Source organism: Diaphorina citri, unplaced genomic scaffold (genome assembly GCF_000475195.1).
Source record: "Diaphorina citri unplaced genomic scaffold, Diaci psyllid genome assembly version 1.1 scaffold42, whole genome shotgun sequence".
NCBI classification, from domain to species: Eukaryota; Metazoa; Arthropoda; class Insecta; order Hemiptera; family Psyllidae; genus Diaphorina; species Diaphorina citri.
In genome coordinates, this window is record NW_007377479.1 from 396,471 (window position 1) to 463,192 (window position 66,722).

General features: G+C 38.9%; 6 protein-coding genes across 7 annotated transcripts in view; 3 read left to right on the plus strand and 3 right to left on the minus strand.

The window, feature by feature from the left end:
• LOC103514049 (zinc finger protein basonuclin-2-like) overlaps nucleotides 1-12,926 on the plus strand; it is a 21,562-nt gene extending 8,636 nt beyond the window's left edge. Inside the window, exon 4 of the mRNA XM_026826896.1 lies at nucleotides 12,567-12,926. Within this exon, the coding sequence (XP_026682697.1) occupies nucleotides 12,567-12,926 (360 nt within the window). The remainder of the gene's footprint in view (nucleotides 1-12,566) is intronic.
• Nucleotides 12,927-18,952: 6,026 nt separating this feature from the next.
• Nucleotides 18,953-21,911, minus strand: LOC113469371. Its single transcript, XM_026827014.1, has 4 exons — nucleotides 21,791-21,911; nucleotides 20,999-21,183; nucleotides 20,031-20,135; nucleotides 18,953-19,148 (listed from the first exon to the last, which is right to left on the minus strand). The coding sequence occupies exons 2-4, from the start codon at nucleotides 21,157-21,159 to the stop codon at nucleotides 19,037-19,039; spliced, it is 378 nt and encodes a 125-aa protein (XP_026682815.1). The 5' UTR covers nucleotides 21,160-21,183; nucleotides 21,791-21,911; the 3' UTR covers nucleotides 18,953-19,036.
• Nucleotides 21,912-24,431: 2,520 nt separating this feature from the next.
• Nucleotides 24,432-29,541, plus strand: LOC103513844 (SWI/SNF-related matrix-associated actin-dependent regulator of chromatin subfamily B member 1-A-like). Of its 2 annotated transcripts, XM_017446163.2 has the most exons (9): nucleotides 24,432-24,534; nucleotides 24,729-24,823; nucleotides 25,322-25,427; nucleotides 26,319-26,448; nucleotides 26,648-26,782; nucleotides 27,142-27,269; nucleotides 27,656-27,810; nucleotides 28,111-28,313; nucleotides 29,229-29,541. In XM_017446163.2, the coding sequence occupies exons 2-9, from the start codon at nucleotides 24,743-24,745 to the stop codon at nucleotides 29,446-29,448; spliced, it is 1,158 nt and encodes a 385-aa protein (XP_017301652.1). In that variant the 5' UTR covers nucleotides 24,432-24,534; nucleotides 24,729-24,742; the 3' UTR covers nucleotides 29,449-29,541. The 2 variants fall into 2 exon arrangements, with proteins under 2 accessions (XP_017301652.1, XP_026682797.1); XM_026826996.1 differs by lacking the exons at nucleotides 24,432-24,534; nucleotides 29,229-29,541 and adding an exon at nucleotides 28,579-28,706 and having other exon boundaries at nucleotides 24,608-24,823; nucleotides 28,111-28,345.
• Nucleotides 29,542-29,642: 101 nt separating this feature from the next.
• LOC103514058 lies at nucleotides 29,643-30,342 on the minus strand. The gene is made up of 2 exons (XM_008478927.2): nucleotides 30,209-30,342; nucleotides 29,643-29,885 (listed from the first exon to the last, which is right to left on the minus strand). The coding sequence occupies exons 1-2, from the start codon at nucleotides 30,272-30,274 to the stop codon at nucleotides 29,643-29,645; spliced, it is 309 nt and encodes a 102-aa protein (XP_008477149.1). The 5' UTR covers nucleotides 30,275-30,342.
• Nucleotides 30,343-30,409: 67 nt separating this feature from the next.
• On the plus strand, nucleotides 30,410-39,461 carry LOC103513867 (SWI/SNF-related matrix-associated actin-dependent regulator of chromatin subfamily B member 1-A-like). Its single transcript, XM_026827002.1, has 6 exons — nucleotides 30,410-30,537; nucleotides 35,671-35,798; nucleotides 36,369-36,523; nucleotides 37,249-37,451; nucleotides 37,961-38,092; nucleotides 39,213-39,461. The coding sequence occupies exons 2-6, from the start codon at nucleotides 35,747-35,749 to the stop codon at nucleotides 39,250-39,252; spliced, it is 582 nt and encodes a 193-aa protein (XP_026682803.1). The 5' UTR covers nucleotides 30,410-30,537; nucleotides 35,671-35,746; the 3' UTR covers nucleotides 39,253-39,461.
• An 842-nt stretch (nucleotides 39,462-40,303) lies between these two features.
• On the minus strand, nucleotides 40,304-44,707 carry LOC103514068. The gene is made up of 5 exons (XM_026826906.1): nucleotides 44,504-44,707; nucleotides 41,686-41,812; nucleotides 41,492-41,496; nucleotides 41,264-41,380; nucleotides 40,304-40,944 (listed from the first exon to the last, which is right to left on the minus strand). The coding sequence occupies exons 1-5, from the start codon at nucleotides 44,555-44,557 to the stop codon at nucleotides 40,624-40,626; spliced, it is 624 nt and encodes a 207-aa protein (XP_026682707.1). The 5' UTR covers nucleotides 44,558-44,707; the 3' UTR covers nucleotides 40,304-40,623.
• Nucleotides 44,708-66,722: the final 22,015 nt, after the last annotated feature.

Sequence of the window (66,722 nt, forward strand, 5' to 3'; positions counted from 1 at the left end):
AAAGTGAGAAACCTCCCATTAAAACCTTGAAAAAAAAAAAAAAAAAAAAAAAAAACAGTAGGTACCTAGGTATCTACCTAACAACGAAGATTCCCATCAAATCAAGGAAAATCAGGCAGTCGAACCCACGACCTTTGAGCTGCGGGGCCAAGAGTCACCCTATTTTAACCACGACGACTGCAATTGCCAAGTTTCACGGCCATGTTAGAGCAGCGGTTCCCAACTTTTTCGCCCGCGTACCCCTTGGGTACCCGGATTCAATCTCACTTACCCCCGCCACCATCATAATGAGTACCGGTTACACATACCTAGGTTGATGTGTACCATTACTCCTGAGTTCTAAACACACTCAGTACCTTTTGAAAAAAGTTCAGTATGTAGGTAATGTAGGTATCTCTTGAGGTCAAAATTCAGTACTTTTTTGGACTTTACGCTATTACACAATCTTTTTTCGCGTACCCCCGGAGGGTCTCTCGCGTACCACTAGGGGTACGCGTACTCCCGGTGGGTCTCTCGCGTACCCCCGTTTGAAAATTGCTGTGTTAGAGCAAGGATGAAGCTGAGGTTTTACGACTTGTCATTATGTACTTATGTGTTACCAGAGATCAGCGTTTGGTTTTTTTACGAGAGCGATAATAGACGATTCTTGTTATAGTTTAAACCACCAGATTAACATGCGGCTACACTCCGGAGCAGACAAAATGGACCTTCCTAGGTACCTTTTTTTGTAAGAGGTTTTATAGAGGGAACTGTAACTGCTGAGGTCTTATCGTCCCGAATACGTAGGGAAAGGAAAGACAGGATAGGAGAAAGATAGCCTTTCCCAGAACGGACCTAATCTGTTTAGGATAAAATCCGCCCCGGGAATCGAACCAGCAGCTCAGCGTTTACAAGGCAGACGCGCTACCAACCAAGCTAACTCTAGGTTGGGTTCAGCAAAACAGTCACTTTTTTTTGTAAGAGGTTTTATAGAGGGAACTGTAACTGCTGAGGTCTTATCGTCCCGAAAGCGAAGGGAAAGGAAAGACAGGATAGGAGAAAGATAGCCTTTCCCAGAACGGACCTAATCTGTTTAGGATAAAATCCGCCCCGGGCGGGAATCGAACCAGCAGCTCAGCGTTTACAAGGCAGACGCGCTACCAACCAAGCTAACTCTAGGTTGGGTTCAGCAAAACAGTCACTGTAGACCTCATTCAAACAGTCCACAAAGAAGGCCAATTACACCCAAAAATTATCAGCAGATTACTGGTGCTTTTTTAAAACTTCCTGTGGACATATGAGCTTTATCGTTTTAGGATATGTACCATCTACTTTTGTCTCTATGAAAGTTAGAGGTGCTCACATTTCTGGCAAAATGGTGGACCGATTTCACTGACCACAAGTGTAGCAGAGGAATACCTCACATATGTAATCTGAGGCACATATTTTTCGTGTTTACCTCTCAACATTTATACATTTTCATATACAACAAATATACTTATACATAAATGGCTTAACCCTTAAATGGCGAAGTCTGGTAAATCAGACAATTTAAATAGAAAGTAAAAAGGTTTGATAGAGGGAATTGTTATTACGGAGGTCTTATATATCGGCTTATGGTCCCCAAATCGAAGAGAGAGACGAGGGCAGGGTGGGAGAAATCTAGCCGTTCCAAAGACGAACCCTCTGGATAAAGTTCGTCCAGGGCAGATAAGGCTCTGTTCACTCCAGGGTGTGGGAATCGAATCCGCGACCTAGCGCTAACAAGGCAGACACGCTACCTTCCAAGCTAACTAGGCTGGACCAAAATAACTTTAGCTGGTGTCTGACAGACCCAATATCATGTCATCATCAATGACAGACTAAATGTAAAGCTGTGTCCACACATAGTCGACTGGCCGTCAATCGATGTGAACTGAACCGTCCACACCGCCTCGACAACATAGATTCACCTCGTCGATCGACGGCGTCAACTATGTGTGGACACAGCCATCTCACTAGTGGAAGGTTAACACATAAGAACATGAATACCTAAGTACATAGATTAGCAAGCTATGTGGGATACATTATGGTTCTAGTTTAAATGGCTCACCAATCTCACCATACAAGACTAGTTTGGATAGGGAATTGTAATTATGGAGGTCTTATCGTCTTATAGTCCCCAAATCGAAGACCTAGCGAAGAGAGAACGAGGGCAGGGTGGGAGAAATCTAGCCGTTCCAAAGACGAACCCTCTGGATAAAGTTCGTCCGAGGCAGATAAGGCTCTGTTCACTCCAGGGTGGGAATCGAATCCGCGACCTAGCGCTAACAAGGCAGACGCGCCACCTTCCAAGCTAACTAGACTGGACCAAAATAACTTTAGCTGGTGTCTGACAGACCCAATATCATGTCATCATCAATGACAGACTAAGTGTAAAGCTGTGTCCACACATAGTCGACTGGCCGTCGATCGATGTTAACTGAACCGTCCACACTGCCTCGACAACATAGATTCACCTCGTCGATCGACGGTGTCAACTATGTGTGAACACAGCCATCTCAGTAATGGAAGGTTAACACATAAGAACTTGAATACGTAAGTACATAGATTAGCAAGCTATGTGGGATACATTATGGTTCTAGTTTAAATGGCTCACCAATCTCACCATACAAGACTAGTTTGGAATAAATGGCTTAACCCTTAAATGGCGAAGTCTGGTAAATCAGACAATTTAAATAGAAAGTAAAAAGGTTTGATAAAGGACCTCATTTGGTTAAAAGTTCGCCCTGGGCGGGAATCGAGCCCGCGGTCTATAGCACTTACAAAGCAGTCACTCTACCTTCCAAACTAACTAAGCTGGCAATGGTTAAGTTTGGTCGGTAGTGCGCCTGCTTTGAAAGTATTAGGTCGCCACGCCGGCTGCTTAGCGCTTACAACGCAGACGCTCTGCCCTCCAAAAGCTTTAACTAATAGCGTATTTTCCTTTCATAATGTTAATGCACATTAGCTTAATTCGAATTTTTCTTTCTCAAATGTTAATGTACATTAACTTCCCCTCCTCACCTTTCACGAATTTTGTAATGTAGCTTTTTCTTGGATTACGATCCGCCATCTTGTTTTACATTAGGAACATAGGAAGTTTTGGCGGTAAAATTTAAAATTTCCTCAGCTGATTTTTTTTAATCATCAATTTTTACCTCCACTACCAAACTTCTTCCATTTTATTATCCCCACCCCTGGAAAATCCTAATGTCAATGCGCATTAACATTACGAAAGGAAAATGGGCTTTATAACAACGTATAGTGACTAGACTGACAGTCCCAGAACTGCTTTGGTCCACTCTGTCGTTTGCCCACTGGCGAGTTTGTTTGGAGTCTAAACTCTCTAATCAATGGCGGACGTGAACTCACTATCCGGTTACGTCTAATAACTCTAAGGTCATTGGTACATAATTGATTAAGATTTAAAAAAAAAACACAGAATCACGCGATGTGTAACCAAAACAACCAAATAAATATTCCTGGTGTACCTGTGTGATGCTGTGTTAAACTCCGAACATAGTAATCAGTCCTAGAGACGAGTGTCCATACAGAGTGTATAACAACTGTAAAGAGGAGAAACTGTGGGTTAAACAGAGTTGAAATAATTAAAGAGTGTACCTAACAAGAAGAAATTGGTTCAAACAGACTTTTTTTAAGAGGTTTGACAGAGGGAACTGTAACTGCTAGGGTCTTATCGTCCCGAAATCGAAGAGAGAAGGAAGCCAGGATAGGAGGAAAGCCAGCCGTTCCGAGAATGAAGATTATCCCATCAGGATAAAATCCGCCCCGGGCGGGAATCGAACCCGCCAAACAGACTTTAAAATAATTGAAATCATCATAATCAAAACAGTCTCATCATCAGGATAAAATCCGCCCCGGGCGGGAATCGAACCCGCCAAACAGACTTTAAAATAATTGAAATCATCATAATCAAAACAGTCTCAAAATGATTTTGGGTAGAAATTTTGGTCCGATCCAATGCTGGAGAGCCCGGAAAAGGCCTTTCGCTTTCCTTATCCTAATATAATAAGGAAAGTGATGTACCTACCTACCTATTTGGTCAAAATTTTCGATGGTCAGTTTTTAGTGCCAGAACACATTGAGGTCCCTAGAGCCTAAATTCAAAGTTTTAGCAATTGCTCCATATATTTGTCTGCCTGTAAACAAAATGTATCTCGAGAACGGTAAGAGCTTGAAATTTGGTATGTAGGTACTCCACTGTGTACTATGAGGTTTAGGTGTAGGGACAAACAGCCAATGGGTTGAGCTTATACGAATCTAGGAAATTATTTGGTTTGTTCCCTAATATTTGCTTCTTGAAACAGGGGATTTCTCTACCGATCCCTTTCTCTACACACAACCTCCTAATCTCCGAACTTAATTATCATATTAATACACGTAAGGGGTACCTCAACTTGGTCGAATGCACTCTTAAAGTCTGTAAACCCGTCTACATTTCTACAATGACTCGAAAAATGCCCTAATAATAGTTTTAAGGTACTCCACAAAATGTGACAAGAACGCAACACGAATTTGGTTAAGGTCGGTGCAACGGTTGGCGGCATCTCGGCCACTTTTTGGCGGATTTCGCAATCCGCCGTGTAAGGAAAGTCGTGTGCCTAATAGTTTTAATAAAATGCTTCTTGAGGTCCTCGACTAATTGTCTTCAAACGGAGGATCCTCCCAGGTCTATTAGAGCTATTCTGAGGTGTACTATGAGGTTTAGGTGTAGGGACAAACAGCCAAACAGGATGGGTTGAGCTTATACGAATCTAGGAAATTATTTGGTTTGTTCCCTAATATTTGCTTCTTGAAACAGGGGATTTCTCTACCGATCCCTTTCTCTACACACAACCTCCTAATCTCCGAACTTAATTATCATATTAATACACGTAAGGGGTACCTCAACTTGGTCGAATGCACTCTTAAAGTCTGTAAACCCGTCTACATTTCTACAATGACTCGAAAAATGCCCTAATAATAGTTTTAATAAAATGCTTCTTGAGGTCCTCGACTAATTGTCTTCAAACGGAGGATCCTCCCAGGTCTATTAGAGCTATTCTGAGGTTAAACCCGAAATTATAGTCCCCTAAAAACTGTAGCAGTCTGCCCGATTCTGTGCTGGCCCTGTTCAGTCATCCAGGGTCCAAAATTTGGGAGTACCCATTACTATTTGTCCCAAAAAATAGTTTTAATAAAATGCTTCTTGAGGTCCTCGACTAATTGTCTTCAAACGGAGGATCCTCCTAGGTCTATTAGAGCTATTCTGAGGTTAAACCCGAAATTATAGTCCCCTAAAAACTGTAGCAGTCTGCCCGATTCTGTGCTGGCCCTGTTCAGTCATCCAGGGTCCAAAATTTGGGAGTACCCATTACTATTTGTCCCAAAAGGTTTTTCTCGTCTCAAAAAGGGTCTCAACATGAGGAAGAAAAACAAACAAATAAAGATTCTATCTTTTTTCTGTCTTCTCTTAGACAAATTGGAAGTCTTGTGCCACGAAAATTCCATTCCATTGAACTCCTTGCAATACGTATGAATATTTGATGTGTGAATTTGACGTCTCCACCATTTGGTAAGGTTTTTCCCGTCTCAAAAAGGGTCTCAATATGAGGAAGAAAAACAATCAAATAAAGATTCTATCTTTTTTCTGTCTTCTCCTAGACGACCTAGATAAATTGGAAGTCTTGTGCCACGAAAATTCCATTCCATTGAACTCCTTGCAATAGGTACGTATGAATATTTGATGTGTGAATTTGACGTCTCCACCATTTGGTATGTGAAAAATAGTGGAGATGTCAAAGTCACTGATTGCAAATCATTTGGTATGTGAAAAATAGTGGAGATGTCAAAGTCACTGATTGCAAACATTGTAAGGATGCAAAGATCTTTAAATATTAAAGAGCTCACCTCAACGCTCTTCTTAGTTCGAAAGAGGAAGACAGAAAACTATTATTTCATTAGGTACCTAATAGGTAGTCTAATCTGTCTAATAGGCCATAGTAATAGAGATAGTTACGGGTACCTAGGTAAGCTAGAGATATTTTTCGGTAGAAAACCCGGGTGTCCTGAGCCCTATAATTGACCAAACGGAGTCAAATTTCCTCAGATTTTTTGGTCAAGCCAGATCTTAAATCAGATAAAATTTTATAGATGCAAAGAATATCTTTAAATATTAAAGAGCTCACCTCAACGTTCTTCTTAGTTCGAAAGAGGAAGACAGAAAACTAACTATTATTTAATTACCTAAGAGGTAGTCTAATCTGTCTAATAGGCCATAGTAATAGAGATAGTTACGAGTACATAGGTAAGCTAGAGATATTTTTCGGTAGAAAACCCGTGTGTCCTGAGCCCTATAATTGACCAAACGGAGTCAAATTTCCCCAGATTTTTTGGTCAAGCCAGATCTTAAATCAGATAAAATTTTATCTAATGGGTAATTTACTACCTAGGTATACATAATTATAATCAACATAATTATGTTAGCTATAGATATTGAATTATAATTATAAAAATTATAATAATAAAAAAAAAATAAATTAACTAAAAATTCCCTCAGAAAGAAGAAAAAAATTCATGAAATCTTTCATTTTGAAAGCGGATTTTCCCCCCGTAGAACCCCACTCGGGGGAAGGAGGGCAAACTGGGTCCCCCCACATTTAGGGGGACGTGGGGCGCAGAGGGGTGTCGAGAGATGCGCATTACTTTGTCACAAGCGGCCCCACTTTGGCGTCTTTCTGCACAGGTCTCTCCAGCATTCTGTCATTGATTACTTTTCTTCTGGTGCTCTCGGGCGCGGAGAGAGGAGAGAGTTTCTCTTCCCTTTTCTCTCTCCTTCGTTTTTTACTTTCTATTACCATACTTACTTACTTTTCGTGTCCTCTTCTTTCTCATCAAATCTTTCTTCCCCATCAGATGATTGAGACGTAGATTGCCGTACCATTCGGCTGAATTTTTCGATGGTTTTGGTGCCAAAACACGTTTTATAAGGTCCGTAGAGTTTAAATCCAAAGTTTCCAGTCATGGGTCCGTATGTGATGTCTGTCTGTAAACAAAATAATTCGAGAACGGTAAGAGCAGAAACTTGTACGGCACCAAAACACGTTTTAAGGTCCGTAGAGCTTAAATCCAAAGTTTCCAGTCATGGGTCCGTATGTGATGTCTGTCTGTAAACAAAATAATTCGAGAACGGTAAGAGCAGAAACTTGTAATTTGGTATGTAGTCTTGAAAAATGACAAGGATGCAACAAATTGCAACATGAAACTTTTGGTTATAAGATTGGTAGAGCGATTGACAGCAACTTGACCGCTCTTTGGCAGCTTCGGCTTTCAGCTGTACTGACTAAACGGTCAGAGATATCGAAGAAGTTACGGGGACCTTCCAAAACCATATTTAAAAACTCCAAATAAGCATAATCCAATAGGATAAGGAAAGTCGTGTGATGCTCACACCTTTGACCGCTTTTTGGCATCAGCTTCGGCTTTCAGCTGTACTGACTAGACGGTCAGAGATATCGAAAAAGTTACGGGGACCTTCCAAAACCATATTTAAAAACTCCAAATAAGCATAATCCAATAGGATAAGGAAAGTCGTGTGATGCTCACACCAGATTTTTCTTTTTCTCTTCCCTATGCCTCTTCCTCTTCTCTTTTCTCTCCTCGGTGTCTCTTTCCTGCCTTTTTTTCTGGAACTTTTTCAGTATCTTTTCTCCCCCGCAGATCCCCTTTTTTTCTCTTTTCCTCGGAGACGTGAGGAATTGAGGGGAAAAATGTGTTTTTCCCAGCACTTTCTATTTGAAGCATGTGCGAGCAGTCGCAACTTTTGCTGCTCTTTTTTTTCCTAGAGATTTTTTGACCCATCTTCCAATGTTTCTGTAGGAATATCTACAGCTTGTATATCCCTAAGTATGTCTTGGAATTTTAAATTGAGATTACTTCATAGTCTTCATACCTACCTTCTTATTATGTTGCTAGCGCGGCTTTCCAAACCGGAAAAGTAAAAAAAAAAAAAAAATCGTCTTAGAATCTTAGATATTTAGCTGGGTCCCATACAATATAGTTTTTCTATCTATTACTTAGTTTATTTATCATTTCTTTTACAAGCAGACATTTTTGGGTATATTAACTTGGCCTTGTTTTCACATTTTTTGTGGTTTTGCGGGGAAGTTCTTCTTACTTTTACCGGCGAAACTGAACGGGGCCAAGCAACTAGAGGAACGCTGTGTCATTTTCAAGTTTTCTTCAGTCTCCTTTGCTCTTCTAGGCTCAAATCAATTTTGTTTGAAGCTTTGCTGGCCAAAATATATGAAAATAAGTCTTTTTACTGGCGAAACTGAACTGGGCCAAGCAACTAGAGGAACGCTGTGTTATTTTCAAGTTTTCTTCAGTCTCCTTTGCTCTTCTAGGCTCAAATCAATTTTGTTTGAAGCTTTGCTGGCCAAAATATATGAAAATAATGTGTTTTAATGCTAAGGTTGGGAGAAATGAGCATCAGAAGAGGGAAAATCCTCTCCGTTTCCGAAAGGAAGATACAACTTGCATACCACACGAGCTTTTTGTAGACACCAAGAAAAGGAATATTTTCAAAGCATTCATTGAAAGCAGTCAGAGTAAAGAAATGGAACTGACCCAAATTGTATGCACCCGAATGTACATGGTTGAAAATTGCTCAAGGATCACACTGGGACAGGTGTTTTGAGCCTATTAGGGCTCATCAGCTAGCCGCAAAATGTAGTTCTGTTTAAATGTATTCTATCAGAATACTTTGTGTCAACAGAATACAGACCAGAAGAAGGTGATGTAGGTACGTACGTTCCGTTGCGTTGTTGGGAATGTATTTTATTATACTTACATAATAATTATGTACGCATACTTTCTAATTTACGCGTATTTACGTAACGCAAAATGTGTATTGTTCCAAATCATCCAAATGTAAATGTAATTTCTGCGCTATGTTGGGAATGTAAAAGTCCCAGAACTTTTTTTGAGGGGTTTGCTGAAGGGAGCTGTAACAACATATTCCCGAAATCATAGAAAGGAGGCAAACATGATAGGATAACGTCAGCCGTTTCAAGACTTTCAAGAAAGGACCTCATTTGGTTAAAAGTTCGCCCTGGGCGGGAATCGAGCCCGCGGTCTATCGCACTTACAAAGCAGTCACTCTACCTTCCAAGCTAACTATTAAGCTGGCAATGGTTAAGTTTGGTCGGTAATGCGCCTGCTTTGAAAGTGTTAGGTCGCCGCGCCGGCTGCCTAGCGCTTACAACGCAAACGCTCTAGGCTCCAAAAGCTTTAACTAATAGGGCATTTTCCTTTCATAATGTTAATGCACATTAGCTTAATTCGAATTTTTCTTTCTCAAATGTTAATGTACATTAACTTCTCCTCCTCACCTTTCACGAATTTTGTAATGTAGCTTTTTCTTGGATTACGATCCGCCATCTTGTTTTACATTAGGAACATAGGAAGTTTATACCCCCGCCACCATCATAATGTGAGTACCGGTTACACATACCTAGGTTGATGTGTACCATTACTCCTGAGTTCTAAACACACTCAGTACCTTTTGAAAAAAGTTCAGTATGTAGGTAATGTAGGTATCTCTTGAGGTCAAAATTCAGTACTTTTTTGGACTTTACGCTATTACACAATCTTTTTTCGCGTACCCCCGGAGGGTCTCTCGCGTACCACTAGGGGTACGCGTACTCCCGGTGGGTCTCTCGCGTACCCCCGTTTGAAAATTGCTGTGTTAGAGCTAGGATGAAGCTGAGGTTTTACGACTTGTCATTATGTACTTATGTGTTACCAGAGATCAGGGTTTGGTTTTTTTACGAGAGCGATAATAGACGATTCTTGTTATAGTTTAAACCACCAGATTAACATGCGGCTACACTCCGGAGCAGACGATGATTGAGACGTAGATTGCCGTACCATTCGGCTGAATTTTTCGATGGTTAGCTTTTGGTACCAAAACACGGTTCAAGGTCCGTAGAGCTTAAATCCAAAGTTTCCAGTCATGGGTCCGTATATGTGATGTCTGTCTGTAAACAAAATAATTCGAGAACGGTAAGAGCAGAAACTTGTAATTTGGTATGTAGTCTTGAAAAATGACAAGGATGCAACAAATTGCAAAATGAAACTTTTGGTTATAAGATTGGTAGAGCGATTGACAGCAACTTGACCGCTTTTTGGCAGCTTCGGCTTTCAGCTGTACCTGACTAGACGGTCAGAGATATTGAAAAAGTTATGGGGACCTTCCAAAACCATATTTAAAAACTCCAAATAAGCATAATCCAATAGGATAAGGAAAGTCATGTGATGCTCACACCAGATTTTTCTTTTTCTCTTCCCTATGCCTCTTCCTCTTCTCTTTTCTCTCCTCGGTGTCTCTTTCCTGCCTTTTTTTCTGGAACTTTTTCAGCATCTTTTCCCCCCCGCAGATCCCTTTTTTTCTCTTTTCCTCGGAGAAGTGAGGAGGTGAGGGGAGAAATGTGTTTTTCCCAGCTCTTTCTATTTGAAGCATGTGCGAGCAGTCGCAACTTTTGCTGCTCTTTTTTTTTCCTAGAGATTTTTTGACCCATCTTCCAATGTTTCTGTAGGAATATCTATAGCTTTTATAAGTAAGTCTTGGAATTTTAAAATGAGATTACTTCATAGTCTTCATGCATTCATAGTCTTCATACCTACCTTCTTATTATGTTGCTAGCGCGGCTTTCTAAACCGGAAAAGTAAAAAAATCGTCTTAGAATCTTAGATATTTAGCTGGGTAGTTTTTCTCATACAATATAGTAAAATGGTCAGAGAATGGTTAGTTTAGTGAGAATGGTTTATGAATGGTTTATATTAAAATAAACCATTCTCATTATTATTATTATTATTTATCATTTCTTTTACAAGCCGACATTTTTGGGTATTAACTTGACCTTGTTTTCACATTTTTGTGGTTTTGCGGGGAATTTCTTCTTATTTTGGTTTGTATAAGTATGAGGTTGAATAATATTTTCTCAGTTCATTGACAAAATTCCGGGTAAAAAAAAAAAAAAAAAAAAAAAAAAAAAGTGGTATAAAGAAATTGGGCATTTATATTAAACTGAGAGGACCTCTCTGTGGCTTGGATAGGCATGGATGTAAAAGAATGTGTTTAAAATTAATGGGGAACTGGCGCATCTAACGTGCTATATGGCCGCTGTCTAATGCTCTCTGCGGCTTGGATAGGCATGGATGTAAAAGAATGTGTTTAAAATTAATGGGGAACTGGCGCATCTAACGTGCTATATGGCCGCTGTCTAATGACCTCTTCATTTTGTCGACAGTTTTGGACGACGAACAGTTTGCGATTCAACTAAGGCAACCCGAAAAGTACGACCACAATTTCGAGTTCTACAAATACATCTCGTAAAAATAATATAAAAATTTCGTCACCCAATCTCTCAACTCACACTCTGTATTGCGACACAACAGGGCGGTGACAACTCTCATTTGTCCGTAACTCCGGTGACATCCCAGCGCCAGGTAGCTTAACCTCGTTGTCACGCGCAAGTGTCTCCACGCTGTGATCCTATTGGTCCCCTGTTTGTGTCACTCTGTCCCCCTCCCCTCACTCTGTCCCCCCCTACTTTATACTCTGTCCCCCCCTACTTTATCAGAAGTGTCTCTTGTCGCGCGTAATCCTTCGTCCTTATTAGAATGGGGGACCTCCCATTTCCTGTGACGCTGTATGTTCTGTGTCTCTGTGCTGTTCATGGGAATGTATTTTACTGTACGCATTCAGCGAGGCCGGTAACAGGTTAACCATTTTTGGAATTGTGAGAAAGTTTGGGGGCAGCGGAGGGCCATATCCAGGATCTTGTCGAGGGGGAGGGAGTCCGAGAGTACAAACAGTGATGAACTGGGGTGGATGCTAAAATTTTTGGAGTTTGGCCTACAGTAAAGGAGAAAAATGAATCTCGAGGTATCAGCTAGACTTGAGAGATGAAAATTTTCAGCCGTACCTGTCAGGTCTACCTGATAGTGCTTGTGCTCATCAGGTGTCAGGTATACGGTATACCTGATCAGGTGTACCTGTCAGATCTACCTATCTGTTAATGAATGGCTGGCCTTGGGCCTGATACCTGATGAGCACACACACTATCAGGTAGACCTGACACCTGATAGTGAGTGGCTGGACTACTCATTTCTTCCCCGGTTTCCACAGGGCAAGACCAAGTTAGGCCGGTAACAGGTTAACCATTTTTGGAATTGTGAGAAAGTTTGGGGGCAGGGGAGGGCCATATCCAGGATCTTGTCGAGGGGGAGGAAGTCCGAGAGTACAAACAGTGATGAACGGGGGTGGATGCTAAAATTTTTGGAGTTTGGCCTACAGTAAACCAGTAAAGGAGAAAAATGAATCTCGAGGTATCAGCTAGACCTGAGAGATGAAACTTTTCAGCCGTACCTGTCAGGTCTACCTATCTGGTAATGAATGGCTGGCCTTGGGCCTGATACCTGATGAGCACACACACTATCAGGTAGACCTGACAGCTGATAGTGAGTGGCTGGACTACTCATTTCTTCCCCGGTTTCCACAGGGCAAGACCAAGTTCTTCAAGCGGCTCAGGTTCATTAACCCGAACAAAAAAGTCGACATCAACTACTACCGCGCCATCTTCACACGCCTCCACAAAGAATTCCTGTCCCCGCACCGGATATTCCAATACGACGAGACGCCCCACGAAGTATTCCCGGTCTCGTCCACCACGATGCTGTACGGGATTCTTTCCGGGAGAAGTGTACGACCAGCGCGCATTCATAACCCGCGAATTGCCCTTGTTGCGCCCCCACAGTACTTTACCGACAAGATCTTTATGCAGCCCCACTTGCAGGAGGACCCCACGACACCGACCAAGAAAACGACCAAGTTCCCGCCGACGGAAAATGACTATGCTTAGCACCGGGGCCAATGAGGATAATTGAAGGCAATCAATCAATCAAAGTACAGTAGAACCTCGATTATTTCAACTAATTGGGACCAGGGGTAGTTGAAATGATCACTCTCTATAATCTTTTCCTCTGATTCTAATAGAATAGGATATCCTTTGAAAGATGAAAAAAAAAAAAACATGGATTTAGGAGTTAAAATAATAGAGTGTTGAAATTATGGAAGTTGAAATAATCGAGGTTCTACCGTACCGGCATTTTTGATAAAAGGCTATACTGCATTTGCCAGCCTAGTTAGCTTCGTGCAAGCGCTAGGCCGTGGGTCCGATTCCCACCCGGGGCGGATTTTATCTTGAACGGATATTTGTTCTCGGAACGGCTGATTCCTATCCTGACTTCCTTCTCTCTTCGATTTCGGGACGACAGGTGATCGCCATCAAAACCGATTCTTTCTACATGTGGGTTTGTGGATTTTATTGGTACGGCAAAAATTTTATTCTTTGATAAAAGGCTATACTGCATTTGCCAGCCTAGTTAGCTTCGTGCAAGCGCTAGGCCGTGGGTCCGATTCCCACCCGGGGCGGATTTTATCTTGAACGGATATTTGTTCTCGGAACGGCTGATTCCTATCCTGACTTCCTTCTCTCTTCGATTTCGGGACGACAGGTGATCGCCATCAAAACCGATTCTTTCTACATGTGGGTTTGTGGATTTTATTGGTACGGCAAAAATTTTATTCTTGAAAATTGTAAATAAAACTCTCTTCCTTTCCCTTTCTTTAGGAGTCTATTATTACCTTGCTTATGATTTCACTCAGGCATTTGCAGCTCATAAACCACGAAAGTGTTCGGGGGGCACCCCAGCAATATCGGTAATTTATTTTATGCATAGAAAAGATGCCCCTTGCTTGGAGCATCCGAGTCTCTGGGGTATTCCCCCATATTTCAAAGGTTTCTCTAAAAGGGGTGGGGAGTTTCAAATAAGTAGTTTATATGCAGTGCGATATTACTTTCCTATATCTACTTATATGCACATATTTTAAGGACGTCAGATGGTGGGATGGGACTTTATGAAGGGGTTTCAGAAGGGTATAAACTGGAGATAAATGGGCAGTTTGTTTGGGGGTCATTCGTAGATTCGTACAAGCTTAATCTTTTGGGGCTGGTTGCCCCTACACCTAAGCCCCAGAGTCGGGGTCACACTTTGCACCAGATTTTCAACTTGTAAAATAAAATTGGTTAGGAAAATTTTGAGGTTCTTTTTTTTACCGAGGAGTTACTCTCATCGCTCTCTCTCTCTCTCTCTCTCTCTTTCTCTCTCTCATAAAATAGGTAAATATGTAAATGATACAGTACCTACCTATTGGTATTGGGTAAAAAAAAAAGAAAAAAAAAATCAGGTGAAAAATACAAACAAACGAACATCAGCAGAAACACACAATCATTCCCATTTTGTAGATTTCGAAATTCTTTTACACAGAATCACGCGATGTGTAACCAAAACAACCAAATAAATATTCCTGGTGTACCTGTGTGATGCTGTGTTAAACTCCGAACATAGTAATCAGTCCTAGAGACGAGTGTCCATACAGAGTGTATAACAACTGTAAAGAGGAGAAACTGTGAGTTAAACAGAGTTGAAATAATATTAAAGAGTGTACCTACCTACCTAACAAGAAGAAATTGGTTCAAACAGACTTTTTTTAAAGAGGTTTGACAGAGGGAACTGTAACTGCTAGGGTCTTATCGTCCCGAGGAAGCTATAAAAATGAAATTCTTTGGCACATGTTTGAGCTTGATCCGACCACCAGGACCAGAGTTGTAGCCCATTTAGACTGCGGGGGTAAAGGGACTTTTCAGTCTCATCCTAGCAGTATAAATGAGGTAGGTATATTCTATTCTATTCAAAATTTAACTCACATGTTTGAGCTTGATCCTACCACCAGGACCGGAGTTGTAGCCTATTTAGACTGCGGGGGTAAAGGGACTTTTCAGTCTCATCCTAGCAGTATAAATGAGGTAGGTATATTCTATTCTATTCAAAATTTAACATTTCCATGCTCGAGGGGGAGTACCAAAAATGAAAAATTTATTTTGATCTGTGATGAAATTCGGTGCCACTAATGATTAATTTTGAAATTCAGACCAAAAAATTAAATTTAGATTTTAAATCCTGATGACCTCTGGGGGGGGGGGGGGGTTTTTATCCCAAATTTCCTTTTTTTGTTCCGGGCCTTGGCAGGGGGGTGGGAGGGGGGAAGGATTTTATTCCTAAATTTCATTTTTGGTTCAGGACTTTGGAAGGGAGTCGCGGGAGGGAAAGGGGTGTGGGAAAACTCCTTAGAGAGGGAAAAACCCTGAAAGAAGAAGGGTGGCGATTCCCTATCTTCAATTAAGGCTACGCCACTACATTAAACCCTACCCTGTCCCTAAAATACCCACCTGGGTGGGTGGGTAGGTAGAATGGCGGGTAGGTGGATGGGTGGGTGGGTAGGTAGAATGGTGGGTAGATATATGGGTAGGTAAATATCTATGTGTATTTATGGTTCATGGGGAGATTATTCCCTTCCTTTCAGGTTTGGAGTTTCGTACTGTATTTGCCCTCCCTTCACCAATTGTTTAATTCACACAGGAATGCTGTTCACCATAGGTCTGTAGGTAGATGGATGTAGGTAATAGGTATGTATGTAGGTGTAGATAGTATTAACAATAAAATCGCTACTCCATATACACAATCTACAGGATGAGACCGATTTCAAGATTTCAAGACCGATTCCAAATTTTCTGAGTCAGCACCAAAGTAAACTAACAACAAGCTGGTGGGTCCGTCCCTCTGGGAATTTTTTAGCCCGTAGTTTACTCGATCGTGGTTAAAGAAAATCAGAACCTATGTACCTACCTATTTTGTTTAATATTCAGTTTCAAACATAGGTCCTCCTTACCTATTTAGGTTGTTAGGTAATTATAGGTAGGTAGATGTACTTACGAAAACTTTGAGATCGCGTCGGAACTTGACGCATTCCGTAATTTCGCTTACGAAACAAACGAGACACAAAACTGACACGAAAATCTTTTGCATGATTTCTCTTGGACTTTTGAATGGTTCTGAAATAGAAATAAAAGAAAAAAGAAAGGAAAAACAGGAATCTAATATATAAAATGAATATTTGTTTGTGTGTGTGTGTTTGTTGGAACTTTATGCCCGGCCAAACCGCTCATCCGATTGCTATGAAACTTTGTCAACTTATTGCTTGCACTCCCGTGAAGGTTATAGGCTATAAAATGAACCAACAGTAATACCTACTACCTAGTATTTTTATTTAGGTATAGGTAGAGGTACTGTATTTAACACGCTGTATAATATTGTTCTAATACACATTATAGATTTTTTTCTTATACCCAAGTGTTTGAAGTTTGACTGTTTGAATTAGTTGTCCATAGTTTCCATGTTTCCTCTTGTTCAGAATAATAATCTACATACATAAATCTCATCTATAATAGCTCGGTTCTGGGTTTGGCCTTCTTGGTCTGTGTTGTTCTTGGGATGATGCGCCATGTAACTTTTGTATTTATAGGTACCAACTTAGGCAGGTAGGTCCCATAGTTATTTCAATTTTGAATTTTATTTCATCTTAAATTTACTGATGGTTTCTGGCGGGAATTGATGGACACAGGACAGAAATTTCAAAACATGTCTGAATAAACAATAAGAGCCTCTCTCCCTTTACTTTGTGTGTGTGTTTTTTTAAGAGGTTTGATAGTGGTAACCTGTAACTCCCAAGGTCTTATCGTCCCGAAAGCGAAGAGAGAAGGAAGACAGGATAGGAGAGCTTTCTCCTATCCTGCCGTTCCGAAAACGAACCTTATTTTTGGAATCAAAATTTGAAAAACTGGAAAAGGGAAAAGTAAAAGTCCTTTTGGCCTGGAAATTCTAGAAAAAAATCGGCATTTTCCCTATCTTTTTGTCAGATTTTGAGCTAAATTCGACTCTTGGATAACAGGAAGAATCTAGATACGTCAATATGTCCGTGAGAACTTACGGAGACAAACCCATCAGCTTTCAAATTGAAGAGAATGGGGACTTCTACTGCATTGGATCAGAGGTAAGGATACCCAGTTGCCTTCTAGAAAAGTACCTACCTAGAATTCTAGATAATATAAATATGTAGGTACCCGCCCAAGTACCCACAATTGTCGGTATCTACCTAGATATAGGTAAATTAAGTTGGTATTTACGAATCTACTAGATGCAAATGTGTCTCTACTGTATTTGCCCTCCCTTCACCAATTGTTTAATTCACACAGGAATGCTGTTCACCATAGGTAGGTAGATGGATGTACATACAGGTAGGTAGATAGATGTAGGTAACAGGTATGTATGTAGGTGTAGATAGTATTAACAATAAAATCGCTACTCCATATATATACACAATCTACACCTACAGGATGATCTACCGATTCCAAATTTTCAGAGTCAGCACCAAAGTAAACTAACAACAAGCTGGTGGGTCCGTCCCTATGGGAATTTTTTAGCCCGTAGTTTACTCGATCGTGGTTAAAGAAAATCAGAACCTATGTACCTACCTATTTTGTTTAATATTCAGTTTATTATTACTCGCACTGCGTGCTCGAGGGTCCTGCAGAAACACGTTCAGGGGTCCAAAAATTACAATATTTTCGATCATTGACCTTCCTTCAATCAATTGAACGAGAGCCCCCCCCCACGGGGGGGACTCGCACTGCGTGCTCGAGGGTCCTGCAGGAACACGTTCAGGGGTCCAAAAATTACAATATTTTCGATCATTGACCTTCCTTCAATCAATTGAACGAGAGCCCCCCCCCACGGGGGGGGGCATATACGCCACTGCAACCCTGTACCTATACATCCGCCAATACATAGAATGATATCTCTACCCACCAACCTCTATCACATCACTAAAAATTATTCTGAGCTTTTGAGAAATTCAAGGCATGAGATTTGCAGAGTTTGTGAAAACTCACAAAGCCTCACTAACTCAGGGTTTGCGAGTTTTCACAATAAAATACATAACATCCAGGAGACTACAACACATGAGAATAGAATATGTATACCTACTTTGTATACCTTGGTCTTGTCGGAATTTGGGATGTTGGGATCATGAAATTCGTTCACAAAAACTGTAGACCAGGGCCGTATTCAGGGCTGGCCTGGGAGAATTTTGCTATTTTTTTTATGAAAAAATTCCAAGAATTAAAGAGTTAGTCTCTCATGTAAAGGCAGATGTTTTCATACATGGGTTTCTGTGGGTGAACACTATGGAATATGCTTTGGCAGTCAGGGTGTTGAAGTTGAAAATTCATATCTCCTGGGTGGAATAAAAACAAGTACGACAGTAATATATGGCTTTAGTTGTTTCCAGTTTGACCCCGTGAACAAGAAGGTCTCAAAAAAAGTGCCCATCGGGGCTGCCACACATTTAAAAATATTCGGCCACAGACTCCAGCGAGGTTATCAAGTGAAGTATTGAAAGAGAAAATATGGCTTTAGTTGTTTCCAGTTTGACCCCGTGAACAAGAAGGTCTCAAAAAGTGCCCATCGGGGCTGCCACACATTTAAAAATATTCGGCCACAGACTCCAGCGAGGTTATCAAGTGAAGTATTGAAAGAGAACAGTGCCCATCGGGGCTGCCACACATTTAAAAATATTCGGCCACAGACTCCAGCGAGGTTATCAAGTGAAGTATTGAAAGAGAACAGGCAGGAGTGTTATTTTCACATGTTTCAAGATCTGTTTTATTCGGATCTGGCCTGAAACAGACAAAAAAATTCAAGTTAGAAAAATAATGTCCAGGGCCAAAGGTAGCTCGAAAAGAGTTCGCAATTCTCCGGACTTTAGATTTCGGCCCAAGTAGTTTATGAAAAAATTCCAAGAATTAAAGAGTCAGTCTCTCATGTAAAGGGAGATGTCTGTGGGTGAACACTATGGAATATGCTTTGGCAGTCAGGGTGTTGAAGTTGAAAATTCATATCTCCTGGGTGGAATAAAAACAAGTACGACAGTAAAATATGGCTTTAGTTGTTTCCAGTTTGACCCCGTGAACAAGAAGGTCTCAAAAAAGTGCCCATCGGGGCTGCCACACATTTAAAAATATTCGGCCACAGACTCCAGCGAGGTTATCAAGTGAAGTATTGAAAGAGAACAGGCAGGAGTGTTATTTTCACATGTTTCAAGATCTGTTTTATTCGGATCTGGCCTGAAACAGACAAAAAAATTCAAGTTAGAAAAATAATGTCCAGGGCCAAAGGTAGCTCGAAAAGAGTTCGCAATTCTCCGGACTTTAGATTTCGGCCCAAGTAGTTAGAAGATCTTCTAAGTAAATCGCTCAAACTTTGCACAGACATTTGAAAAATTATTTAGATCAAAAGTGCTCGGGGTTGGGTTTCCAGAAATGTATGGTTAGGCCGTTATTCAGGGTCAAAGATCCGCGTTTTGGACCTAAACAATGGAAAAGCTCAAAAGAAATGAGCGGTTCTCGGGACTTTACCTTTCACCTCAGATCGTTCAAACTTTCCAGAGAGATATGTCCCTGGGGCCGGTTCCCAAAAATTGTAGAAAAGACAGCTGTGTTTCAAATATTTACGCAAGTACTTAGAAGATCTTCTAAGTAAATCGCTCAAACTTTGCACAGACATTTGAAAAATTATTTAGATCAAAATGACTCGGGGGTGGGTTTCCAGAAATGTATGGTTAGGCCGTTATTCAGAGTCAAAGATCCGCGTTTTGGACCTAAACAATGGAAAAGCTCAAAAGAAATGAGCGGTTCTCGGGACTTTACCTTTCACTTCAGATCGTTCAAACTTTCCAGAGAGATATGTCCCTGGGGCCGGTTCCCAAAAATTGTAGAAAAGACAGCTGTGTTTCGAATATTTACTCTAATTCTATCAGACAGATATAATAGGGACACTCACCCAAATATGTCCCGGTAAAGATGGGTAATGATATCCTGAGGAATTCCGAGTAATTGGGCTTCACATCGGGCTCTCTCAATGCAGGATGTCCCGTTGAAACCGTGCCTGATAAATATTGGAAAATATTTACTCTAATTCTATCAGACAGATATAATAGGGACACTCACCCAAATATGTCCCGGTAAAGATGGGTAATGACATCCTGAGGAATTCCGAGTAATTGGGCTTCACATCGGGCTCTCTCAATGCAGGATGTCCCGTTGAAACCGTGCCTGATAAATATTGGATAAAGAAATAAATATTATTATCTCACTACAAAAGGTCCCCTGCGGGCTCCCCAAAAGGTCCAATCAGGCCACTAATGTATTCGACCAAATTTTCGATATTAATTTTTTGTGTTAAAACACGTTTCGAGGTCCCTAGAACCTATAAATCCAAAGTTTGAGCCATTGAAATTTGGTATGAAACTCTCAAATGTGACGAGGATGGAACACGAAACATTTGGTTAAGATCGGTGCAACGGTTGGCAGTATTTTGACCACTTATTGGCGATTTTCGGTCCAATACCCTAGAACCTATAAATCCAAAGTTTGAGCCATTGAAATTTGGTATGAAACTCTCAAATGTGACAAGGATGGAACACGAAACATTTGGTTAAGATCGGTGCAACGGTTGGCAGTATTTTGACCACTTATTGGCGATTTTCGGTCCAATTAAATGGCGATTTTTGGCCCAATTAAATAGGAGAACGAAAGTCGTGTGATGTTCCATTATTTTGTACTTACGAGTAAAACAGACTTTCGATGCTTCGAATGAAATTCGACTTGGTCAGCACATTTGTGTCAACGGAGTCCAAACTTCGCGATGTCTTCTTCTTCGGTGCTATGTCCCAATTGAGACGGAACCCATCCGCATACGCGAATATGGTGTTAGGGGGGAACATGTTCGTTTTGTACTTACGAGTAAAACAGACTTTCGATGCTTCGAATAAAATTTGACTTGGTAAGCACATTTGTGTCGACGGAGTCCAAACCTCGCGATGTCTTCTTCTTCGGTGCTATGTCCCAATTGAGACGGAACCCATCCGCATACGCGAATATGGTGTTAGGGGGGAACATGTTCATTTTGTTCTTACGAGTAAAACAGACTTTCGATGCTTCGAATGAAATTTGACTTGGTCAGCACATTTGTGTCGACGGAGTCCAAACCTCGCGATGTCTTCTTCTTCTTCGGTGCTATGTCCCAATTGAGACGGAACCCATCCGCATACGCGAATATGGTGTTAGGGGGGAACATGTTCACTTTGACATTGTATCTCACCTGAGGACAGAAGAGGTGAATCAGAACAGAGCAGAGTTGTTTTCGATTAATGTAACTTTTAATTCAGTCATCAATGTCATGATACAAAATTTCTCTTTGGACAAAGGCCCCTTACCACACCCGCTGCCAGTAAAAAATAGTCCAAAGAGAAATTTTGTGTCATGACATTGATGACTGAATCAAAAGTCACATACCCAATCGAAAACAACTCAGCTTATCACAGCCAAGTGTAGATACAGTCAGTGGAGTATATTATTTTTACAGGGCCCCTTCCGCAAAGTTTCGCCTGAGGGCCCTGTGGATCAATAGACTCAAAGAAGGAATAGAATATAGGTAGGTACCTTATTTATCCTGCTGGGATAGGACTGAAAAGTCCCTTTACTCCCGCAGTCTAACCAAGAAAAGGCCCCTTACCACACCCGCTGCCAGTAAAAAATAGTCCAAAGAGAAATTGATGACTGAATTAAAAGTCACATACCCAATCGAATACAACTCAGCTTATCACAGTATAGATACAGTCAGTGGAGTATATTATTTTTACAGGGCCCCTCCCGCAAAGTTTCGCCTGAGGGCCCTGTGGATCAAAGAAGGAATAGAATATAGGTACCTTATTTATCCTGCTGGGATAGGACTGAAAAGTCCCTTTACTTCCGCAGTCTAACCAAGAAGGAGAGGATGATTGCTTCAATTCACAGGCATTTGAGGCCCATAAATGTGTTCTTGCGGGGCCCTAACCAAGCACATGTTTGAGCTCGATCCGACCACCAGGACCGGACTTGTAGCCTATTTAGACTGCGGGGGTAAAGAGACTTTTCAGTCTCATTAAAGCAGTATAAATGAGGTAGGTATATTCTATTCTATTCAAAATTTAACATTTCCATGCTCTTCCACCACGAGGGGGAGTACCAAAAATGAAAAATCTATTTTGATCTGTGATCAAATTCGGTCCCACTAATGATTAATTTTGAAATTCAGACCAAAAAATTAAATTTAGATTTTAAATCCTGATGACCTCCGGGGGAGGGGGGAAGGATTTTATTCCTAAATTTCATTTTTGGTTCAGGACTTTGGAAGGGAGTCGCGGGAGGGAAAGGGGTGTGGGAAAACTCCTTAGAGAGGGAAAAGGGTGAGGGAAAAACCCTGAAAGAAGAAGGGTGGCGATTCCCTATCTTCCATGAAGGCTACGCCACTACATTAAACTCTACCCTGTACTTTCTATTACTACAGTAGAGCGGAGCTATACTAGTAATGAAAGTATTGCAATCGGTCCAAATTTTCAAAATCGGGAAATGGTTGGAATAGTATAGCTCCGCTATACTGTAGTAATAGAAAGTAAAAATGAATATTTGTTTGTGTGTGTGTGTTTGTTGGAACTTTATTTATGCCCGGCCAAACCGCTCATCCGATTGCTATGAAACTTTGTCAACTTATTGCTTGCACTCCCGTGAAGGTTATAGGCTATTTTCCGGTTCGTTTTTGTTAAGCTACGCCGAGCAACACCACTAAATGGATGAGTGACAATAGTGACATGAACGGCCATGCCTTGAGAATTTACTGGCAGAAATCCGGAGCGAAGCGATGGATTTCGGCTAGTAATTAATATGAAGAATAATATGTAAATTGTGAAATACTTTGAGATAAAAATGAGAGCTAGAATAATACTGAAGGTTATACTTGTGTATCGACACTTATCTAGGTAGGTAGGTAGGTGTCTATTTCTGACGGCCATGCCTTAAGAATTTACTAGCAGAAATCCGGAGCGAAGCGATGGATTTCGGCTAGTAATTAATACGAAGAATAATAAATTGTGAAATACCTTGAGATAAAAATGAGAGCTAGAATAATACTGAAGGTTATACTTGTGTATCGACACTTATCTAGGTAGGTAGGTAGGTGTCTATTTCTCAAAACGAGATCAAAAAGATGTCGTTACCTGTCTATCTCAAATCTCAATAGACTTCTACTTTTCTACTCATCACCTACTTGGATAATATGTGTCCAACTGTCTAACACCTAATAAGACCTAATTTTTTGAGTCAACATGAAATCAGAAACGGAGCGTGCTTGGTACCTACCTACATACACGTCAAGGTATTCCTACCTACATAGGTATCTAAGTAGAGTAGGTAGCTAGAAAAGGTAATTTCTTATGTAGGTACATGCCTACCTATTTTATCTAATACTATCTATCTCAATGGACTTCTTCTACATTTCTACTCATCACCTACTTGGATAGGTGTCCAACTGCTTAACATCTAATAAGACCTAATTTTTTGAGTCAACATGAAATCAGAAACGGAGCGTGCTTGGTACCTACCTAACATACACATCAAGGTATTCCTACCTACATAGGTATCTAAGTAGAGTAGGTAGCTAGAAAAGGTAATTTCTTATGTAGGTACATGCCTACCTATTTTCATTTTCAAAAGGATAGGTAGGTAGACGTACTTTCGGTAGGTATTAAAAAAAAATAGACCGATTGCAATACTTTGTCATTACTTTAATAGGTAATAGAAAGTATTGTCATTAGTAATTACTTTAGTATTAGGTAATAGAAAGTAAAAAGAAAGTTCAATGAACTAAAATATAACGCGTTTTGCCTATCTTGCATTTGCCGGGCGCAACAAACGAAAGCATAAAAAAATCCCACGAACGGGATTTTTGACAGAGGGAAATATTTTGTTCCATCTCAGTTTGAACGCATATTAAAAAAAATGGACCGATTGCAATACTTAGTCATTACTTTAGGTAATAGAAAGTATTGTCATTAGTCATTACCTTAGTAGGTAATAGAAAGTAAAAAGATAGTTCAATGAACTAAAATATAACGCGTTTTGCCTATCTTGCATTTACCGGGCGCAACAAACGAAAGCATAAAAAAATCCCACGAACGGGATTTTTGACAGAGGGAAATATTTTGTTCCATCTCAGTTTGAACGCAATTCAGGAAAACTTTGGCGTTTGTTGTTTACAAGACGCGTATTTTATTTTGTGGCAACGTTGGAAAAATGTGAAAATTTTTCCATTTCGTCCATTTTTTGTATTTTATTATTCACTTCCCCTTGTTTTGCCTATCTTGCATTTACCGGGCGCAACAAACGAAAGCATAAAAAAATCCCGCGAACGGGATTTTTGACAGAGGGAAATATTTTGTTCCATCTCAGTTTGAACGCAATTCAGGAAAACTTTGGCACTTTGGCGTTTGTTTACAAGTGTTTGGAATCAAAATTTGAAAAACTGGAAATTGGAAAAGTCCTTTTGGCCTGGAAATTCTAGAAAAAAATCGGCATTTTCCCTATCTTTTTGTAAGATTCTGAGCTAAATTCGACTCTTGGAGATAACAGGAAGAATCTAGATACGTCAATATGTCCGTGAGAACTTACGGAGACAAACCCATCAGCTTACAAGTTTTTGGAATCAAAATTTGAAAAACTGGAAATTGGAAAAGTCCTTTTGGCCTGGAAATTCTAGAAAAAATCGGCATTTTCCCTATCTTTTTGTCAGATTTTGAGCTAAATTCGACTCTTGGAGATAACAGGAAGAATCTAGATACGTCAATATGTCCGTGAGAACTTACGGAGACAAACCCATCAGCTTTCAAATTGAAGAGAATGGGGACTTCTACTGCATTGGATCAGAGGTAAGGATACCCCGTTGCCTTCTAGAAAAGTACCTAGAATCCTAGATAATATAAATATGTAGGTAGCCGCCCAAGTACCCACAATAATTGTCGGTATCTACCTAGATATAGGTAAATTAAGTTGGTATTTACGAATCTACTAGATGCAAATGTGTCTGTCGTACAAGTGGTAAGAATCCTAGATAATATAAATATGTAGGTAGCCGCCCAAGTACCCACAATTGTCGGTATCTACCTAGATATAGGTAAATTAAGTTGGTATTTACGAATCTACTAGATGCAAATGTGTCTGTCGTACAAGTGGTAAAACAATGGGATAAATTGTCAACCGTGTTCAAAAATCATTACATTTTTGACCCAATTCCATGGAAGCTTTGAAGTAAATCCCCTGCAGATTTTTAGCCCCCTATTGATACACATACTGAAAGTAAAATAAGTAGGTACTCCTCATTGACAAAGCTGGCAAAATTTATTTTGTGACCATTATTTTCTCTTCAGGTGGGAAATTACTTGCGTATGTTCCGAGGATCATTGTATAAAAAATATCCTGGACTATTCAGAAGAACCATTTCAAATGAGGAGAGGAAACGGTTGTTGGATACAGGTATGTTAAGAGAAATACTCCAGACTAGGATTTTGCAAGTTGTTTATGTATATGTAGGTACCTATCTTGTTAATCTTTACTGAAATAGGTGACTTGGAAAAATTGTCACACTTTCATAGTGTAATAATAAACACATATCACAGGTATGCAAAGAAAAATACTCCTAATTGAAAAACAGACTAGGATTTTGCAAGTTGTTTATGTAGGTACCCTACCTATCTTGTTAATCTTTACTGAAATAGGTGACTTGGAAAAATTGTCACACTTTCATAGTGTAATAATAAACACATATTTCATATGGGTACCTATCTTGTTAATCTTTACTGAAATAGGTGACTTGGAAAAATTGTCACACTTTCATAGTGTAATAATAAACACATATTTCATATGCATGTCATACTTTTTAGCTCTACTTGGTTTAACTGCTGTTGCCTAAATTGTCATTTATCCAGGTACACACCATGCTTGATAATGCTTATCATAAAGTGTTCCTTATTTCAAAGGTACCTAAGTACATCATAATTAGGTATTTGATTTCAACTATTATGTAACAGCCCCTTTATCTACTTCATTACACCATGCTTGATAATGCTTATCATAAGTGTTCCTTATTTCAAAGGTACCTAAGTACATCATAATTAGGTATTTGATTTCAACTATTATGTAACAGCCCCTTTATCTACTTCACTGGAAAATGATGTTATTTGATTTCCAGCCGGGATCAACTCCCATTGTTTGGCATCAAGTGTTACTCTGTTGAAAGTGAGTGAAGTTGAGGACATCCTGTGTTCCTTATTTCAGAGGTACATCATAATTAGGTATTTGATTTCAACTATTATTTAACAGCCCCTTTATCTACTTCACTGTAAAATAATGTTATTTGATTTCCAGCCGGGATCAACTCCCATTGTTTGGCATCAAGTGTTACTCTGTTGAAAGTGAGTGAAGTTGAGGACATCCTAGAGGGCAATGATGAAAAGTACAAAGCTGTGTCCATTCACACTGAACCACTTGTTCCAAGGTAAGTGAAATACAGGAATATTTTGTTTGAAGGGGTTTAATAGAGGGAACTGTAATTGCTAAGGTCTTACTGTCTCAAAATCAAAGAGAGAAGGAAGACAGCATAGGAGAAAGCCAGCCATTCCAAGAATGAACATTATCCATTTAGGATAAAAATAAAAATTGGTAGGTATAATAAATAAATTTCCTTTATTTTGCAGGGAAAGTAAAACCAAGAAGGCTGTACCCTGGGCTCCATCTCTGCCAAACAGTTCACATTTGGATGCTGTACCCCAAGCTACACCAGTCAACAGAAACCGGGTGAATCAGAAGAAAGTTAGAACCTTCCCTCTTTGGTAAGTTTATGGAGTAACCTCAGTTTTATTATTATTTTTTTTTTTTTAATCTGAAAATTTAGATCAGCAATTTTTTTAAAGGTGTTTGACAGAGAGAACTGCAACAAAGTAGTTCTTTCTGTCTCAAAAAAATGGAAGAAAGGAAAACAGGATAAAACTGACAGGAGAAAGCCAGATGTTCCAAGAACAAACTTTATCTGGTGAGGCGGAGTTCACCCCTGATTGCAATCGAACCAGCAACCCAGCACTTACAAGGTAGGCATTAGCCTCCAAATTAACTAATTAATTAAGGTAACTGGCTTTTTAAAGGACACCTAACAAAAACATCATCTTTTACTTACCTTGGTTTGATGTTTCAGCTTTGATGACACCGACCCCAGTTGCATATTTGAGAATGCCTCTCACACTGAAGTGTTGGTGCCTATTAGACTTGACATGGAGATTGAGGGACAGAAATTGAGAGACACGTTCACCTGGAATAAAAATGGTACAGTGTTTAGTTTTTGCTCCTTAGGTTAGATCTTAAATAGTATGTAGCCTTTAAAATGTTTGTGATTCACTCAACCTCAAGGAAGGTTGAGTGAATCACAAACCACCAGATTTCAATATTTTAATATTTTTAAAGGAATTTTAATTTTTAAACATACTTAAATGCTCCTCACAAATCTTGTTCCCCAATATACACCTTGCTAAATTTTATAACTTGACTGACTCTAACCACCAACTTCTAGATGGAAAGTCCATCATGCTAACTACTGCAGCAGTGAGATTGGCACACGTTATGAAAATATTAGTTAATCATTAGGTATCTTGTTTCTTTAGGTGATAATAGCTAGGTACTTACTTAATTTATGAATGGTCCTTCTATTACAGAAACCCTGATTACTCCAGAACAATTTGCCGAGGTTCTGTGTGATGATTTGGATTTGAACCCTCTCCTATTTGTCCCAGCCATAGCCCAGTCTATCCGACAGCAGACAGATGCTTTCCCGGCTGAAAACCTACTGGACGAAGTACATGATCAAAGGGTAAGCATGTTCAGAAGGTGCTGGGTTCGAATCCCACCAGCTAGAACTTCAGGGGCCAACTCCATAATTGGACGAAATAGTTATCGATTCAAATCTGTGTCCTATGAATTTTATTAAGGCAGAATTAAAGCTGAAAACAAAAGCAAAAAATTGACAGTAACTTCAGTCTTGATTATTACAAAATTAGTCTCACCCAGCTGAGTGGGGTTGGGAAAAGCCAATAACACTCAATTGAGATGGTCACCCATCCAGACACCAACCAGGCGCAACGTTGCTTAACCCCAAGCATTCATTTTCCAGGTGGTTATTAAGCTAAACATTCACGTTGGAAACACATCGCTGGTGGATCAGATAGAATGGGATATGAGTGAGAAGGAGAACTCGGCTGAGAAGTTTGCAGTGCGACTGTGCACGGAGTTGGGATTGGGAGGGGAGTTTGTCACGGCTATAGCGTACTCCATTCGCGGTCAGCTTTCGTGGCACCAGAGAACCTATGCCTTCAGGTCAGTAAACAGAGAACCAATATTCTTTTTAGGCCAGGGGCCACAAAGTGAGTTTAAACTAGATTTAACTCTTGGATTAAGCAATCTGATTGGTTGATTTTTAAAAATTCCATAAAAATTAGGCAATCAGATTTCTTCAACCTTAGAAACTAAAATAAACCACATGTTAACATGATTAAAAATTGGAAAATTCACAATGGAAATCAAGAACATGTTACCATATTTGGCTTGAGTTGTGTCAAATACCAGGGACTGCCCTTTTTAGGCCAGGGGCCACAAAGTGAGTTTAACTCTTGGATTAAGCAATCTGATTGGTTGGTTTTTAAAAATTCCATAAAAATTAGGCAATCAGATTTCTTCAACCTTAGAAACTAAAATAAACCACATGTTAACATGATTAAAAATTGGTTTTAAAAATTCCATAAAAATTAGGCAATCAGATTTCTTCAACCTTAGAAACTAAAATAAACCACGTGTGAACATGATTAAAAATTGGAAAATTCACAATGGAAATCAAGAACATGTTACCATATTTGGCTTGAGTTGTGTCAAATACCAGGGACTGCTTTTCAGTATCAATGTGACACTCATTTGAAGCACAGATCAAAGTATTGTCCGATGAAACGAATTATACAGTTAGTCCGATTGGGATGAAATTTGGAAACCTGTTCAACACCTAAATGACAACTGGTCATTAAATTTTGGACCCATTCGGACCTTAAGTAATTACTTTTACATAGTGGCTAAATACCTGTTCAACACCTAAATGACAACTGGTCATTAAATTTTGGACCCATTCGGACCTTAAGTAATTACTTTTACATAGTGGCTAAATGTAGGACCTTAAGGAAAGTAATGTAATTTCTAATTGAGTTCTACAGTTTGTTAAACGACTCTTATAAATTCTGTTAACAGTGAGGCCCCATTACCGGTTGTAGAAGCTCCGTTCCGGTCCCATTCCGAATCAGACCAATGGTCCCCATTCCTGGAAACCCTCACCGATGCAGAAATGGAGAAGAAGATCAGAGACCAGGATCGAAACACCAGGTATGTTAACATGGAGGTTGAAATTTTCGACTTTATTCTATCAAGGAATTACTTTCATGCCTATTTATCTAGAGAAAGTCTTATTTAAAATTGAAAGTTGTGACTCTTTCAGTTAGGCTGGTTTTGGTTAGCAATAGAAATTCGTTTTCGTCAAATTTAAGTCAAAGTGAATCTGGATTCAATTCATTGAAAAATTGAAAGTTGTGACTCTTTCAGTTAGGCTGGTTTTGGTTAACAATAGAAATTCGTTTTTGTCAAATTTAAGTTGAAGTGAATCTGGATTCAATTCATTGGATTGGAAAAAAAACCTTTAGTTGGTACTCTTTTTGTAATACATATACTAATATTGTCAATTTCAATCACATGATCCAGTTGAGTGTCCGAATTTGGACTATACAGTCCCAAATCTCTTCGTATGGTGTCACCGCTGATGGTTTGGCCCATGAGGACAAGGAAACTGGCGTTGTTTTCCTCAAGAAAGGTATCCAAAGTGACTTTGAGTTCCGGGGTTTTCTGGAGGAAATCCTGGAATGAAAAGTAGGGCAGCCCAGTTAGCTTGGAAGGTAGCCTGTGTTAGTGTTGTAAGCGCTCGGTCGCGGGTTCGATTCCCGCTCGCGGCGATTTTTATGTCCTACGTAGATGGGGATCGTTCTGGGAACGGCTGTCTTTTTCCTATCTTGTGGTCCTTCTCTCTTCAATTTCGGGGTAATAAGATCTCTGGTGTTACAGTTTCCACTGTCAAACCTCAAAAGTCAATACATTGAGTGTTAAAACATGCAATGTGGTGTACAGCCTTGGTAGTGGATTCTAAAAAAAAAGAACTGGTTGGCCAAAGTCCAATAGCTTACCTGTACAAGAATGGGTAGACCTACAATGGGCACGCCTTGCTTGGTAAACTTCAAGTCTTTAATCATAAGTTGAGCACTGGTCAAATTGGATATATTGCTTCTGGCATCCAGTAGTGACTGAAATAGGACACTTTCTGTTTAGGATAAAAATAAATATTGGTAGGTATAATAAATAAATTTCTTTTATTTTGCAGGGAAAGTAAAACCAAGAAGGCTGTACCCTGGGCTCCATCTCTGCCAAACAGTTCACATTTGGATGCTGTACCCCAAGCTACACCAGTCAACAGAAACCGGGTGAATCAGAAGAAAGTTAGAACCTTCCCTCTTTGGTAAGTTTATGGAGTAACCTCAGTTTTATTATTATTATTATTATCTTCAGGTCACCAAGAGGGATCCTTCATGGTTTTTCCCTCTGCTATAAGCTACTGGATCAGGAATTAACCTAATTCCTCAGACCCAGTGCAGGATTCGGATTTAGGATAAAAATAAAAATTGGTAGGTATAATAAATAAATTTCCTTTATTTTGCAGGGAAAGTAAAACCAAGAAGGCTGTACCCTGGGCTCCATCTCTGCCAAACAGTTCACATTTGGATGCTGTACCCCAATAGAAAATTTGTCAATCTGTCACAATAACATGTTGAATGCACCAGTTCTCAATGGTTCACAGAAGTTAAGAAACGTTGAGCGTGGTTGGTATTTGGATACACCAAATGGGCAATCATGAGCTGCTGGATTTTCCTGGCCTCTATTCAGGCTGGATGAGGTAGCTTGATGGCAAATGGAGGGTAAAACCCATGTAACTTAAAACCTTAGCTACTTGCTTAGCAATTTTACAGAGAAATCTTTTTCTCCTTGCCCTACATTTTCCTCTCTTCCTTTTACTATTACATGCTTCTACCCACTTACATTATACCCACTGATGGTACTCAAATTTAAATAGCCTACAACTTACCGTAGATCAAATTAGCCACATTTCTATTCCCGCTGACAAGGTCCGGAAAAGTTAGAACCTTCCCTCTTTGGTAAGTTTATGGAGTAACCTCAGTTTTATTATTATTATTTTTTTAATCTGAAAATTTAGATCAGCAATTTTTTTAAAGGTGTTTGACAGAGAGAACTGCAACAAAGTAGTTCTTTCTGTCTCAAAAAAATGGAAGAAAGGAAAACAGGATAAAACTGACAGGAGAAAGCCAGATGTTCCAAGAACAAACTTTATCTGGTGAGGCGGAGTTCACCCCTGATTGCAATCGAACCAGCAACCCAGCACTTACAAGGTAGGCATTAGCCTCCAAATTAACTAATTAATTAAGGTAACTGGCTTTTTAAAGGACACCTAACATGTGTGACACAGGATCCAACAATCTCCATTGTGGTCCCTCGCTCCAACTTCCCCCAAGATTCTGAGGGAGAAACGGGTCTATGGTCTAAAATTTCAATGACATAAGGCTTGAGAAATTCGTCTTGATTTGCAAGGACATGATGGTCGACCAGAGTCACTTTAAGTTTACCTGATTGAGATAGTTGTTCTAAATTGATAGAGTCCCTGGAAATTGAAAATGTTTTATGAAGAAATTTGAATTATGTCAACCACAAGGATTAAGCAATGGTGATAGTATGTTAAATACAAAAGTTCTTCATGGATCACTGAAGTTATGCAACAATTAGCACTTTTCTATGCCTGTCTTAGGCTGGGTGAATTTGAAATGAGTACTATGTATTCCAGAATGTAGTGTAAAAACCTCCATCACCAAAAAAAAAAAAAAAAAAAAAAAAAAAAAAAAAACTCAAGATTCCGAGGGAGAAACGGGTCTATGGTCTAAAATTTCAATGACATAAGGCTTGAGAAATTTGTCTTGATTTGCAAGGACATGATGGTCGACCAGAGTCACTTTAAGTTTACCTGATTGAGATAGTTGTTCTAAATTGATAGAGTCCCTGGAAATTGAAAATGTTTTATGAAGAAATTTGAATTATGTCAACCACAAGGATATGAACATTAAGCAATGGTGATAGTATGTTAAATACAAAAGTTCTTCTTGGATCACTGAGTTCTTCATGGATCAAGTTATGCAACAATTTGTCACTTTTCTATGCCTGTCTTAGGCTGGGTGAATTTGAAATGAGTACTATGTATTTTGGATCACTGAGTTCTTCATGGATCAAGTTATGCAACAATTTGTCACTTTTCTATGCCTGTCTTAGGCTGGGTGAATTTGAAATGAGTACTATGTATTCCAGAATGTAGTGTAAAACCCCCATCACCAAAAAACCTTGGGTGGGATCAACCTCATCTACTGTGGCTTACCTGAATATTAAATTCTCCAAACAAATAGAATTTTCTTGGAGGAAGTACACCACTTCTGTTTTGATGGGAAGCTGTTTCTGTGGGATGTTTAGCATTGGTAGAACACGCATGTCTCCATTGCAAACGAGGAAATAGGCATATAGAATGGCACTTACTGCCGAGTCCAAATCACAAGATTCGTTTCCCAAGACAACATGGATGGTGTCACAAGGTGAAGGATTTTCCTGCAATAATTTAACAAGAAGTCAATGATTAAATTTAACAACTTTTCTTTTAGCTTGTCTATTATTTTGCCTTAACTCTGGAATAGTTTGTTGGATTTTTATGATATTAGTTAAACATTTTAAACACCTAGGTCAGGGTGAATGATCATTGATCAAAACTCAAGTGGAAAGAAGCCCTTGTAAAAAAAAAAGACCTAATGGGAATAGGACATTTTCAATGAAAAAGGGCATTTTGCTCCAATTAACCTAATGGGAATCCTCTTTCTGAACAAATTCTACAGTTCATGTAACCTCTACATAGGGTAAGTGTACCATTTATTCGCCCACCTAAAAAACGTACCATTTATTGGCCCACCTGTGCCATACGCCACATAAGTCTGAACTGGACGAACTTTTTCAAGATCCAATGTCATCAAAAAAAAAGGGCTTAAAGACTGCTATCGAACCAGTGCTATTCAAAAATTGTAGTCATAAAACAAAAATTAGAAAAATAAATGTGGGCAGGTGGGCCAATAAATGGTACGTTTTTTAGGTGGGCGAATAAATGGTACACTTACCCTACTTACCTATGGATGTCAAAAAAAAAAAAAGGGAGAAACTTACTGATAAATGTTTTGACTGAGTGAGAAAATCAGCAATACTGAGGTTTGCACACATCTTTTTGACAATATCAACTGTCTGGACAAAATTGGCAAGTTTGGTTTGGCAAGTCAGTGTTTTGAGAACATTTCTTTTCAGGAGGAACTGGTAGTACACAAAAGAGTAGACGTTGGTCCACTTCACTGCAATGGTCTGAGAAGAAATCCTAACGCCGGATCTGGCACAGGGGAGCGTGTTGAGGACGAGATTTTTGTGGGAATTTTGCTATAAATCCCACCATTAAAAAAAATACCCTGAATCTACTTTTTATTTTTCGTAAAAAAAGTTAATTGAAAATTGAATTTTGACAGTTTCATCCCTCCCAATATTATTTTGTCTTTAACCTGTCAAGCTTTATCTCTTGAACTGATCTCTTATTTCTCTCTCCCTTTCTTTTCTCAGTCTTTCTCTTCTCTACTTTCCAATCTCTCTTTCTTTCTCTCGTTCTCAGTCTTTATTCTCTCTTCTTGCTTCTCTCTCTCTCCCTCCCTCTCTCTCTCTCCCTCTTTTACACAGGTAGGTACATATGTAGGTACCTAGTACCTATACCTACCTAGTTTTAATACCTATTAGTAATTTTATAGTTTTGTATTTTTTGTGTACGAGTGTAGTAAGAAGTGTAATTTCTAGTAATATGGAGCATTAAAGCGAGCATATCGAACGCTCTGCGAACGTCAAGATAATAAAACATCAGTGAGTGCGTGACCTATCAAAATTGATCTGAATAGAAAATAAATTTAGTGTTACGTGGTGTTTAATTGTGGAAGAGTTTTTCTTTCTTCTGATAACGTAAGGCAGGGGTGTACAAACTCAAAGTGACCGCGGGCCACATTGGACCTTGAAGGTTGGCCGCGGGCCGCATTAATTTGTAGACGGCATCTGATCTGGGGAGAGGGGGGGGGTACTTACTCCCTCCCTTCGTTTTAACGAAAATAAAACAAGATAAATAGCGTCGCAGGCAATTTTTTTTAGATTCTTTCAAAAATAATGTGTCCGAAGTTCTTCAGTTTTAACATATTTTTAGCTAATTTACCACACAAAAATCAGAAAGTGAATTATAGCACCGAAAGCAATTTTCTGAAAATTTTGTTGCACATTCTGAGACACAGCGTGATCAAAGCTCAAAATCTACTATGCCACAGGAAACTTTTTCATAAAGTATGTACCTGATGCTTACCTAATTCTTAGATCCTCCAGAAAATTTGTCAATCTGTCACAATAACATGTTGAATGCACCAGTTCTCAATAGTTCACAGAAGTTAAGAAACGTTGAGCGTGGTTGGTATTTGGATACACCAAATGGACAATCATGAGCTGCTGGATTTTCCTGGCCCCTTTAGATCCTCATTTTTCCTTCACATTCAAACTCTGCTAGAAGGAGCAAAATAAAGTAGAGCGCCGCAGGCGAAATTTTTGAAGAATATGACCTACAACCTTTCAAAATAATAATAAAAATCCTCTTAACAAATTTTTATTTTCTTCACATTTTTTAAATGTCTTGTTTTTGATGAGCTCGCGGGCCGCACGAAAGGAGCTGGCGGGCCGCAGTTTGTGCACACCTGACGTAAGGTGATAACAACTCAAAGAGGTGTAAGTTTTTATTTGGGAGCAATTCCTGGCCCCTATTCAGGCTGGATGAGGTAGCTTGATGGCAAATGGAGGGTAAAACCCATGTAACCTAAAACCTTAGCTACTTACTTAGCAATTTTACAGAGAAATTAAATTAACCACCCCCCACCCAAAAAAAAACAAGCTCTTTTTCTCCTTGCCCTACATTTTCCTCTCTTCCTTTTACTATTACATGCTTCTACCCACTGATGGTACTCAAATTTAAATAGCCTACAACTTACCGTAGATCAAATTAGCCACATTTCTATTCCCGCTGACAAGGTCCGGTTAAAACCTTAGCTACTTACTTAGCAATTTTACAGAGAAATTAAATTAACCACCCCCCGCCCAAAAAAAAAACAAGCTCTTTTTCTCCTTGCCCTACATTTTCCTCTCTTCCTTTTACTATTACATGCTTCTTCCCACTGACATTATACCCACTGATGGTACTCAAATTTAAATAGCCTACAATTTACCGTAGATCAAATTAGCCACATTTCTATTCCCGCTGACAAGGTCCGGCTGATGCTCCAACATTTTCCTTGCGACATGTGTGACACCAGCAACCCAGCACTTACAAGGTAGGCATTAGCCTCCAAATTAACTAATTAATTAAGGTAACTGGCTTTTTAAAGGACACCTAACAAAAACATCATCTTTTACTTACCTTGGTTTGATGTTTCAGCTTTGATGACACCGACCCCAGTTGCATATTCGAGAATGCCTCTCACACTGAAGTGTTGGTGCCTATTAGACTTGACATGGAGATTGAGGGACAGAAATTGAGAGACACGTTCACCTGGAATAAAAATGGTACAGTGTTTAGTTTTTGCTCCTTAGGTTAGATCTTAAATAGTATGTAGCCTTTAAAATGTTTGTGATTCACTCAACCTCAAGGAAGGTTGAGTGAATCACAAACCTTGCTAAATTTTATAACTTGACTGACTCTAACCACCAACTTCTAGATCGAAAGTCCATCATGCTAACTACTGCAGCAGTGAGATTGGCACACGTTTTGAAAATATTAGTTAATCATTAGGTATCTTGTTTCTTTAGGTGATAATAGCTAGGTACTTACTTAATTTATGAATGGTCCTTCTATTAACCAGATTTCAATATTTTAATATTTTTAAAGGAATTTTAATTTTTAAACATACTTAAATGCTCCTCACAAATCTTGTTCCCCAATATACACCTTGCTAAATTTTATAACTTGACTGACTCTAACCACCAACTTCTAGATGGAAAGTCCATCATGCTAACTACTGCAGCAGTGAGATTGGCACACGTTATGAAAATATTAGTTAATCATTAGGTATCTTGTTTCTTTAGGTGATAATAGCTAGGTACTTACTTAATTTATGAATGGTCCTTCTATTACAGAAACCCTGATTACTCCAGAACAATTTGCCGAGGTTCTGTGTGATGATTTGGATTTGAACCCTCTCCTATTTGTCCCAGCCATAGCCCAGTCTATCCGACAGCAGACAGATGCTTTCCCGGCTGAAAACCTACTGGACGAAGTACATGATCAAAGGGTAAGCATGTTCAGAAGGTGCTCGGTTCGAATCCCACCAGAGTTATCGATTCAAATCTGTGTCCTATGAATTTTATTAAGGCAGAATTAAAGCTGAAAACAAAAGCAAAAAATTGACAGTAACTTCAGGGGTTCGAATCCCACCAGCTAGAACTTCAGGGGCCAACTCCATAATTGGACGAAATAGTTATCGATTCAAATCTGTGTCCTATGAATTTTATTAAGGCAGAATTAAAGCTGAAAACAAAAGCAAAAAATTGACAGTAACTTCAGTCTTGATTATTACAAACAGGTAAAATTAACTACCGTTACAATATGTTGTTGTTTACAAATTTCTGGAGTTTTAACCATTAGGCCAATTTCTTACCAACCTTTACAATATAAGTAATTCTAGGTAAAATTAACTAGGTACCGTTACAATATGTTGTTGTTTACAAATTTCTGGAGTTTTAACCATTAGGCCAATTTCTTACCAACCTTTACAATATAAGTAATTCGAAAAAAAAGGATTCGAAAAAGGTTTTATTGCCATTTTTGAAGGGGTTAAACATAACTGTATATTGCCAAGGTTTCATGGGCGGGTAGCAACAAGCTACCCACCTACTCACATTAGTCTCACCCAGCTGAGTGGGGTTGGGAAAAGCCAATAACACTCAATTGAGATGGTCACCCATCCAGACACCAACCAGGCGCAACGTTGCTTAACCCCAAGCATTCATTTTCCAGGTGGTTATTAAGCTAAACATTCACGTTGGAAACACATCGCTGGTGGATCAGATAGAATGGGATATGAGTGAGAAGGAGAACTCGGCTGAGAAGTTTGCAGTGCGACTGTGCACGGAGTTGGGATTGGGAGGGGAGTTTGTCACGGCTATAGCGTACTCCATTCGCGGTCAGCTTTCGTGGCACCAGAGAACCTATGCCTTCAGGTCAGTAAACAGAGAACCAATATCCTTTTTAGGCCAGGGGCCACAAAGTGAGTTTAACTCTTGGATTAAGCAATCTGATTGGTTGGGTTTTAAAAATTCCATAAAAATTAGGCAATCAGATTTCTTCAACCTTAGAAACTAAAATAAACCACGTGTGAACATGATTAAAAATTGGAAAATTCACAATGGAAATCAAGAACATGTTACCATATTTGGCTTGAGTTGTGTCAAATACCAGGGACTGCTTTTCAGTATCAATGTGACACTCATTTGAAGCACAGATCAAAGTATTGTCCGATGAAACGAATTATACAGTTAGTCCGATTGGGATGAAATTTGGAAAACCTGTTCAACACCTAAATGACAACTGGTCATTAAATTTTGGACCCATTCGGACCTTAAGTAATTACTTTTACATAGTGGCTAAATGTAGGACCTTAAGGAAAGTAATGTAATTTCTAATTGAGTTCTACAGTTTGTTAAACGACTCTTATAAATTCTGTTAACAGTGAGGCCCCATTACCGGTTGTAGAAGCTCCGTTCCGGTCCCATTCCGAATCAGACCAATGGTCCCCATTCCTGGAAACCCTCACCGATGCAGAAATGGAGAAGAAGATCAGAGACCAGGATCGAAACACCAGGTATGTTAACATGGAGGTTGAAATTTTCGACTTTATTCTATCAAGGAATTACTTTCATGCCTATTTATCTAGAGAAAGTCTTACTTAAAATTGAAAGTTGTGACTCTTTCAGTTAGGCTGGTTTTGGTTAGCAATAGAAATTCGTTTTCGTCAAATTTAAGTCAAAGTGAATCTGGATTTAATTCATTGGATTGGAAAAAAAACCTTTAGTTGGTACTCTTTTTGTAATACATATACTAATATTGTCAATTTGTATTTTTCAGACGTATGCGACGGCTGGCAAACACTACAACTGGTTGGTAAACTCAATCGCGGTATTCTTGCAGTCATGGAAGCATACCCATGTCCTATGTCAATCAGTATATTACTTACTCTACAATTTGGTATCTTTTGGTTGGTAATGGTATGCAAAGTGGGCACGGGGCTAGAAGCTCATTTTTGGCGCAAATTGAAATGGACTATATGTCTAATCGTGTAAAATTTGAACTTAAACGCTGCTATACAACTCGATAGGTGACGTAATTTTGATGTCAAACTATGCAAAGAGTAAAGTTTCATTGTAGGAGAGGATTTTGGGAGGGTTGATTGATACAGCAGTAGTGTGCTAGCAAGATCAGAAGTTCGATTCCCAAAGTTGGAGATAATTCATCTCCAACTTTGGTACTCCGTTTTTGATTGTAAATATTTATTTTTACCTATTTTTCCGACACCAAGATAAAGAGTATTTATGTTTGTCAAATATCTGATGAGTGACATACTTATCTATTAGGAATCCAGTGAAAAACCTAAATTTGTGGGGAATAAAAATCAACAAAAGGTAGGATTTTGTAAATAACACACATAATTGAGCCTGAATCCATTTTCTTTTTCTTTTGTACCTAAATAATTTTCAAATGTCATTTTTATTCCGAATTAAATTTTGCATACAATTGAAATATTTGCTTTTATGCTTTTGAGTTAGATTTTGGGGTCGGTGAGGCTTAAGGGGACACCGTATGGGGCCGTTTTCCCATGTACCAACCTACTTTCCCTGAGTTAATTCATTGGATTGGAAAAAAAACCTTTAGTTGGTACTCTTTTTGTAATACATATACTAATATTGTCAATTTGTATTTTTCAGACGTATGCGACGGCTGGCAAACACTACAACTGGTTGGTAAACTCAATCGCGGTATTCTTGCAGTCATGGAAGCATACCCAATACCCATGTCCTATGTCAATCAGTATATTACTTACTCTACAATTTGGTATCTTTTGGTTGGTAATGGTATGCAAAGTGGGCACGGGGCTAGAAGCTAGAAGCTCATTTTTGGCGCAAATTGAAATGGACTATATGTCTAATCGTGTAAAATTTGAACTTAAACGCTGCTATACAACTCGATGGGCACGGGGCTAGAAGCTCATTTTTGGCGCAAATTGAAATGGACTATATGTCTAATCGTGTAAAATTTGAACTTAAACGCTGCTATACAACTCGATAGGTGACGTAATTTTGATGTCAAACTATGCAAAGAGTAAAGTTTCATTGTAGGAGAGGATTTTGGGAGGGTTGATTGATACAGCAGTAGTGTGCTAGCAAGATCAGAAGTTCGATTCCCAAAGTTGGAGATAATTCATCTCCAACTTTGGTACTCCGTTTTTGATCGTAAATATTTATTTTTACCTATTTTTCTGACACCAAGATAAAGAGTATTTCTTATGTTTGTCAAATATCTAATGAGTGACATACTTATGTATTAGGAATCTAGTGAAACACCTAAATTTGCGGGGAATAAAAATCAACAAAAGGTAGGATTTTGTAAATAACATAATTGAGCCTGAATCGATTTTCTTTTCTTTTGTAAATAATTTTCAAATTTGTCATTTTTATTCCGAATTAAATTTTGCATACAATTGAAATATTTGCTTTTACGCTTTTGAGTTAGATTTTGGGGTCGGTGAGGCTTAAGGGGACACCGTATGGGGCCGTTTTCCCATGTAAATATTTATTTTTACCTATTTTTCCGACACCAAGATAAAGAGTATTTATGTTTGTCAAATATCTGATGAGTGACATATATGTATTAGGAATCCAGTGAAAAACCTAAATTTGTGGGGAATAAAAATCAACAAAAGGTAGGATTTTGTAAATAACATACATAATTGAGCCTGAATCCATTTTCTTTTTCTTTTGTAAATAATTTTCAAATGTCATTTTTATTCCAAATTAAATTTTGCTTACAATTGAAATATTTGCTTTTACGCTTTTGAGTTAGATTTTGGGGTCGGTGAGGCTTAAGGGGACACCGTATGGGGCCGTTTTCCCATGTACCAACCTACTTTCCCTGAGTAAGGTCTACACTTGATTGAACTACTTACTTATTTGTTACTCCCATGGTCGGTTTCATCAATATTTTTTCCGTCCCTAGAAGGCCTGTTAAATTAATAGCCTGTTAAGTTACATTTGATTTAGTATAGGCTTAACAGGGCTATTAAGGTAACATGCTGTTAGGGACTAAAAAGAAATCTGGTGAAAACCACCCTTTTCAAAACTACGATTCAAATGCCTTCTCTATCAAAGGCAAAACCTGTTTCCTAGACACCTGAACATTGGTCAACTTGAACAGCCTTACAATACGGTGGTTTTCCTCAGGCTCAATCTCTCTCATGTCTAACTTGGGGCTTTGGTTATTTTCCAAAATGGAAATCACATGATCCAGTTGAGTGTCCGAATTTGGACTATACAGTCCCAAATCTCTTCGTATGGTGTCACCACTGATGGTTTGGCCCATAAGGACAAGGAAACTGGCGTTGTTTTCCTCAAGAAAGGTGTCTAAAGTGACTTTGAGTTTGGGCGTTTTGTGCAGGAAATCCTGGAAGGAAAAGTAGCGCGGTCCAGTTAGCTTGGAAGCTAGGCCTGCCTTGTAAGCGCTGGGTCGCGGGTTTGATTCCCGCTCGGGGCGGACTTTATCCTGGACGGATATGGTTTGTTCTCGGAACGGCTGGCTTTCTCCTATACTGTACTCATATATCTCTTCAATTTCGGGATGATAAGACCTTAGCAGCTAGAGTTCCCTGTATCAAAACTCTTAAAAAAGGTCAATACATTGAGCTATAAAACAAACAATGTGGCGTACAGCCTTAGTAGTGTTGAAGGATTCTAAAAAAAGTGATCAAAGTCCAATAGCTTACCTGTACAAGAATGGGTAGACCTACAATGGGCATGCCTTGCTTGGTAATCTTCAAGTCTTTAATCATAAGTTGAGCACTGGTCAAATTGGATATATTGCTTCTGGCATCCAGTAGTGACTGAGCGAGGTATGTTAGAGGGAACTGTAACTTTTGAGGTCTTATCGTCACAAAATCGAAAATAGAAGGAGAACAGGTATGAGAAAGCGATTCCGAGAATCGAGAACGAACCTTATCTGCTCAATTCATTGGATTGGAAAAAAAACCTTTAGTTGGTACTCTTTTTGTAATACATATACTAATATTGTCAATTTTTCTCTTCCTCTCTCTCTCTCCCTATGAATAACTTTCTTTTTCTTTCCTTTTCCTCACAAGAAATAATTTGAGCTTTGTTGAAAGGTAAAAAGGTGAAAGGTAATACGTACCTTGCACCACCATGTCTCCATTGCAAACGAGGAAATAGGCATATAGAATGGCACTTACTGCCGAGTCCAAATCACAAGACTCGTTTCCCAAGACAACATGGATGGTGTCACAAGGTGAAGGATTTTCCTGCAATAATTTAACAAGAAGTCAATGATTAAATTTAACAACTCTCTCTCTTTCTCTTCCTCTCTCTCTCTCTCTATGAATAACTTTCTTTCTTTTTCTTTCCTTTTCCTCACAAGAAATAATTTGAGCTTTGTTGAAAGGTAAAAAGGTGAAAGGTAATACGTACCTTGCACCACGCCACTTTTATAGGTAGGTACCTAATAGTTAATTAGATATAGTTTCTACACAGGTAGGATGTTCTAGTGAAATTCAACCACTGCATGTTTGCGCTGCAGTGCTTCCCAAAATTGCGTCGGACATACCCATACAGGTAGGTACATAGGTACCTAGTACCTATACCTACCTAGTTTTAATAGTTAATACCTATTAGTAATTTTATAGTTTTGTATTTTTTGGGTACGAGTGTAGTAAGAAGTGTAATTTCTAGTAATATGGAGCATTAAATCGAGCATATCGAACGCTCTGCGAACGTCAAGATAATAAAACATCAGTGACTGCGTGACCTATCAAAATTGATCTGGATAGAAAATAAATTTAGTGTTACGTGGTGTTTAATTGTGGAAGAGTTTTTCTTTCTTCTGATAACGTAAGGCAGGGGTGTACAAACTCAAAGTGACCGCGGGCCACATTGGACCTTGAAGGTTGGCCGCGGGCCGCATTAATTTGTAGACGGCATCTGATCTGGGGGAGAGGGGGGGGTACTTACTCCCTCCCTTCGTTTTAACGAAAATAAAACAAGATAAATAGCGTCGCAGGCAATTTTTTTTAGATTTTTTCAAAAATAATGTGTCCGAAGTTTTTCAGTTTTAACATATTTTTTAGCTAATTTACCACACAAAAATCAGAAAGTGAATTACTTATAGCACCGAAAGCAATTTTCTGAAAAATTTGTTGCACATTCTGAAACGCAGCCTGATCAAAGCTCAAAATCTACTATGCCACAGGAAACTTTTTCATAAAGTATGTACCTGATGCTTACCTAATTCTTAGATCCTCATTTTTCCTTCACATTCAAACTCTGCTAGAAGGAGCAAAATAAAGTAGAGCGCCGCAGGCGAAATTTTTGAAGAATATGACCTACAACCTTTCAAAATAATAATAAAAATCCTCTTAACAAATTTTTATTTTCTTCACATTTTTTAAATGTCTTGTTTTTGATGAGCTCGCGGGCCGCACGAAAGGAGCTGGCGGGCCGCAGTTTGTGCACACCTGACGTAAGGTGATAACAACTCAAAGAGGTGTAAGTTTTTATTTTGGGAGCAATTTTTTAGTTTTCGTCGGTTCAGTGTACGATAATGTAGGTAGCTCTAAATATCTAATAAGTAGCTAGGTAGCTAGAGGTAGTCAAATAATGTGACTCTTTCGGAGTTTTGACTTGAGATTTGTGGGAGCAATTTTTTAGTTTTCGTCGGTTCAGTGTACGATAATGTAGGTAGGTAGGTAGCTCTAAATATCTAATAAGTAGCTAGGTAGCTAGAGGTAGTCAAATAATGTGACTCTTTCGGAGTTTTGACTTGAGATTTGTATTTTTTGAACCCAAACGCAACAGTTCTATTCTTCTAATTCAAATTTGAAAGCTAAAATGTGTACCTAATCTGGATATTGCCTGGGACTCAACATGAACGAAAGTCCAGGTAAGGTTTCTATAGTTTCTATTCGTTTAGGTAGGAAATCTTTTATTATTATTACTCCCTGTCAGATTTTTTAAAAAAGAGTCTTTTCAACAAGTAGGTTCTTAAGTAGGTATACAAAATATCTCTCTCTCAGAGGTATACAAAATAGATTTTCCTTCCTTTCTCCCTCTCTCAGAGAGATAGAGAGAGAGAGAGAGAGAGAGAGAGAGAGAGAGAGAGAGAGAGAGAGAGAGAGAGAGAGAGAGAGAGGGAGGGGGAGAGGGGGAGGGAGAGGACTAAGACGAAGAAAAATGATGTTTAGAGACAGGAAAGATATCATCAGGGTTATTAGGTAGAGAGGAAAAGAGAAGAGAAATGAGAGACTTAGAAGCTAGAGAAAGGGAGAAGAGAGGGCGAAAGAGAGGAAAGAAGAGATTGGCGGAGAAGAAAAGATCAAGAGGAAAAAGAAGGAGAAGAGTGTAAGGGGAAAAGGAAGACTTAGTTCTTAGTAAGGGAAAGACTTAGTATGTGTCGCGTACTACCTTCCTCATTCCTCGATACTACTACCACCACCACCACCACCACCTACAACTCGGCCCTGACATGCCGAGTCAGTACTGCAGCAAAACATGCTGCACCAAGTTACCAATACCAAGCTAAAACCAATGCGTTGGTTTAGACTCTTCCCAAAAAGGGAGAGAGAGATTTGGGAGGGACGCTTTAGGCTGCCCGAACACGGGATGTACCTAGTTCAAAGAGTTGAGGTTTTCCCGAAGTCACTGATCATTAGAATCAAATGCCAACAATTTTGTTTAAAGATGAGTGAGTGTTCTACCTCCGTTTTTATTTCGTTGCGATGAAACAACTGCTACATTAGACTCATGTCGTCTGTGTCGTAGTATGCCCATCCCGTATTATGCCTCTCATCAGATGGGCGAGGTATGGGGCATTTTGCTCCAATTAAACCTTAGATGGTGACCGACCTAATGGTAATCCTCTTTCTGAACAAATTCTATAGTTCATGTAACTTCTACATACTTACCTATGGATGTCAATAAAAAAAAAAGGAGAAACTTACCGATAAATGTTTTGACTGAGTGAGAAAATCAGCAATACTGAGGTTTGCATACATCTTTTTGACGATATCAACTGTCTGGACAAAATTGGCAAGTTTGGTTTGGCAAGTCAGTGTTTTGAGATCATTTCTTTTCAGGAGGAACTGGTAGTACACAAAAGAGTAGACGTTGGTCCACTTCACTGCAATGGTCTGAGAAGAAATCCTAACGCCAAGAGGTATGTTAGAGGGAACTGTAACTCTTGAGGTCTTATCGTCACAAAATCGAAAATAGAAGGAGAACAGGTATGAGAAAGCGATTCCGAGAATCGAGAACGAACCTTATCTGCTTAGGATAAAATCCGCCCCAGAAGGGAATCAAACCCGCGGTTTGCTACCCGTGTGAGGCCAGCCTCGGCGAAGGAAGAGAAGGAACGACAGAAGTTTTAAAATTGAAAAACATCTAGCGGATGGCAGAAGCAGAAGAGAGGGGCTTCCAGGTAAAAAGAAAACACTTTGCGTAATTAAAGCAACATGGCGGGAGAGAGAGAAAATGGCGTAAGCTTCACCGAGCTTGTTCCACTAATTGAGATAAAGCTCAAGTCACGGAAACGCTAGGAAATCAGGAACTAGTGGCAACTAAGAGGAGCAGAATTAATTGGGAAGAGATAGCTCTCTTGGTATGTTATAGTTAATAGGTTTATGGCCTGCCAAATATACGTAGAAAGCTTTCTTAAAGCTAGAAAATCAGGAATTAAGGCAAGGAGCAACACTAATTGGGAAGAGATAGCTCTCTTGGTATGTTATAGTTAATAGGTTTATGGCCTCCCAAATATACGTAGAAAGCTTTCTTAAAGCTAGAAAATCAGGAATTAAGGCAAGGAGCAACACTAATTGCTGGGAAGAGATAGCTTTAAGGATAGGTTTATGGCCTGCCAAAGATTTAGGTTGTGGTAAGAAGCTTTCTTAAGGCTGGAAAATCAGGAATTAGACAACTGAGAACGGGAGCAACACTAATTGGGAAGAGATAGCTCTAATATAATATGGCATGTTATAAGGCTAGGTTTATGGCCTGCCAAAGATTTAACTTGTTGTCACAATTAATAAGCTTTCTTTTAGGGTCAACTGGATTGGAACACATCACATGCCTTCAGGCACACTCCATTTGTCAAGGGTTTAGGCATTACCTTGCCCTTGGGATCAATTTAATTTGAAGAAACCCTTTAATGCTAGAAAATCAGGAATCAGACGACTGAGAGCGCAGGAAAGAGAGGCAACCCTAATTGAACTTTAGGAAGGGATAGCTTACCTTTCCTTTACCCTTCCCTTATGTAATCTTTCCTTTCAACCTTTCTTTTACCCTTATCATTATGTAATCCTTATCTTTCAAATTTAAAATTCCCGCCAAGCAAATGTTTACAAAAATGAATCCCACGTTGCCAGATTCCTCGGTGAAACTTGGCAACAAGTTTTCCCCTCTCGGGAAAATTTCCTCCCCCCACCGCAAAATTTTCCCCTTTCTTCAACACAGTGACCAAATGTTAGCTTGTGGTCACAGCTTTCAGAACACAAGGGATCGAGGGAAAAAACCCGTGTCCCTAAAAACCTTAGCAGTTAACACATCATACTCGTATGTGTTGTAGAATAGTGGAACAAATGTGCCTACCTATTGTTTTCATACACAAAAAGCCCACTCTGAGGCTTAGGTGTAAGGGCAACCAGCCCTAAAGAATGGGTTAAGCTTCTACAAAGCTACGACCTTATTGTTTAGAACTCAAGTATATCATAATCCTTATCTTTCAAATTTAAAATTCCCGCCAAGCAAATGTTTACAAAAATGAATCCCACGTTGCCAGATTCCTCGATGAAACTTGGCAACAAGTTTTCCCCTCTCGGGAAAATTTCCTCCCCCCACCGCAAAATTTTCCCCTTTCTTCAACACAGTGACCAAATTATTTTCCAGAGGGGAAAGTCGACTCCACACGGTGGGAAAAAAATTTTGCCCTGTGAAAATTAAAACGTTAGGCCAGCCACTCACTATTAGGTAGATCCTGACAGGTACCTACACCTGATCAGGTCTACCTGACAGGTACCTACACCTGATCAGGTCTACCTGACAGGTATGTTTTTATTATTATTTTAAGTAATACCTAAATTTGATAAAAATTGTCGTTAGGAAAGTCGACTCCACACGGTGGGAAAAAAATTTTGCCCTGTGAAAATTAAAACGTTAGGCCAGCCACTCACTATTAGGTAGATCTGCTGATCAGGTCTACCTGACAGGTATGTTTTTATTATTATTTTAAGTAATACCTAAATTTGATAAAAATTGTCGTTATAAAGGTGTTACAACATATTTCTGCTATCTGGGATACTGGCAGAAGAAACAAAATATATTCTACCTATTACCCCTCTCACCCCCACTATAGAATCACAAAACCAGACCGTGTGAGGTCGGCTTGATTCGGCAACCAAGACCCTTGCAGGTAGATCTGCAGCTCTGGGAAACTTTCTATTTGAACTTTCTCACACTCTAAAGAAGTCAATTTTTTCCTTGTTCCTTGCAGTGTGACTTGTAGGTGCCAGGTGTAGTGATTTTCATTTTGAACTTTTTGTATTTGGTGTTTCCTTGTATAGTGATTTTTAATTTTCACCGAAATGATTTCGATTTTGACTGTCGCATGAGAGCTTTGGATTTCTATTTTGACTGTCGTATGAGAGCGGTATTTGGTGTTTCCTTGTATAGTGATTTTTAATTTTCACCGAAATGATTTCGATTTTGACTGTCGTATGAGAGCTTTGGATTTAGATTGTAAAAACAAGGTAAGTTTAAATTATGAGCAAAATTTGTGGGATTCACCAAAACTAAGTAGAAGTTTTTTTTTTCTTTTTTGATCCTTTGGATTCGAACAAACAAACACACACAATTCGGAGCATTTATGGCCCGCATACACATGGAAGTTGGAAACCCCTGAGCTATAGTACCTAACTCATAAGAAGCTTTCTTAAGGCTGGAAAATCAGGAATTAGACAACAGTTGTCTAGTTACTGAGAACGGGAGCAACACTAATTGGGAAGAGATAGCTCTAATATGGCATGTTATAAGGATAGGTTTATGGCCTGCCAAAGATTTAACTTGTTGTCACAATTAATAAGCTTTCTTTTGGGGTCGACTGGATTGGAACACATCACATGCCTTCAGGCACACTCCATTTGTCAAGGTTTTAGGCATTACCTTGCCCTTGGGATCAATTTAATTTGAAGAAACCCATTTAATGCTAGAAAATCAGGAATCAGACGACTGAGAGCGCAGGAAAGAGAGGCAACCCTAATTGAACTTTAGGAAGGGATAGCTTGATTGTACAAACAAGGTAAGTTTAAATTAAGAGCAAAATTCGTGGGATTCACCAAAACTAAGTAGACGTTTTTTGTTAGTTTTTTTTTTCTTTTTTGAATCCATCGAATCCGGGCTTGATCGGATCCTTTGGATTCCCTTTCAATTTTTTAGAATCCAAACCAAACTGAATGAATCCGGTCCCCGAGTGAATCCCTAGGGATTCATTTGGATTCGAATTTTCAAGCCTTTTTTATGTAGGCAATTATTCCGGAAAATAGCCTTTAACCTTCACGGGAGTGGAAGCAATAAGTTGACAAAGTTTTCATAGCAATCGGATGAGCAGTTTGGCCAGGCATAAAGTTCGAACAAACAAACACACACATTCATTTTTAGTCCGTCCTTCCTTTATTATTACTAATAATAAAAGGTATAGTGGACGGACTATTGTATAATTGTACAAACAAGGTAAGTTTAAATTATGAGTTAAATTTGTGGGATTCACCAAAACTAGAAGTTTTTTTTTCTTCATTTTTGAATCCATCGAATCCGGGATTGGTCGGATCCTTTGGATTCCCTTTCAATTTTTTAGAATCCAAACCAAACTGAATGAATCCGGTCCCCGAGTGAATCCCTAGGGATTCATTAAATTTGGAGCATCCGGCCCTGTAACCTACTTTCACAGGTGGGATGATATATTACGACCGAGAAGAGACATGCTGAAAGCTGTATGAAATGACTTGAGAGAACTATGCGAGGGATAAGCAAAGTCCTGAGGAATTCGCTTTATTAGCTGCGAGGAATTCAGGCGAAATGTTACCTTGACTCGTTTTTACTTTCCATTACCACTAAAATCACTCGATTTTTGCAGAATTGGGAATCAAACAAAAAAGGTTTCAATACCTACTCTATACACGGAGGCACTGTTAGTCCAGTGGTAATGCTTTTGCTTGCCGTGCAGAAGGTTCCGGGTTCAAATCCCACCATTGACAAAAATTTGTAATTTAGTATTCGTTTTTCGATTGCAAATCTTTCGACGGGTTACTTTCTGGTGTTCACGTGTTGACCCAGCACCTGAATGGGAAGTACTGTGTCTCTTATCGCCCATCTGATGAGGGGTATACTACGGGAATACGGGATGGGCATGCTACGACACAGACAATATGGATTCTAATGTTAGCAGTTGTTTCATTTTGGTACAAAAAAATGGTGGTAACATTGCGAAAACACGGGAGGATGGGACAAACTTTCGTAGTTTAAGGTTATTTAAAGTCGTGTGATGTTCAATGGTGGTAACATTGCGAAAACACGGGAGGATGGGACAAACTTTCGTAGTTTAAGGTTATTTAAAGTCGTGTGATGTTCTCACTACAAAAAAATGGTGGTAACATTGCGAAAACACGGGAGGATGGGACAAACTTTCGTAGTTTAAGGTTATTTAAAGTCGTGTGATGTTCTCAGCTTTTTTTTAATACCTACCTAGGTACAACATACTGCGAAAAGTGTTGAGCTTAAGCAGACGCAGAGACGAAATACGAGTAGGTATACACTATCGATCTGAACCAAAAGTTTCGTGTCACATCCTTGTCACATTTTACAGCTGCCTGCCAAATTTCAAGTCTCGAGCTCTTACCGTTCTCGAGATATTTTGTTTACAGACAGAAGGACAGACACACACAGACACACACGGACCAATGGCTGAAACTTTGTATTTAGGCTCTAGGGACCTCAAAACGTGTTTTGGCACTAAAAAGTAAAAACTGACCATCGAAAATTTGACCCGATTACATTACTTTCCTTAAGGAAATTAAAAATTAATAAACAGGTAAAATAAAAATAAAAAAAAAAACAATCCTAAAAACATAATTACCTCTGTACCTACCTACTCATAGAAATTTTTTGGTAGGTAGAGTACCTAATAGTAGGTAATCCAGATTCTAAGTAAGGTACCACCTATACCTTCATGCTTTGGTACCTATACATCATAATAATTAAAACTTTTGGCAATAAAATTTCAAAATGCAAATGACTTTATAGCATTCACCTCTAGCTGAAACTATTGTATACATAGCTCTGTTAAAACAACTGCCAAAATCCTCACACCCTCTCACTGACGCATAACCTTTCTGAATTACGTAGGTACCTACTTTCTGTTATTTAGGTAGGTAGGTAAGTAAATAGGGGAAGTCCGGGCAAAGTGGTCCCTCTAAGAGAAAAAGAATTTCCTAAATTCGTTTTACACTGTCAGTGATAACAAGTAATGGAAATGGAATGCCTTTTGTGTTTGGCACCTAAATTTACAAAAATCTGGTGTGAACATCACACGACTTTCCTTATCCTATTGAATGATGCTTATTTGAGTGTTCTTTTACCCTAACTTTTACAATATCTCTAACCGTTTAGTCGGTATAGCTGAAAACCGCCAAAAAACGGTCGAAATCTGTCCAAAAAAGGTCAATATAGAGCCAACCGCAGCACCTATCTCAACCAAACGTCTTCTTTCATACAGGAGCCTTTTTTCTAGACCTCTATCAAAGAACCACTTTGCCCTCATATGTTGGGTGAAGTGGTCCGGGGTGATCACTTTGCCTGTATTTGTATTTTAGTTCTCTCTCTCTCTCTCTTTTATAGGGTTAGCTTGTGGTCACAGCTTTCAGAACACAAGGGATCGAGGGAAAAAACCCCTGTCCCTAAAAACCTTAGCAGTTAACACATCACATTAAACCTTCAGGTACATGAAACACCTCTTCTGTCACTGACTAAATAACTCAAATACTCGTATGTGTTGTAGAATAGTGGAACAAATGTGCCTACCTATTGTTTTCATACACAAAAAGCCCACTCCGAGGCTTAGGTGTAAGGGCAACCAGCCCTAAAGAATGGGTTAAGCTTCTACAAAGCTACGACCTTATTGTTTAGAACTCAAATATCTGGGAGGGAATGAGGAGAAATCGGAAAAAAGGGAGAGGGAGTAAAGAAGAAAATTAAGACGGCAGAAAGTGGGAAAAGGGAGAGTATAAAGCCGTACTGATTTTCTTTAACCACGATCGAATAAACTGCGGGCTAAAAAATTCCCGGAGGGACGGGCCCAGCTTGTTCTTCTCATCCTTGTGATCCTCCTTCTCGTACCTACTCATCTTTCATCTTCTTTTTCTCTTCTCCTTCTCTTCATACATTTCCTCCTCCTTATTCTTTTCCTTATCCTCTTTATACTTCTCCTTCTTCGTCTTTTTCTCTTTCTCCTCCTCCTTCATCTTATTTTTTTCCTCCTCCTCCTCCTTCCTTTCCACTGCCCTTCCTCCTCCTTCTTCTCATCCTCTTTCTCTTTATCATCCTCCTTCTCCTCCTCCTCCTCCTCTTCTTCTCTGTTCTTTTCCTCCTCCTTCTACTTCTTCTTCTCCTCCTTCTCTCCCTCTCCTCCTCGTTCCTTATATCCCGGAGGGACGGGCCCAGCTTGTTCTTCTCATCCTTGTGATCCTCCTTCTCGTACTCATCTTTCATCTTCTTTTTCTCTTCTCCTTCTTTTCATACATTTCCTCCTCCTTATTCTTTTCCTTATCCTCTTTTTACTTCTCCTTCTTCGTCTTTTTCTCTTTCTCCTCCTCCTTCATCTTATCTTTTTCCTCCTCCTCCTTCCTTTCCACTGCCTTCTCTTCCTCTTTATCCTCCTCTTCCTCCTCCTTCTTCTCATCCTCTTTCTCTTTATCATCCTCCTTCTCCTCCTCCTCTTCTTCTCTGTTCTTTTCCTCCTCCTTCTACTTCTTCTTCTTCTCCTTCTCTCCCTCTCCTCCTCGTTCCTTATTCATATTTCTATGAAGGTACCTAGCCTAGTCAACTCAACTGAAAATGTTATCAAGACAATAAATATTAAATTTTGTATCTCGAGCCTGTTGCTTTTACTGCATCACCTCGACACCTCCCACCTCCATTTTTTCCGCCACTTTCACTTCGCCACTTCCCTTTCCATGTGTTTTCCCTTTTTTAAAGCCTATCTATTCCCCCCCCCCAAGAGGTTTTGACAGAGGGAACTGTAACAACGGAGGTCTTATCGTCCCGAAATCGAAGAGCAACCGAGGACAGGATTAGAGGAGAAATCTATTTGATTACTGGTCTAAGAACAAACCTTATTTGTTTAAGATGAGGTTCGTCGGGTAAATTATGCTGGTCTATTTGATTTATTAAAATTACGAGTACCTATTGTTAAATATAAATATCATTTTTGATAAATAATGATCGTATTAAAAAAAAAAAAAAAACTTGTCTTTTACTTTTTTTAAAATTAAAAGAGACCATTTCAATCCAACTTACTCCTTCTGGTAGACGTTAAACTAAGAAAGATAGCTGGTCTAAGAACAAACCTTATTTGTTTAAGATAAGGTTCGTCGGGAATCGAACCCTGGAGCGAACTATGGGGCAAATTATGCTGGTCTATTTGATTTATTAAAATTACGAGTATTGTTAAATATAAATTTAATATTATTTTTGATAAATAATGATCGTATTAAAAAAAAAAAAAACTTGTCTTTTACTTTTTTTAAAATTAAAAGAGACCATTTCAATCCAACTTACTCCTTCTGGTAGACGTTAAACTTCATAACTTGGTCGATTTAACTAGAACTTTTTTTCCAAAGTTTAACTCGTAAAAAACTCTCTCTTTTCTCTTCCCTAGGGAGTTAGGCAGAGACCCAAACTCAAAATTCTCCCGTCCCCGTAATATTTTCTTCCGTGTGCTGCCCCAGTTTTTTCCCTTTTTGGTGTTTTTCTCTCGAGAGACCCAAACTCAAAATTCTCCCGTCCCCGTAATATTTTCTTCCGTGTGCTGCCCCAGTTTTTTCCCTTTTTGGTGTTTTTCTCTCTACTCCTTCATTTTCATCCGAACAACCAAGGGGAAAACTTGTTTTGTCGGATCCTGGCGTAACAACTGTTTCATTTTCATTTGAACTTTAGATTTAGTGGTAGCGCGATCACCTCGATTTTCGGGTACCTAATTTTCGCGTGTGAGAACTTTTAGCGTTAAATTTTTTGCTCTTTTTCTTTTTTTGGACAATCAAATTTCATACGATTTTAAAATTTTCATAGCTTTTCAATCTCGGTGTTTTTTTCTTTCGAAATTTTACTTCTTTTCTTCTTCTAAATGGTCTTTCAAAATTTTGTTCTCTGAATTTCTTCTAAATGGTCTTTCAAAATTTTGTTTTCTGAATTTTAAATTAGTATATTTTAAGAATAATAGCTTGAAAGGTGTGTTTTTACAATCCGTAATTTTACGTAATCGTTTCAGCCGACAGGTTCGGCTTTTGTTTATCGTTCTCTGAATTTTAAATTAGTATTTTTTAAGAATAATAGCTTGAAAGGTGTGTTTTTACAATCCGTAATTTTACGTAATCGTTTCAGCCGACAGGTTCGGCTTTTGTTTATCGGTGGCAACTAAGAGGAGCAGAACTAATTGGGAAGAGATAGCTCTCTTGGTAGGTTTATGGCCTGCCAAATATGCGTATAAGAAGCTTTCTTAAAGCTAGAACATCAGGAATTAAGGCAAGGAGCAACACTAATTGGGAAGAGATAGCTTTAAGGATAGGTTTATGGCCTGCGAAAGATTTAGCTTGTGGTTTTTTGATGCTAGAAAATCAGGAATTAGGCAACTGAGGAACAGCACTAATTTCGAAGAGATCAAGAGGTACATAGCTTCATGGCATGTTATAGGCATAGGTTTATGGCCTGCCAAAGATTTAGCTTGTGGTCACATTTAAGTTAGAAGCTTTCTTGATGATGCAAAATCAGGAATTTGGCAACTGAGAGTGGGGTAGAAATGATTGGGAAGAGATATCTTTCTGGCATTTTGTAGGGGTAGGTTTATGGGCTGCCAATCCTGCCAAAGTTTTAGCTATAGCAGGGGTTTCCAACAAGCGGCCCGCGGGCCACATGTGGCCCGCCAGTCTCATCCTTGTGATCCTCCTTCTCGTACTCATCTTTCATCTTCCTTTTCTCTTTCTTTACCTTCTCCTTCTTTTCATACATTTCCTCCTCCTTATTCTTTTCCTTATCCTCTTTATACTTCTCCTTCTGCGTCTTTTTCTCTTTCTCCTCCTCCTTCATCTTATCTTTTTCCTCCTTCTCCTCCTTCCTTTCTACTGCCTTCTCTTCCTCTTTATCCTCCTCTTCCTCCTCCTTCTTCTCATCCTCTTTCTCTTTATCATCCTCCTCCTCCTCTTCTTCTCTGTTCTTTTCCTCCTCCTTCTACTTCTTCTTCTCCTCCTTCTCTCCCTCTCCTCCTCGTTCCTTATTCATATTTCTATGAAGGTACCTAGCCTAGTCAACTCAACTGAAAATGTTATCAAGACAATAAATATTAAATTTTGTATCTCGAGCCTGTTGCTTTTACTGCATCACCTCGTCACCTCCCACCTCCATTTTTTTCCGCCACTTTCACTTCGCCACTTTCCTTTCCATGTCTATTCCCTTATTTAAAGCCCATCTTTTTTTCCCCCCTCAAGAGGTTTTGACAGAGGGAACTGTAACAACGGAGGTCTTATCGTCCCGAAATCGAAGAGCAACCGAGGACAGGATTAGAGGAGAAAGATAGCTGGTCTAAGAACAAACCTTATTTGTTTAAGATGAGGTTCGTCGGGAATCGAACCCTGGAGCGAACTATGGGGCAAATTATGCTGGTCTATTTGATTTATTAAAATTACGAGTACCTATTGTTAAAAGGTTTTATTAGAGGATTTTAATTGATTTAAACCCCAGGCGTGCTAAAACCTCGGGACAAAGGCTGTATAGAGGCTTTTATTTAATTATGCATCAGGCCACCAGGATTTGATGGAAATTTTAAATAAAGTGCTCAATAGGTAAAAGGTAAAGTGCTCACCTAAGCTAATAGGAGGTACCTAGATCTAGGTAAACTGGTAACCTATTCTAATATGTATAGGGTATAGTACCTAACATAACTATGTAGGTACATTAACGCTTAATGTACCTACATCCACGCCTAAAAAATACCTAGGTATACAGAGTGTTTATAAAGCCCGGGGACCCCTGGATAATTTTTGAACCGCTAAAGAGTAGGTACATTAACGCTTAATGTACCTACCTACATCCACGCCTAAAAAATACCTAGGTATACAGAGTGTTTATAAAGCCCGGGGACCCCTGGATAATTTTTGAACCGCTAAAGATGAGAAGCTGAAATTTAGGGTAGGGTTTTATCTTTTAAAATACCATTTTTTGAAGTACTTGACAAATTTTGGCCTGAGCCAGGGTCAGTCCCAGGGGGGGTCAACTTCAAAATCTTAAAGAGGAACCCCATCATTTGTAGTTTTATTTTATGTAGATAGATAAATAAATAAATAAGTACTTGAAAACTTAAAATCCATAATGTTATTATATTATGTTTAACTCTTTCATGTCCTCGCTTGGTTCACAGTGATGCTCAGTCCCAAACTTCAGCGCGTGGTTCGGATCAATGATCATCAGCTCCAAATTTTGGCCTGAGCCAGGGTCAGTCCCAGGGGGGGTCAACTTCAAAATCTTGAAGAGGAACCCCCTAAAACCTATATTTCATTTGTAGTTTTATTTTATGTAGATAAATAAATACCTAAATAAGTACTTAAAAACTTAAAATCCATAATTTTATTATATCATGTTTAACTCTTTCATGTCCTCGCTTGGTTCACAGTGATGCTCAGTCCCAAACTTCAGCGCGTGGTTCGGATCAATGATCATCAGCTGACCAACCTGTCCGATCGGGCTAAATACGACCACTCCCTATCTGGCTACCTGGAGAAGAGGACTTCGGATCAAGCCCGCTGGCAAACCCGCTGGTTCGTCCTATATCAGGTGAGTGCCTGATTTCTAACTGTGGTGATTCGATGACTTAGTGTGGACCCGGCTTTTAGAGGTTAGAGCTGTAAACTTGGCCCAGTAAGACCGAAATCTATTTTTCCCCATTTTTTTCCCTTTTCTTAATGTAAAAGTAAAAGCATTATACATCCTTCTGCTCCAAATATGTTCGCCAAATTACATCAGAACAAAAGAGCATCTTCTTGAGAATCTATCTTATCAGTTTGAACTTTTGAGCACGTATACCTCATTTTACCTCATGTCCATTTCTAACAGAATAAAGTTATAGCCTACTGCTGGAGTAAAGGGACTTTTCAGTCCTATGCGAGCAGTATAGGTAAATAAACACTATTATTATTATTATTACATACGATAACTCGAAAACAGAGAGGTCTGCAGGGACAGAAAACATATATGAAGATAAAGAGCAGAGAAATACAAAATTAAACAAATTGTTTTTGTTTGTTTTGTTTTTCATCACCCAAGAAAAATGTTCATGCATGTATGGGTTTCAAATTATTGCTGTATGCCCGAAACATTTCAAACTTTTCCCCCACCAAAGTTTATTTTGTCCTCAGCAGAAGTTTAATTTTCATTCCATTTCGTGACAATGCCAGGGGAATGTTTGTTTATGTGCTGTTTTGATGGCGGCAAAACTCATTTGGGGGGTATTTGAGTTCTGCTTCTCCTTCTCCTCCCCCTATTGCTTCTTCTCCTTCTGTTTCTTCTTCTCTTTATTCTGCTTCTTCTTCTTCTTCTCCTTCTTTTCTTCTCCTTCTTTTTGTTCTTCTTCTACTTCTTACTTATTCTTCTGATTTTATCTGAATACCTAAATGCCACGCGAAACCACAAAACTAAAGCTAGGGAGCAGGGGTTGATAAGATTCTTTTAAACGTTTCTTTTGATTAGATCTTGAAAGTGTGCAGCGAAGACTTATGGGCATGGACTCACTGAGGGGTCAATAGAGTCTCCGGATGGGTGACTATCTAAGAATATCTCTAACCGTTTAGTCAGTAAGCTGCAAACCGCCAAAAGGTGGTCGAAAGCCGCCAAAAAGCGGCCGAAATGCCGCCAACTGCAGCACCTATCCTAACCAAAAGTTTTGTGTTGCATCCTTGTCACATTTGTTTACTTCCTACCAAATTTCAAGTCTCTAGCGCATACCGTTCCCGAGATATTATTGAATTACACCGAAAACCGCCAAAGAGCGGCCGAAATGCCGCCTGGCCGAAATGCCGCCAACTGCAGCACCTATCCTAACCACAAGTTTTGTGTTGCATCCTTGTCACATTTGTTTACTTCATACCAAATTTCAAGTCTCTAGCGCATACCGTTCCCGAGATATTATTGAATTACACCGAAAACCGCCAAAGAGCGGCCGAAATGCCGCCAAGCGTAGCATCGATCTTAACCAAAAGTTTCGTGTCGCATCCTTGTCACATTTTACAGCTGCATACCAAATTTCAAGTCTCGAGCTCTTACCGTTCTCGAGATATTTTGTTTACAACAGACAGAAGGACAGACACACGGACCAATGGCTGAAACTTTGTATTTAGGCTCTAGGGACCTCAAAACGTGTTTTGGCACTAAAAACTGACCATCGAAAATTTGACCCGATTACATTACTTTCCAAGGAAAGTAAAAATTAATAAATAGGTAAAATAAAAATAAAAAAAACAATCCTAAAAACATAATTACCTCTGTACCTACTCATAGAAATTTTTTGGTAGGTAGAGTATAATAGTAGGTAATCCAGATTCTAAGTAAGGTACCACCTATACCTTCATGCTTTGGTACCTATACATCATAATAATTAAAACTTTTAGAAGGAAAGTAAAAATTAATAAATAGGTAAAATAAAAATAAAAAAAAAACAATCCTAAAAACATAATTACCTCTGTACCTACTCATAGAAATTTTTTGGTAGATAGAGTATAATAGTAGGTAATCCAGATTCTAAAAGTAAGGTATCACCTATACCTTCATGCTTTGGTACCTATACATCATAATAATTAAAACTTTTAGCAATAAAATTTCAAAATGCAAATGACTTTATAGCACTCACCTCTAGCTGAAACTATATACATAGCTCTGTTAAAACAACTGCCAAAATCCTCACACCCTCTCACTAACGCATAACCTTTCTGAATTACGTAGGTACCTACTTTCTGTTATTTAGGTAGGTAGGTAGGTAAGTAAATAGGGGAAGTCCGGGCAAAGTGGTCCCTCTAAGAGAAAAAGAATTTCCTAAATTTGTTTTACACTGTCAGTGATAACAAGTAATGGAAATGGAATGCCTTTTGTGTTTGGCACCTAAATTTACAATAATCTGGTGTGAACATCACACGACTTTCCTTATCCTATTGAATGATGCTTATTTGAGTGTTCTTTTACCCTAACTTTTACAATATTAATACCTACCTAGGTACAACATACTGCGAAAAGTGTTGAGCTTAAGCAGACGCAGAGACGAAATACGAGTAGGTATACACTTCACCTCTAGCTGAAACTATATACATAGCTCTGTTAAAACAACTGCCAAAATCCTCACACCCTCTCACTGACGCATAACCTTTCTGAATTACGTAGGTACCTACTTTAGGTATACACCTACATACTTAGGTAGGTACCTAGATTTACCTAGGTACTCGTATATTATTTGAACTAGGTACCTACCCACTGAAGATATTGCTCCCTTTTCGCAGACGTTTTCCTGGGAAAAATCACACTTGACATACAATTTGTGAGATGATTTCATCCAATTTCACAAAGACGTTTATGAAAATTTCAAGAAGGTTGAAAAGTTTATTGGATTCGATTTGCATTAACTATAAGTAGGTACTGGTTATACTCAGCTAAATTATAACTACCTAACAGAATTTTTGCCTGGATGGTTCACTTTGCTCCGACTTCCCCTACGTGTAGGTACTTTTTGGTAGCTACCTAGAAACAAAACATGACGTGAAATGAAAGCGTAAATTAAAAGTAAATAATGTACCTATATAGTTAGTTGTCTGACGATTTGTGAGATGATTTCATCCAATTTCACAAAGACGTTTATGAAAATTTCAAGAAGGTTGAAAAGTTTATTGGATTCGATTTGCATTACCAGGAAGCCTTTCATTACCGGGAAGTCATCAAACCGGGAGCCGGGAGATGTTATTAGATTTTTTTTCCGCGAATTCTCCTCGACCTTCTTAATCTTCCTCCTCCACGTCCTTCCCTTTTGTCTTTTTAGCCCGTCCTTCCTTTATTATTACGATAGTAATAAAAAAAGGTATAGTGGACGGGCTATTGTATTCGCTTCGGCGGTGTCGTCCGTCCGTCTGTTCCGATAGAAGGACTTACCCAAACCTGGTCGACCTATGTATCAAATTAAAGGTCTTTTTACCAGGATCACGAAAATGGTGGTGCAAATTTTGTCCAGAAAACCATATCCGCGAATTCTCCTCGACCTTCTTAATCTTCCTCCTCCACGTCCTTCCCTTTTGTCTTTTTAGCCCGTCCTTCCTTTATTATTATGATAGTAATAAAAAAAGGTATAGTGGACGGGCTATTGTATTCGCTTCGGCGGTGTCGTCCATCCGTCTGTTCCGATAGAAGGACTTACCCAAACCTGGTCGACCTATGTATCAAATTAACTAAGGTCTTTTTACCAGGATCACGAAAATGGTGGTGCAAATTTTGTCCAGAAAACCATAAAGCCAAAAAACCAAAAAAATGGATTTTTTTCACATTTTCTCACACAAATGAGCTCTGATCTCGAAATTTGTCGCGACGACCTATGAACTCAAAGCGACATTTTTTTCACATTTTCTCAAACAAATGAGCTCTGATCTCGAAATTTGTCGCGACGACCTATGAACACAAAGCGAGAAGGTTTTAGATAACACTTCAGTCGTTATTTTAAGACCGGTTTTAGCGTCACCTACATATGCTAAGCTACGCCGAGCAAGGCCAATAAATGGATGGGTGACTTAAACCTTATATTGGGAATAAAGGGAGAACGGGCTCTAGTCTTCCAGGATTTGATGGAAATTTTAAATAAAGTGCTCAATATGATGTAAAAGGTAAAGTGCTCACCTAAGCTAATAGGAGGTACCTAGATCTAGGTAAACTGGTAACCTACTCTAATATGTATAGGGCTATAGGGTATAGTACCTAACATAATTATGTAGGTACATTAACGCTTAATGTACCTACATACACGCCTAAAAAATACCTAGGTATACAGAGTGTTTATAAAGCCCGGGGACCCCTGGATAATTTTTGAACCGCTAAAGATGAGAAGCTGAAATTTAGGGTAGGGTTTTATCTTTTAAAATACCATTTTTTGAAGTAGATACTTGCCAAACTTTGGCCTGAGCCAGGGTCAGTCCCAGGGGGGGTCAACTTCAAAATCTTAAAGAGGAACCCCATCATTTGTAGTTTCATTTTATGTAGATAGATAAATAAATAAATAAGTACTTGAAAACTTAAAATCCATAATGTTATTATATTATGTTTAACTCTTTCATGTCGTATTTGAGTTTCACAAATGCCACGCGAAACCACAAAACTAAAGCTAGGGAGCCTAGGGGTTGATAAGATTCTTTTAAACGTTTCTTCAAATGCCACGCGAAACCACAAAACTAAAGCTAGGGAGCCTAGGGGTTGATAAGATTCTTTTAAACGTTTCTTTTAATTAGATCTTGAAAGTGTGCAGCGAAGATTTATGGGCATGGACTCACTTAGGGGTCAATAGAGTCTCCGGATGGGTGACTATCTAAGAATATCTCTAACCGTTTAGTCAGTAAGCTGCAAACCGCCAAAAGGTGGTCTGTTCATATAACTGTGTACCTATACCTATATAATAGTACATAGGTATATCTACTTAGAGTAAATACCTAGCTACACTGCAACGTGCAAGACGTATACCCAACGTATAACACTAGTAGGTAAGTAGGTATTTGCATTACAAAATTGCAAATACAAAGCATTTTGTCCGTTCCAAAGTTCAACTTTAATGCCGAATTCCTAGAACTTGAAATCCGAACTCGGAAAAGCATAGGGACCTCTAAATGTAGGACATAGTAAGAGGCTAAAAATATTTGCCTTAAATTTAACTACCCCCCTGAACGTGGAGTTTATTGTACACGTAGGTACTGTACCTTTCTACTTATCCTAATTTATTCAGGTTTATTAATTTACCTATCTTGTAGTCGTGAAAAATAAATTGTTTAACTAGGTACACCCCGTTTAAACAAAAGTTGAATAAGAGATGAGAAATGTAAAATTGCAAATACAAAGCATTTTGTCCGTTCCAAAGTTCAACTTTAATGCCGAATTCCTAGAACTTGAAATCCGAACTCGGAAAAGCCAAAATTGCAAATACAAAGCATTTTGTCAGTTCCAAAGTTGAACTTTAATGCCGAATTCCTAGAACTTGAAATCCGAACTCGGAAAAGCTCAAAGCAAAAGCTCTCTGCTATTGAACGAGAAGTTTTTTACAGAAATTTAATCTGAGTATTTGCCGTGTAGTCTTTTGAAGAATTTCCAAATGGATTTAAGAGAGGAACTGTTGCATAAAAGATGTTCTTTTTTTTCTCCTCCTGATGCTTTTTCTACTGCCCCTCTTCCTGTTTCTTCTTCTCCTTTTTCTTCTTCTTTGTCTTCTTCCACTTCATTTTTTCTTCTTCTCCTGCTTCTTCTTGTTCTCCTTCTTCTACTGCTTCTTCCCCTCCTTCTTACTTCTTCTTCTCCTTCTTCCTTTTCTTCTTCTCCTCCTTCTTACTACTTTTGCTTTTTTCCTTCTTCTTCTGCTTCTCCTTCTCCTCCCCCTATTGCTTCTTCTCCTTCTGTTTCTTCTTCTCTTTATTCTGCTTCTTCTTCTTCTTCTTCTTCTCCTTCTTTTCTTCTCCTTCTTTTTGTTCTTCTTCTACTTCTTACTTATTCTTCTGATTTTATCTGAATACCTTTGTTTATCTATTTGTCGTACCTTTCTGGTTTACCTACGACTTTTTTCGTACTTTCTGCACAGCATTTTCATCACTTATTCAATTATTGTTATTTCGTCTACCGTTTAATTATTTTGTTATTAATTTCGTTTCTATAGTTTTATCTCTTGTTACCACAATATTATTAAGTGTTTTATAACCTTAGATAGGTACCTACATTTATGTTGTACGGTATTGGGAGGGGAATGTAGGGATCTTAATTAGTTTTCCGTACTCGTATCTTATCGCCCTAGGTACCGGAATGTAATTTCCCGTTTTAGCGCACTTTGGTTCCTGTAAACGAATTTACCGTTAGGTGTTACGCCGTTTAATCGTCGTTTTTTCGCGCGGTCAGATTTGGTGCGTTCCTTTTTTTCGTTGCCATATTTTCTGGATTCGTTCTAGTACGTGAGTATGTTTCCTTATTTGGTAGTGTACTCGTATCTTATCGCCCTAGGTACCGTAATGTAATTTCCCGTTTTAGCGCACTTTGGTTCCTGGTAAACGAATTTACCGTTAGGTGTTACGCCGTTTAATCGTCGTTTTTTTGCGCGGTCAGATTTGGTGCGTTCCTTTTTTTCGTTGCCATATTTTCTGGATTCGTTCTAGTACGTGAGTATGTTTCCTTATTTGGTAGCGTATGTTGTTTTCTGCTGTATACGCTCACCGAATTCGTTGACGGACTCCAGATGTCGGGGACCTTTGGTATTTGGTAGCTCCTTTTTTTGTGTGTTCTTTATAGTTTTGTTTGTTTGTTTTATTTTTTCTTATTTTTGAGATGAGTGTTTCACCGCCGTTTTCGGTTCTTAGCATTCACGGTTCTTAGCAATAATAATAATAATAATAAATAAATAAAAAGCTTCTAGGTCCATTTTGAGTTGCATGCGTTTCGTTAAGTTTTGCAGGTAGAATGGTATGTACTTAACCTATTATTGTGTTTCTGTCTTCCATCATGTGTTATCTCCTCTCCTTTTTTTCCACATACGAGCATTTTTACTTATTTACCTGTTACTACCTATTATTGTTATTATTTAAAGGTCAATGATAACCAAAATGTAGTCATGTAAAAAAAAAAAAAAAAAAAAAAAAAAAAAAAAAAAAAAAAAATTTTTTAAATATGTATTTAGCTGTCATGCTTCTCTTCTATCCATTGTCTTCGTTCTAGTGATCGTCTGCTTTCTCCTTCCTTTTCCTGTACCTCCTTCCTTTCGCTACAAAACCGAAAGGAAATGAAATCAGCGGAAAGAAAGAGAGAGAGAGGGAGAGAAAGACAAAGAGGGAGGGAGGGAGAGAGAGAAAGACAAAGAGAGGGACAGAGAGAGAGAGAGAAAGACAAAGAGAGAGAGAAGACAAAGAGAGAGAGAGAGAGAGAGAGAAGAAAGAAAGAGAGAGAGAGCGTGTTTAGGTAGATTTGTATCTCGTTTTCTTCTATTCTCTGTTTTCTATTTATTTATTTCATTGTGATACAAAAAGAAAGACAAAGAGAGGGACAGAGAGAGAGAGAGAGAAAGACAAAGAGAGAGAGAAGACAAAAAGAGAGAGAGAGAGAGAGAAGAAAAAGAGAGAGAGAGAGAGAGAGAGAGAGAGCGTGTTTAGGTAGATTTGTATCTCGTTTTCTTCTATTCTCTGTTTTCTATTTATTTATTTCATTGTGATACAAAAACTAGAGTGCAGCTAAGTGTAAATGAAAGATTGAAATTTCAGTTTGTAATTTTTGAAATTGTGGAGGAAAAGAGAGAGAGAGAGAGAGAGAGAGAGACGAAAAATCATGTACCTAATGTCCTAATCCTTAATGCATGGTAATCAATGTAATCATGAAATGCCTGCATTTTGGCAGGTATGTACCTAGTATTAAACAAAAGTTCTCTGAAGTTAGGCAGTAGGTATACTGAATTTTCGATTAAAATCTGTTTTTCTTTTTCTCTCTCTCTCTTTCTCCCTGCCTCTATCCCCCTTTCTCAATCTCTCTCCCTCCCTCTCTCTCTCTCTCTCTCTCTCTCCCTCTCTCTCTCTCTCTCTCCCTCTCTCCTCTTTCTCCCTGCCTCTATCCCCCTTTCTCAATCTCTCTCCCTCCCTCTCTCTCTCTCTCTCTCTCTCTCTCCCTCTCTCTCTCTCTCTCTCTCTATTATTTAACTAAGTACTCCATAACTCCATACACAAAAAGCCCATACACAAGGGATGGGTTGGGCTTATACGAATCTATATACGAAGTACTAGTACCTACTGAACTCCAGCACACTGCAATAGAGCAGTTGCAAATGGGTAAAAATTATAAATAAATGGTCGATTCCTAATGTTAAAAAGTTGGGAAAAATCCAAATCTGAGGTCAAAACTCCGAAAAAATAACTGTAAAAGGTCGGAAATTCATATTTTATTTTCCGTTCTAATGAAAGAGTTCAAAGATGTGTGACGTCAGACTTTACGCAGTTGTTTTTTTCGTCCGTTAGGTAGCGCCACTATGCAAGCGCGCTGGCGGAGGAGCAGAAAGAACTGCGCAGAAACGTATTTGCACAAACACATTATTGCGTTGTCTGCGAGGTAGCTTTGCGAGGGACATTAAATTTGATGTGACGTCATCGCCCACGGGAGCGTATGCCGTTACGTCAAAGTTCACGATTTACTGGTATTTTTTAATCGATTTATCTCGGGATCTAGAAGTCGTAGAAGAAAAAGAAAAATTCCGTTGGTTCTCTCTCTCTCTCTATTATTTAACTAAGTACTCCATAACTCCATACACAAAAAGCCCATACACAAAGGATGGGTTAGGCTTATACGAATCTATAAATATACGAAGTACTAGTACCTACTGAACTCCAGCAAACTGCAATAGAGCAGTTGCAAATGGGTAAAAATTATAAATAAATGGTCGATTCCTAATGTGAAAAGTTGGGAAAAATCCAAATCTGAGGTCAAAACTCCGAAAAAATAACTGTAAAAGGTAGAAAATTCAATTTTTATTTTCCGTTCTAATGAAAGAGTTCAAAGATGTGTGACGTCAGACTTTACGCAGTTGTTTTTTTCGTCCGTTAGGTAGCGCCACTATGCAAGCGCGCTGGCGGAGGAGCAGAAAGAACTGCGCAGAAACGTATTTGCACAAACACATTATTGCGTTGCCTGCGAGGGAGCTTTGCGAGGGACATTTGATGTGACGTCATCGCCCACGGGAGCGTATGCCGTTACGTCAAAGTTCACGATTTACTGTTATTTTTTAATCGATTTATCTCGGGATCTAGAAGTCGTAGAAGAAAAAGAAAAATTCCGTTGGTCCTCATTTTTCCTGCTCTATGACTGACGTCAAAGTTCACGATTTACTGGTATTTTTTAATCGATTTATCTCGGGATCTAGAAGTCGTAGAAGAAAAAGAAAAATTCCGTTGGTATACCTATCCCATAACCCATAATACCTATTATCTGGAACCTGTGGGTTGTTAAAGTTATAGGACTCAGGTGTTATTAGGGGAAGATCTGTCATAATTTTCTCCTTATCCTGTTCTCTTTCTGTCTTCCATTCCGATAAGACTTTCGTTTTGTTAGAGTTCCCTCTAAAAAGTCTAAGAAGAAGAAAGAGAAGGAGAAGAAAAAGAAGGAGAAGACGACGAAGGAGAAGAAGACGAAGACAAAGAAGAAGACAAGAAGAAGGAGAAGAAGAGGAAGAAGGAGGAGAAGAAGAAGAAGAAGACGAAGAAGAAGAAGAGGAGAAGGAGAAGAAGAAGACAAAGAAGAAGAATAGGAAGAAGAAGAACGAAGAAGACAAAGAAGAAGAAGAAGAAGAAGAAGAAGAAGAAGAAGAAGAAGAAGAAGAAGAAGAAGAAGAAGAAGAAGAAGAAGAAGTACAAGAAGAAGAAGAAGAAGAAGAAGAAGAAGAAGAAGAAGAAGAAGAAGAAGAAGAAGAAGAAGAAGAAGAAGAAGAAGTTTTCTTTATTCTTCTGTCAGGTTCTCTTTCTTTTTTACTTTCCTCATTATCGTCCCTTCTCTCTTTCTCTCTGAATCTTTTTCCTTATTTCCTTCCTTTTAGTCTTCTGCCTCTCTCCATTTCATCTTGTTCATCTTTTCTCTCTATTCTTTTGTTTTCTCCTTTTTATTTCAACCTAATTTGTCTCTCCCCCCAATCTCTCTCTCCTGCCTCTCTATCTCTGTCTTTCTTTGTTTCTTTCTTGCTTTCAATTTCATTTCCAATATCCTTGTTTTCCTGTTGGAATTGAATTTTTGATATTGTATCTACCTACCTGTCTGTCTCTCTGTCTTTCTCTCTCTCTCTTCCTCTCTCTCTCTCTCTTTCTGATCTTCTCCACTTTCCGGTCTAATTCATATAAAATAGAAAACAGAGTAATAGGGTAGGTACACCAGAATACAGGGCAGTATTTAGGCGAGGGGTCATTTGTTCCAGGCCTCCTCTCGTAGATCATAGGGACCTCTAAATGTAGGACATAGTAAGAGGCTAAAAATATTTGCCTTAAATTTAACTACCCCCCTGAACGTGGAGTTTATTGTACACGTAGGTACTGTACCTTTCTACTTATCCTAATTTATTCAGGTTTATTAATTTACCTATCTTGTAGTCGTGAAAAATAAATTGTTTAACTAGGTACACCCCGTTTAAACAAAAGTTGAATAAGAGATGAGAAATGCGATTTGTGGCTGGCAACGAAATTTATTGCTTTCTGCATACCTTAAGTTTTATCATTTATCCAATGTCAGTCTATATCGCCATTTCTTCTCGTTTATCCAGGCTTCCCATTTAGACATTTTCGACTGTATTAACTTTTGCGACAGGCTGCAAGCTTTTAATAAACCGGGGACTAGTGTTCAAAACGTTGCATTTATTCATACCCCAATGCGAATTCCATTCAAATAGAACTTGTACCCAAAATTATATTTCAGCCAAAGTCGCTCGAACTTGACACAGAGATTCGATAAATTATGCAGATCAAAAGTATCCTTGGGCCCCGTTTCCAGAAGGTACAGTTCGGCCGTTATTCCGGACCAAAGTTCCGCTATTTAGGGCTGTACAGGAAAAAAGCTCAGAAGGAACTAGCGCTTCTCACGACTTTACCTTTAGCCACAGGTCGCTCAAATTTTGCAGACAGCTTCCATAAT

Bases quoted from the DNA above. Each gene is read 5' to 3' on its own strand.
- LOC103514058 (XM_008478927.2), bottom strand. From the start codon at position 30,274: ATGATTAAAGACTTGAAGTTTACCAAGCAAGGCGTGCCCATTGTAGGT. The intron at 29,886-30,208 runs GTAAGCTATTGG...TTTTCATTCCAG, and splicing joins GTCTACCCATTCTTGTACAG to GATTTCCTCCAGAAAACCCC.
- LOC103513844 (XM_017446163.2), top strand. From the start codon at position 24,743: ATGTCCGTGAGAACTTACGGAGACAAACCCATCAGCTTTCAAATTGAA. The intron at 27,811-28,110 runs GTAAGCATGTTC...TTCATTTTCCAG, and splicing joins ACGAAGTACATGATCAAAGG to GTGGTTATTAAGCTAAACAT. The intron at 28,314-29,228 runs GTCAGTAAACAG...TTCTGTTAACAG, and splicing joins CAGAGAACCTATGCCTTCAG to TGAGGCCCCATTACCGGTTG.
- LOC113469371 (XM_026827014.1), bottom strand. From the start codon at position 21,159: ATGTTCCCCCCTAACACCATATTCGCGTATGCGGATGGGTTCCGTCTC. The intron at 20,136-20,998 runs GTAAGAACAAAA...AATATTTATCAG, and splicing joins ATCGAAAGTCTGTTTTACTC to GCACGGTTTCAACGGGACAT. The intron at 19,149-20,030 runs GTGAGTGTCCCT...TGTCTGTTTCAG, and splicing joins CTTTACCGGGACATATTTGG to GCCAGATCCGAATAAAACAG.
- LOC103513867 (XM_026827002.1), top strand. From the start codon at position 35,747: ATGGAGATTGAGGGACAGAAATTGAGAGACACGTTCACCTGGAATAAA. The intron at 37,452-37,960 runs GTCAGTAAACAG...TTCTGTTAACAG, and splicing joins CAGAGAACCTATGCCTTCAG to TGAGGCCCCATTACCGGTTG. The intron at 38,093-39,212 runs GTATGTTAACAT...TGTATTTTTCAG, and splicing joins GACCAGGATCGAAACACCAG to ACGTATGCGACGGCTGGCAA.
- LOC103514068 (XM_026826906.1), bottom strand. From the start codon at position 44,557: ATGTATGCAAACCTCAGTATTGCTGATTTTCTCACTCAGTCAAAACAT. The intron at 41,813-44,503 runs GTAAGTTTCTCC...AAATTATTGCAG, and splicing joins CTCAGTCAAAACATTTATCG to GAAAATCCTTCACCTTGTGA. The intron at 40,945-41,263 runs GTAAGCTATTGG...TTTTCCTTCCAG, and splicing joins GTCTACCCATTCTTGTACAG to GATTTCCTGCACAAAACGCC.